The 72089-nt window shown below is 41.6% G+C and overlaps 3 protein-coding genes across 3 annotated transcripts; all 3 read left to right on the forward strand.

Annotated features, from left to right (window-relative positions):
* The first annotated feature begins 13002 nt into the window (after nt 1-13002).
* On the forward strand, nt 13003-17664 carry BRS3 (bombesin receptor subtype 3). The gene is made up of 3 exons (XM_065411236.1): nt 13003-13436; nt 16089-16440; nt 17269-17664. Exons 1-3 carry the CDS (start codon nt 13003-13005, stop codon nt 17662-17664), a joined length of 1182 nt encoding a protein of 393 aa, XP_065267308.1.
* Nucleotides 17665-29104: 11440 nt separating this feature from the next.
* HTATSF1 (HIV-1 Tat specific factor 1) lies at nt 29105-42526 on the forward strand. Its single transcript, XM_065411280.1, has 9 exons — nt 29105-29353; nt 31560-31758; nt 32104-32151; nt 33796-33950; nt 35013-35176; nt 36236-36335; nt 40359-40448; nt 41075-41212; nt 41863-42526. Exons 1-9 carry the CDS (start codon nt 29180-29182, stop codon nt 42142-42144), a joined length of 1350 nt encoding a protein of 449 aa, XP_065267352.1. The 5' UTR covers nt 29105-29179; the 3' UTR covers nt 42145-42526.
* Nucleotides 42527-47700: 5174 nt separating this feature from the next.
* Nucleotides 47701-58319, forward strand: VGLL1 (vestigial like family member 1). The gene is made up of 5 exons (XM_065410905.1): nt 47701-48333; nt 52755-52984; nt 53793-54209; nt 57662-57721; nt 58279-58319. The coding sequence occupies exons 2-5, from the start codon at nt 52774-52776 to the stop codon at nt 58317-58319; spliced, it is 729 nt and encodes a 242-aa protein (XP_065266977.1). The 5' UTR covers nt 47701-48333; nt 52755-52773.
* The last annotated feature ends 13770 nt before the right edge of the window (nt 58320-72089 follow it).

Below are 72089 nucleotides of genomic sequence, written 5' to 3' on the forward strand. Positions count from 1 at the left end.
TTTCTAAAAACTTTTGATAAGGAGTCCTACAAGAGACTCAAAGGAAATAAATGACCACAAGGAGAGGGACAAAAGAGCTAGATTAGAAACTGGGCAAGCAATAAGAAGCAATGATGCTGGAGTGTTGACTGCTACTCAGCAAGGCGAGAAATAACTGGGAGTCCTGTCTGAGTAAGGAGGGCAAGATCCATCTATCTTTCTCATGTTAGAGGTAGAACAGTGGGAAGGCCAACAAGCATACTGCAGGAGATGCGGATGTTTTAGTCCTCAGTAGTCTGATTTTCATTTTGAAGAGCAAAATCTGGAAGTAAACTTAAAAATACATCAACTTGCTTATGCAAAAAGCACAGCACCATTTGTTCTAGGAAGGTGGTTAGCTTCATTTTACATCATATGTCTAATGGCTTTTCCAGCTAAACAGTGTATCAAATGCAGCATTGTTTAGGTTGTCAGCAAGAGTGAAGATGTGTAATTTTCTCTGGGCTTGAATAATATCTTCTGCACAAGCCCCATTACATTTGCTCTCCTTTAGCATATCTCCACTGACAGTCTGTCATAGAATTGTGCAGTGATATTATTCACAGGAATAGGAGATGCACAAAGACAAATCTAATTAAAAATTGTTATGCTCTCATGATTCACACCCTAATAGTTTTTAGTGACTGGAATAGCTTCTGATGCTTCAGTTCCAGTTTAGCATCTAAAATGAAGGCTCGAGATTTGTTACAAAAACAAATTATTTTTCACACTGGGTTTTTAGTTGCATCTGCTGAATGTGTTCACTCTGGGGATATGCTCATCTGAAGCTCTTTTGATTTCTGAATTGTTCTTAGTTACCCTTAAATTGCTTGTTTACAGCTGGTACATACACCAGAAAAACATGTTCTGCTTTAAACTGGCTCACATAGGGATTTTTAAAAAATCCATCAAAATTTTATGTCAAATCACAGCTGGTTATTAACACTGGGCTAGACTATGCCTTTAGACCCAACACTGAACAAGGGGGTGATGCGTAAACTGCACTACCCCAGCAGTAGTACTGTGAGGCATAGTGTCTCAGAGATACATCTGGGAAACAAAGTTCCCTCTCTGCTCTCTTGCTTTGGGCAAGTTAGATGTAGTAATTTGCTGCTCATAGAGTTTAGGGCCAGAAGGGACTATCATGATCATATAGTCTGACCTCCAGCACACTGGAGGCCACAGAATCTCATCCACTCACTCCTACAATAGACCTCTAACCTCTGGCAGAGGTAATGAAGTCCTCAAATCATGGTTTAAAGACTTCAAGTTGTAGAGAATCCACCATTTACACTAGTTCAAACCTGCAAGTGACCCATGCCCCATGTTGCAGAGGAAGGCAAAAACCCCTCAGGGTCTCTGCCAATCTGACTCAGGGAAAAATTCCTTCCCAACTGCAGATATGGCGATCAGTTGGACCCTGAGCATTTCAGCAGGACCCAACAGGCAGACACCAGGAAGGAATTCTCTGTAGTAACTCACAGCCGTCCGTAGCTAGTGTCTCATCATTGGCCATTGGGGATATTTGCTACTAGTAGTCGCAGATTGCCTACAATGGCATGTAGCCAGTCTCATCATACCATCCTCTCCATAAACTTATTAAGCTCAGTCTTGAAGCCAGTTAAGTTTTTTGCCCCCACTGCTCCCCTCAGAAGGCTGTTCCAGGACTTCACTCCTCTGACGATTAGAAACCATCATCTAATTTCAAGCCTAAACTTGTTGATGGCCAGTTTATATCTATTTGTTCCTGTGTTAACACTAGTGCATAACTTAAATAACTCCTCTCCCTCCCTGGTATTTACCCCTCTGATGTATTTATAGAGAGCAATCATATCTTCCCTCAGCCTTCATTTGGTTAGGCTAAACAAGCCAAGCTCTTTGAATCGCCTCCCGTAAGACAGGTTTTCCATTCCTCTGATCATCCTAGTAGCCCTTCTCTGCACCTGCTCCAGTTTGAATTCATCTTTCTTAAACATGGGAGACCAGAATTGCATATAGTATGCCAGATGAGGTCTCTCTCACCAGTGCCTTGTATAATGGTACTAACACTTCTCTATCTCCACTGGAAATATCTCGCCTGATGCTTCCCAGGGTCGCAGTAACTTTTTTCACAGCCATATCACATTGGCAGCTCATAGTCATCCTGTGATCAATCAATACACCCAAGTCTTTCTCCTCCTCTGTTGCTTCCAACCAAGTCCCCAGCTTATAGCAAAAATTCTTGTTGTTGGTCCCTAAGTGCATGACCGTGCACTTTGCACTATTAAATTTCATCCCATTTCTATTACTCCAGTTTTCAAGGTTACCCAGACCCTCTTTTATGATATACCGGTCCTCCTAAGCATTGGCAATACCTCTCAACTTGTGTAATTCGCACAAATCTGGATCAGCACAAAATTACAACACCCTCCCCATGCCAGCTTAAGTACACAGAGCACTGCACTAGGAGAAATGGAGCCAACACTCCGTCAATTCTTCATCCGTTCCCACCCACCTTCCTCAAGGGAGACTGAATGGGCGTCCAGCATCTGCTTACTCCTCATCATTCAGGCCCAAGTTCCATGTAGCTCACACTGGGGTATATGGGTGGTTCTCACTCCTCTGCATGGGCATGTAGTCCAAGTCATATTCTAGCCCAACGTATGTAAGGCATATTAACAACCTGTGCAATAGATATGTATGTTACTGCATGATTGTTAAATCATTACAAATTGTGTAAATTATCCTTTGATATCCACTCAAAATTCAAATAATGTTTACAGTTAGATGTCTGGGATATTCCTAGATGTTCAGTCTCTCTTTAGATATTAGAAGACTGTTATTTGATAAATGAAAGGCAAATCAGTAAGGGAAACCGACTTGCAGGTTAAAAATCGAAATACTCTATAGAATAATTATCTGTTGCATAATATAGTTCAATCTGAATACACAATACTGAATGCTTTTAAGCATCAGAGAGTATTTAGCATATAATAGAAAGCTCCTGGATCCAAATTAAATGCATAGTTAACGTTTTAAAGTTGCCCACAAGAATTACTCCAGATGGGTTATTTCATTTTCTGAGCATTCATCTGCTAACAGAAATTAAGAGGTTTCTTATGCTCATTTTCCTCTCTGCAGAGAAGTGACACCAAAGAAATCCTTTTAATAAACCAATATGAAAATAGATTCTGAACATTCATATATTGAAACTAGTCAGGGATTCTTAAAAGCTGTCAAGAAGGTTGGGATGATGTGATGTAACCGTGATGGAGAACAGTAGGAGTTTCAAGCTAATGACTGGTAAATGCCTTTCACCACCTGTCAAATATCACAAAGAAAATTAAATTCCACCAGCTCCTCTACTGGACACTCTGGCTTTACATCTTCTAGCAAGTTTGGAAGCCATTCTCTCAGACGTTAACCAATAAGCTATCATTCTCAGTGCTGCATCGCTAAGCAATGATTCTGAGAGCTCATTGGAGTTGGCCTTCCAACCTACCTCTTGCAACACAGAAGTAGTGGGCTGGTGTTACTTCTGCCTCGAGAGACGCTGGTAAACCTTTTACTATTTGAAAGTAGAATTGAATAACTTGTGTTTACTTCCAAATCTAATGGCTCATTTCTGATCAGATGTTACCGTGAGGTCTTGTATCTCAGTCTCGAAAAATCTGCTCAGGCCCATGTGCCCCTTTTACAACACATATGATTTAGAATGGAGCTCTAAGCACTGGACAGTGTAACGTATTCAATACTAATTCAATGTATTTCTGTGATAAAAAGGTTGCCTTCAATAAAATTACTAGTGACCAGATGCTGCTCAGAATCATGCAGTGCCAAGAAAATGATTGCTAGGGCTTCCTCAACACTGGCCACCCATTTTGATGGCTCAAAATATGTGTTGTGCCCTATTGATGGAGACTATGAACACTCCAGTGAGATGGGCCAATAGTAAACTGGAAATGATTAAAATGAAAGGTGTGAAGACAGTTTTGCATCCTTTTATTTTTCAGTGATGAATAGCATCAGAATGACAGTCCTAGAAACAGAACTCTCTTGTTATCCCTTTAAAAGGCACAACATAGGCAGTACAAGTGCACATTCCTTGACAAAGTGACTCACCTGACCTGCAAAGCCAATCAGGAAGATTAAGAGCAGTTACGTCATTCTGCCAAGATCACATAGAAAGACAGAGATTGAGCTGAGAACAGAACCCAGAACTCTGGACTGCCAGTCCTGTGCTCTAAGCAATAACTATGCTCGGTCTCGGACAGAAGCATTTACTCTCCATGTACGTTCAATCTCTGGCCTCTCCGATTATGTTGCCTAAACAGGTGCCAGTTTGTGGTAATTGTAAGGAGTTTTTCTGTGACATATTTAGCCTCTTGACCACCAGAAAATGGACAGGAAATAATCACATAAATCACACAGGCCACTCAACAGCAATCAGATAATAATCTCATTATTACTAATGACCTGAGCTGTATTTAACTCAGTGACTTTGTATTACCATAATTTAACATACTATTAACAACTTCCATTTAAACAGGAGTTACTGAAGCTGCAGCTCAGGTGTTGGATGTACATTACACCCCAATGCTCTACACAGCTCTGTGCTTGGCAGACTACTGGTTAGATAGGTTCCATAGCACATCCCACTGGCCCAACATGAAGGTGAAATGTTCAAGACCAGCTAAGCAGGACCGAAGGTGGGGAAGGTGTCACCAATGATCCTCAATCAGATCTCACAGAATTCTCCTAGGAAAAGTACAACTAAAAATAGTGCACACTCATAAAGAGACCTGAGAAATGAAAACAAAGTTTTGGTTTGTTTTCAGTGTCACAGACAGAGACTGGAGAAACTAAAAGACAACGAAAAGTAGCAGTGAGAAGAGAATTGCCAACAATGCCCATGATCCTCTCTGTTATTTTGTATGCCTCTAGCAGAGCCAGTTCAGATAATACTTGCAAATCTGTAGCTCCAGGGCTCTCAGGTCATGAGGACATACTGGCTCTTTAAGGTTAATCCAAACTTGCAGGCCTATTACTCGGACCTTGTCTCCTTTAAGACCAAGGATTCTGAGAGCTGGAGTACTCAGAAGGGTTGTGTGTCTGGAAGTGGGGCCTCCTGGGAGAAGGGGATTGGGTTATAAATGAGACATCCTTTTGGTCAATAAGAGGAGGTTAGGGATTGAGATCCGGAGTGAGCCTTTCCATATGGACTCAGAGGAGAGGTTTGGAGCAGAATCTGCAAAGGGATCTGTGGCTAGAAGCTGTAAAAGAGAAGAGAGGGGCCTTGGACAATACATTTCTGGTGGCAGCTAAAGGCTGGAGAACTGTTAAGAGGTCCCAGGATGGGGCTTCTGCAGAGGGTAGGAGGAAGTCACCCTTCACCTCTGTTTCAAAATGGCTAACCCTGGGTGAAAGGTTGGAAAGGCTATCTGATTTAGCTGGACTCTTGTTTTGCCCTAGAAGGGGAGGACTCTTATTGCTTTAGCTGGAGTGCTAAACTCCAACTCAGTTCTATCATTAGAAGGAAGTGCCAATGGGAAACTGAAGTACAGATGCAGTGTGTTCTGGAATGGGGATTTGGATACCCTGTCACAAGGCCTTCCAACATCAGGAACAGCCTCTCCTGCTAGTGTGCAGCTTCCTGCTCTTGCACAAGTGCTGTGGCAAATGGAGCATCACTTGTTCAGACGGACAGAGCTCTGCAGCAGTAACTTGAGTCAGCTGTGGTTCAGGGATGTACACCATATATCATGACATTTGCACATTCTCCCTCCTCTTGTTTGACAAGAGACCTCAATCCATGAATCCTCTAACTCCCTCCAAAGGTATGTACGCCACCTCAGGGCATAGAACATATACCTTTGGCAGGCAGAAACTGTGCCCTCGACCCCACACTTAAGTCCTCTCTTTTAGATGGCTCTATCGTCAGCACATACCAATGGTCCAGGACGGTGCATACGCACGCATCTTCAAGAACACTGACCTGGATGGAAAGCTCCAAGCAGGGACTTTCTTTCCAGACCAGATGATTCCAGTGCGGGGGATGCTGAAATGCCCATAGTGATCCTCGGAGACCAAGCGTACCTCTTACTCCCAATGGCTCATGAAGCCTTACATGGGAAACCTGGACAGCAGCAAGGAGCACTTCAACAATAAGCTGAGCAGGTGCAGAATGACCATAGAATGTGCCTTTGGCAGATTAGAAGAGCACTGGTGCTGCCTTTAGGGTAGGTTAGACCTAAATGAGAAAAATATTCCTATGGTCATAGCAGCCTGCTGCACGCTCCATAAGATTTGCGAAGCTAAGGGTGAAAAGTTTCCCCCGGGTGGAGTGCAGAGGCAGATTGCCTGGCGGCTGATTTTGAGAAGCCAGATACCAGGGCTATTAGAAGGGCACAATGGGGGACTATTCGAATCAGGGAGGCTTTGAGGCAACATTGTGACAATGAGCACCAGTAATGTGTCTTTCTATACAGCACTCTGCCATGTTTTGTTAACTTGCCGCCTTGCATGAAAATTGTGATGATCCTGACTGGGATTTGTAGTCAGGAAATGATCAAATTGCCACTATGTATTACTTCCAGCAGTAACCACCATGTATAGGAGACAAATAAAGATTGGTTCTCTTTCAGAGTTTGTTTTTATTAAATACCATTTAACAACACACACAAAAGGCTTGGTGGGAAGGGAGGTAAGAATGCAGGGCAGTGTAGGCTCTCATAGTTGTGTGTAAGTCCAGCTATCATTTTGGAAGCTGTCCGAAGGGGTGGAGTGAATGGGGTACAGAGACATTCTGGGAAGTTGCAAGGAATGTGTGGGAGGAATTTGGGGAGGGCCTGGAAAGCAGTTCTGTATCAACTGCAGGGGGAACGAGCATGCATGTGTTCTGCCTGGAGCATGATTAGGGACTTCCAACATTTCTGTTTGCTCCTCCATCACTTTTATCATCTGCTCCTGGACCTGCTCCTCCCTCTCATTTCTGTTCTATTTTAAATTTTTCCTTCAGAGTCTCTCTCCACTCCCTGCATTCTCTTTTTTCAGCCTCTGAGGATTGCCGCACCTCTCAGAACATGTCCTCCTTGCTCAATTCCTTATCCGGCGGAGGCGTTCTGCTGGTGTGTAGGGGGTTCCCCTGAAGGCCACATCTGCAGAAGCACAACAAACAATAAACAGAAGCATGATTGTTAGTTCATGCACAGCATTGAATCATTATAGTAAATACCCCACTTTTTTCATATGAATCACTTTCTCACTGTCCCTTGGCAAGCACACATCTCAGCAAACACAGTCAAGATGGGGCAAAGGGTCTAGGTGGTTTCTTAAGGGGATCACTGCAAGTGACTAGCGACAATATTGTAAATTCTGCCACCATTTTCCACAGGCGGGGGTCGTTGAAGTCAATATCTCAATCCTGAGGGTAAGCAAGGATGCAAAGATGTATCTCCCTGCATGCATGCAGCTTCTGACCTGTTCCCTATGCTGCTCCCCTGTTCCCTGCACAAGTGATTGCCGATTGGCATGGGAAAGTTTCCTACAATGGGGGAAGAAACAAAGCAGCTCTGCCAAGGAACCTTTGGCAGAGGATGGTGAGTACCTCCAGGAAAGTTTCCTAGAGACCTCTCTGGAGGATTCCCTTGAAATCTCGGTGTGCATTAACACACACTTCCACTGCACTACTTAGCTGCACAAGGGAACGTGGAGCACATGCAAACACAGCTAGTCTCGTACATTTCTTCCTTCACCCACTTCTAGAATATAAAGAGTAAAGGACAGCTCATATAACCGAGCAGCATTAACTCAAAAAGATCACTTACCAGGGCTCTCCTCTCCTGCATCATGCACGCCAGAGATGGACTGCTGGGACTGGCTAGACCTCTCCGGAGTGGAAAAGAGGTCCTGACTCACTGCACCACCAGACGAACCTGCCGTGTGCTCCACATCATCCTCCAACTTGACCCACTGGTCCACAACTTCGTCCTTGGGGTTGAGTCCACTGTCCCCACCCCCGCCGAAATATCCATGAGGCTCTTGGTGGTGGAGATGGGGTTCCCACCAAGGATGGTGTCCAGCTCCTTATAGAAGTGGCAGGTCTTTGGCACAGCACCAGAGCGAAGGTTTGCCTCCCTTGCCTTCTGGTATGCCTGCCTCAGCTCCTTTATCTTCACATGTCACTGATGCATGACCTGTTTGTAGCCCCTTTCCAACAAGCCACAAGAAATCTGACGTAGATATCAAAGTTCCTCTGGCTGGAGTGGAGCTGGAACTGCGCAGCCTCCTCTCCCCACAGTGCCAGCAGATCCAACAACTCAGGTGTGCTCCAAGCCGAAGAGAGTTTGCTGTGTGGAGCTGCCGGTCAGCTGGGAAGATGAGATGTGAGTGTTCCGCACAGAGCAAACAGGAAATGGAATTTCAAAAATTCCTGGTCCTTTAAAGGGGGAGGGGCGAATGTCTCTGTACATGGGTGCAGGACAGTAGAGTTCAAACTGCTGACTAGAGCAGTCAGGATTGGCATTGTGGGACACCTCCTGGAGGCCATTTACAGCGACATAACCAAGCGCGGGGTCTACATTAACACTTTGTCAATATAAATTTGCTCTCCGCATCTTGTCGAGGTGGTTTTATTTTGTCGGCACAAGAAGCACTGCAATGTGTACACCTCCACTGTTTCGTCGACGAACACTGACTTTTGTCAACAAAACTGTGTAGTGTAGACAAGGCCTAAGAGACAGCTAAATATTTCTAGGCACAGACAATACAATTACTACCTAGCAAGCTGAGTTAAAATAATTCTAAAGAGCATAGGCTGGCTACGCCAAATGGCATTTCCCTGTCTAAAAATTCTCTATACCTGCCAGTTTAGTTGTGAATCTCTTTCATGTATTTCAGATAAATAACAATCAACCCTGTCTGTCCAATAAAATAATAAAAATATAATATAAATATGCTACACAGAATAATTACACGTTAGACAAGTTAGTCCTTTAACAGGAATTATGACCTTGGTTGTTCTCTTCATGCTTGGTCTGTTACAGTGCAAATGGCTCTGGTAGGTATTTTTCCTAAGTGGGTATTACTGCACAGTTCATAGAAATTACTTAAAAGACAGCAAGCACTCTGCATTAAAACAGAACATTTTCATTCAGAGAAACAGCTAAATGAAGCACTCTTAAGTCGTTTATTTCTATGATCTTGCAGCAGGCGAGTTTAAAAGGAACATTCATTTTCTATAAAACACTATATTTTAAGAATGAGAGTCAGAATTACCCCAAGTGACTTTCTCTTAACACTTAAGGATATAGTTTAAAAATACTCTGCTCTTGCTGCTTACTGTTTAGGCTAATGATGTCATTCTCCTCTTCCTTTTCCCGTTTGGATTTTCACAACGGAAATCCATTGGAATCTCCTTTAATTTTTTTAAAATCTGTTTTGCCTAAATTCAGATTGGAAAACAAACTATTCTCTTTGAAGCTGAATACCTACCATATGAGGTCTGATTGGTAGAGATCCATAATCATGAACAGTATGCACATTTTGTGGGTTTAGTGACTTTTCACATATTTTGCTGGATTCCCTAAAATCCAGGGGAGTTTTGTTTATTTCAAAGTGAAATTTCCATCTACTAGAACTTTGGCTGTGAAAATATTCTCTGCTCTGTAAATCAGTGCCTGGATGGCTTGTAAATCTGCAGCCAGGACCCTCTCCGATTCCAAAAATACCTCCATCAGAAATGCAAAGAGCTTCCAATCCTCCCTGGGAAGAATCAGTGACAGGCAGGCAAGCCTCTCCTTGACAGCTCTCTCTGAGGAGGTACGAAGCTGGTAAATATCTAAACTGTGTGTAGAAAGAGCAGACCTAAGCAGGAAAACTACTGCTCGAATTTGGCATGCTCATGTAAACTGGGGTGGAAAGCTGTACTGTGCAACTACCATACATTAGAGATAAATAAGAGCAGGCTAAATATGTCCCCATATTCCCAGGTAACATCGGCTTTTAAATTGTAAATATTATGGAATTGCCCTGATCCAAAACTCTGCATCAGAACCACTCCCCCGCACCAAATTGTGACAGCTGGGTTCAGATCCAGAGTCCAGATCCTTGGCTTTGGCTGAGGAGCACACAGTACAATTTGGGAGTGTGTGAAAAGGGGGCTGTATACCCTCCTTGTGCTCCCTCTTCCTGCATTGCTTTAATTTGTGCCAGCTGTCAGCAGCCCTAAGGGGCCAATATGGCAGCTGAGGACTGCCAGAGTGCAGGGAAGCCCATCATGTACCTTCTTTTCACTGAACATGCCCCTATGCTAGCTGCTGGAAGAGGTGGTGGTTTAGGAGTCTCCAGGCCACCAGAGGATCCCTTACACTGAAGTGATCTTCCCAGGGTCAGCTACATATGCTTAGGTCCAGCATCCTCCAATAATGTGATGCGGAGTGGTCAAACTGCAGAGGAAAATCTGGGCCTCAGATTTAATTTTGCCTGCTCCAATCTCTCTAGTGGGTCTGAATATCGTGAGACTTTGGGGAAGTTGACCTCTGGATTTATACCTGAACACTGCAGCATGGGCCAATCTTGAATATAATCCCAATGTGAGTTACAAATTTATCTCAGCTAAATCCCAGTTTTAGGTACACACATCTGGTGTTTCATTCTCTGTGCTATTCTAGTGGCTGTTCAACAGTTTGTTGATTGTATTTGTCCCCCAGTGAATAAAAATAATGAAAAGCAATTAGTTCCTACTGTTTGAGGATACATACTCCTCCTTCACGGGGAATCTAAACATTTTACATAACTATGTGACATTCAGCTGTCACAATGTGCTACAGTTGCAGCACTCCATATTAAGCATAATGTACACAACTATGCTGGTGTGGGTGGACAATATAATCAGGCCATCCTCAAAGGCACCTAAATTTGTGAGCAGCCTACACACTGTACCCATACAATGGGACTTATGAGGGATGAGCGTGATAAGAACTTATCTACTAAAAAGAACCCAATAAAGGGTCCTAATTTGAATTTTTGACTTACATACTTTTTATGTATCCATGACTTTTTTTTTTTTTTTTTTTTTACACAGACTCAACCTGTGTGTATCCTGCCTACCCCTCTGATCTTTGAATGTTAAATATGGCATAATGGTGAGTGCAGATATTTTGGCTGTCATGCAGAAAAATCAGGAGATTCCTGTATGGTTTTAGGATCTGATTTTTTTATCTCTTTACATGGAACAAGTTCAATTTATGCTAATTCGATTTTGTACTGAGATCCAGCAAATCCCCTCTATCAAAAATTCACATTTTATATAGATTGGTGGAGAGAAATAGACAGCGATTCAAAATATGGATGCTGTAAAGCTACGAATGAAGGAGAATGTCCTATTGTCTAACAGCTAAATAAGGGAATGTGGAGGAAAAAAATACTCCAGACACAGATCTTTGTCCTTAATCATCCGTCCCTTTCCCAAGCTGAGGAAAAAGAGAGTTTTGCCTGCTTATATTAACGGCATATTTGACCCAGTGGGTCCAATTCCCAATATCTTGGCGATGCAAGTCAATGGGGTCATCTCAGAGCAGAATTTGACTGTTAATTGCCTAATCTGGGATACTAAGAACCATAGCACTAATAACTTTGAAGTAGTGTAACAAAGAAAGCTAAGGCCTGGTCCACACTAACCCCCCACTTCGGACTAAGGTACGCAAATTCAGCTACGTTAATAACGTAGCTGAATTCGAAGTACCTTAGTCCGAACTTACCGCGGGTCCAGACGCTGCAGGCAGGCTCCCCCATCGATGCCGCGTACTCCTCTCGCTGAGCTGGAGTACCGGCGTCGACAGCAAGCACTTCCGGGATCGATCCCAGAAGATCGATCGCTTACATCCGGACCAGGAAGTAAGTATAGACGTAGCCCAAGTTACTGTTCTGTCAAATGATCTGTGTTATCAGCTCTACCATCTACATGCTCAATAGTTTGTAGTTTGTATTTGTTAACCAGTGAATTAAAAATAATTAAAGAAATTAGTTACTAATATTTGGAGATACAGACTTCTCCTGTATAGAGAATCTAAAGATTTTCCATAACTATCTGCCAAAAAATCTGTGTTATCAGTCATACCAGTCATATCTGACAGGTATATGGGTGATCACAAGAGAACAGGCTTCAATTCTGCAACTCCTTATATATCTCCTTAACTTTAACCACGAGTCATTCTAATGAAGTCAATGGGATTGCTCAGGCTGGTAAAATTAAGCATGTGTGTAAGCATTAGCAGTAATGTAGCCATAGTTTGCTATCTTAAATTGTCTTTTGGCAGCCCACTGGATTACTGTGCTATAACCGAATTTGTCCACATTTCTGTAGGGCACTGATCTAAACAATAGTAAAAATCAACACAGCTTCATGACTCTATATCTTTTCCTATAGATGTTCATTATCTGTGTTTCGGTATGTTTTTTATCCAATATTAACACATGCTGCGGAGCACTATCTTAATTAGCAGACTTTACACTTACCTATAATCTTTTGAAAACCTGAAAGGTTTCCTATATAAGTAGTACAGGGTACATTTCTTTTGTAAAAATATTTTAACAAAGCCTTAAGGAATATTTACTAGGTAGTATGCAAAAATCGCTGTTTTAATAATAATAATAATAATAAAAAAGCATCTATTCACAAGTACCTCGATGAGAAAAAAATGACTGCAGATAATACCTTTAAGAATCTCTCTTTTACTCCTCCCTCCCCACCTCTACTGGCTGAAAAGCCAATAAAAGAATTCTCCACCTCCCACACAGTTCAGTACTGGATCTGTGTGCATTATCCCAATCATACTTTGGGATTTAGGATTGGTGAAAGAAATTAGTTAATGTACTAAGGAATCTTAATTTCAAACACAATTCTATACCTTTTAAATGGTCTTTCTTGCTGACATGCTACAGATTGAGAATTAAATATTTCTCAACAATTTCAATTCAGCCTGGATAGAAGACACATTTAAAGAGATGTCTCTGGCACACTGGCATTCAGCTAATCAGACTTCACACGCATCGATCAATATTACAGAACAACTGAGATCTATCACTGACAACGATATTGTAGATCAAGGATGGACTGAAGACTCCTTTCCAGGATTAGAAATACTGTGCACAATTTATATTACATATGCTGTAATCATTTCAGTGGGTCTCCTCGGAAATGCTATACTCATCAAAGTCTTTTTCAAGATTAAATCAATGCAGACGGTTCCAAACATTTTCATAACCAGCTTGGCTTTTGGAGACCTGCTTCTTTTGTTAACCTGTGTGCCAGTAGATGCAACACGCTATATTGTGGATACCTGGCTCTTCGGAAGAATTGGCTGCAAGCTGTTATCTTTTATCCAGTTAACTTCAGTTGGAGTATCAGTGTTCACTTTAACTGTTCTCAGTGCTGACAGGTAGGTCTGCAGCAATTAGGGTTGTCAGGAAGTACTTGTGCATTAAGATAGAAATGAATAAAAGGGAAGAAGCCATCACTTTGCATTAATCTGTAATACTTAGTCCTTGGATAGAGAAATATGATGTTAAATGTTCCCATTAAAAGCTAAATGATTTTTTCCAATAATCATTAAAAATCAACTCCAATTTGTTTAAGTTAAGAGATCAATATAAGATCAAAATAAGTTCTTATCTCTGAAAGTGTAAAATAATTATTTTTAATGAAGTGAATTTAAAAATAATTTAAAAAAATAATCTGACCTTTTATTAGTTTGAAGTGATGTAAGAGACATTTTTTCCTCTACTGAATCAAGAAAGATAAAAGGTTTACAGCAGGGAAAAGATAGTTTGTATATTGGTGCTACCTAGTGGTGTACAGAAGTAGTCAATGAGGATGAACAACAACATCCTCATGTGAAAAGGACTAAGGACAATGGGAATCCTTCCATTCACTTCAATGGGCTTTGGATCAGGCCTTAAAACTCTGACTAAATTGACTGCCACTTAGGGGTAAAATATAAACAAAATTGTTAGTTCAAATTACTTTTAAGACTTTTTATAATTTGAAAGCTATTGCAATACAATAATAATTTTAAGCATGGCAACTGCTCACTATGATTGAGATGCAATATAGCACTATTTCAATATTTTAATTGTTATTGTACGTCTAGTTACTGTAGCTTTTCCAGTGACATTTTACTTCATAGGACCTCAAATTAAACTCAGACTAATCTGAATACTTTATTATTAGAGCACATAAGTGCCTCCATCTGACTGACTTCACAAGTGATTCAGAATTATTCATTTTCACTAAGAAGCATTTACAATGTGCTTTATTTATGACTGAATAACAACAAATAGAAGGCAGCAGTGTAATGAGCATGAATTATCTAAGACTACAGACAGTCAATATGAACTCTCAAGGTTAAAGGACGGAAAAGGTTTTCAAATACCATAAACTAGAAAAACTAGTTAATAGCAACTAGGTCAGGTATATAGAATGAAAAAAAAAATCAATCCAAGTTGGTATTAGGACAATGGGCAACTGCTTCTGAATTCAATTCTTACTGGATGCCATTGTATAATTGCCTGGAACAATATTTTAATCCAGTAATTATATGGTTAAAATTACTCTGAAAGTTCAGAACGTGTTAATTATAACACCATGAGCTACTGTGTCCTGATTGGCTATAAGGGCCTGGGGTAAGTAAAAGGTTATTACTAATGTTCTAGTCTGCAGCAGTGTGTCTAATTTTGCCCGGAGGAGAAACAGAGGGCCAGATCCTCACTTGGTGTAAATTGGTACAACTCCACTAAAGGCTCTGCCTTTCCTCCATACTGATCTGTGCCCCATTTCATTGTATTCTCTTTCATGGCCGTCTCCTGCCCTCTTCCCTGGATCTCCCCAATCTGCCTAATCCAGGGCTCATCCATTCTGAAAGCAGGGAGTGTGGCTCCATGCGCTCCCCAGTTCCCTATGCCCATTCCTCCCTCTTGGTCCCTTGCCTTCCTCTCTATGTCCCTCTCCACATTCTCCTGTCCCCACACGTTTACCCAGGTCCACACATTTCCCCCGTCTGGCTCAGCCTACTTGTTGCAGCAGTACAGCCAGGAATCAACAGCAGGTCAGTTTATAAGTGTCTATATATTATTTTAAATCTTGCTCTGTATACATGTGTAAACTGTCCTGTATGAGTGTGACCTGGGCTGTGATTGTTTTGCACAAGGAATCAGTGCCAAAGTTTCCTTTTGCCTGGTCCAAAAACAAGAACAAACCAGCAGCAACCAAGGAATGGCTTGCAGCCATCAGGAAAACAAACATCCCTGAACTTATAAAGCCTCTTGTGAGAAGAATAGTCCATCTGGAGTAGCAAAATGGTCAGTTTCCAGTCCCCCCCTCATTCCAAGTCAGGGAGCTTCCTGGCCCTTCTCCTAGGCTGAACTAGACTGGGAAGGAGCACTCCATCTTCCCTTCAGGTGCCCGCCTCTGCCTTTTGTTGCTATGTCTACCTCAACAAAACTTTAATTAAACCCTTTCATGCTTATCTTTAATGTGGGGCATGTGCAACTCCACACAAGCTCTTTATATTACATATCTTTCTCAATTCCCCATTTACCTCCCCTTGTGCACCCATAATACAGAATATACAACTCCGTCCCCCCTCCCCCCAAATATTAACTTACACACAAAACCTCTCCAAACATGAGATGGCACCTTTCCTCAGCATGGTTTACAAAGCAAACTGAATTTGGAGTTTGCAGACCAGTCTATTTTGGACATATGATCAAAACTCAAAAGTTTCAAGACAATTAAAGTCAACAGGATTTAAGTACATGCTTAAAGTTCATCTTTGAGCTTCTTTCTGCCTTCCTTATGGAGAGGCTAGCATCACTTCAAAACACAGAAGAACAAATGCATAATTATGTATATATCTAGCATTTTAAAAACTAAAACTGACCAAATTCACCCCTTTAAATTCCCAAGACAATTATGTTAACCTTAGTGGAGATATATCAGGCATGAATTTGTCCCCACAAATTTAAATTATTGGTGCCACAAGACTAATATTACTGCATGTTTTCTAACACTATGGTGTTGGTTGTGTTTCTAGGTACAGAGCTATTGTTAAGCCCTTGGAACTGCAAACATCAGATGCAGTTCTGAAGACCTGCTGTAAAGCTGGCTGTGTTTGGATTGTCTCCATGATATTAGCAATCCCAGAAGCTGTATTTTCGGATTTATATTCATTCAGCAATCCTGAAAAAAATGTGTCTTTTGAAGCATGTGCCCCTTATCCTGTATCTGAGAAGATTCTGCAAGAAGCTCACTCTCTGGTTTGCTTTTTGGTGTTCTATATTATACCGCTAGTTGTCATTTCTGTCTATTATTTTCTTATTGCCAAAACATTGTACAAAAGTACATTCAACATGCCAGCTGAAGAACATGGCCATGCCCGTAAACAGGTAAGTAAGGATCACAATCTCGGGTACCCAGTTTTTAGAAGTCTAAGCATACTGATTGAAATCTTAATTTAATCTGAGTGCAAACGTTTTACATATACAGTATACACAACAGACAAGTAACAAGTCTATGTAAAGTTTCAGAGTAGCAGCCGTGTTAGTCTGTATCCGCAAAAAGAACAGGAGTACTTGTGGCACCTTAGAGACTAACAAATTTATTAGAGCATAAGCTTTCGTGGGCTACAACCCACTTCTTCGGATGCATATAGAGTGAAACATATATTGAGGAGATATATATACACACAGTGCAGCCTGTATACGCAGACAGCAATAGCCCTGATTCAGAAAGGCATTTAAGCATGTGCTTAAATCCTATTGATTTAATTTTAAGTATGTGCTTAAATGCTTTGCTGAATAGCAATGGATTATGCTTTGCTGAATCAGGACAACACTGAATTTAGTAGTTATGGCACCTTTCATTAAATTCTAAACACTGTGGGACAGAGCTTGCATTAGAATGCATTAGCTAACGTGTTAACATCACGTCCTTAAATCCTTGTCTAGACGAGGCCTCAGTGGGTTCTATCAGACCAAAGGGTGGGAGAGGGAGTTTCGTAGTCGGATGCTCCCAAGTGAAAACACCCTGTCCAAAGCCACAAAAATGTAAGGGTGAAAATGAAAATGCTTTAGTTTCTGCTTTGTTGCCATGCTGCCTTTCAATAAGGATTGTATGTAGACTGATTTTTATTAAGGGTCTCAGAGCCCTCCAGGGAGTAGCATAATACATAAATATGTATTATTAATACTAGATATGCAATTATTTTTTCCTAGATTGAATCCCGCAAGAGAGTGGCAAAAACAGTGCTGGTGCTAGTTGGTTTGTTTGCCCTCTGCTGGCTGCCTAACCACATTCTCTATTTGTATCGATCTTTCACCTACCACTCTTCCGTAGATGCCTCTGCCTTTCATCTTATAGTCACTATTTTCTCCCGGGCTTTGGCCTTCAGCAATTCCTGTGTCAATCCCTTTGCTCTTTATTGGCTGAGTAAAAGTTTCCGGCAACATTTTAAAAAGCAAATATTGTGTTGCAAGGCGAGGCTTCCCACACGGCCTCCCGGCAACACACCTACCAGAGCTTTGTCAGCCACAGGCAGCACAAATGGCTCAGAAATCAGTGTTACTTTGCTAACAGATTATAGTATCACAAAAGAAGAGGAGAGTGTTTAGTTCTTCGATCATGGAGAAGTGCCAACATCATGTATTTCCCAAGATTCTAGTGCACCGGGACCCTGCTAGGAACTGCAAGTAAACAAAAGAATGCACCCTTTATACAGTCTGTGAAAGCATCTTCAGCAGGACTTCTTAACATCTTCAATTATACAATGGAGAAATCACACCAGTGTGTGTGGGGAAAAGAAGAAACACAACTGATGTAAGCTCAGTCAAGAGGATAGTGCCTATTCCCCGGGAATGCTATGCATCCTTTCCATATGCCTGAGGTTTCTGCGCCAAGCTGACAAAGTTAAGCTCAGTTAAACTCACTTGAGCTGCAGGAATATTTTTGTACTGGTTCTGTGTTCAGAAAATTAGAATTGTTGTTATACTCTTGGCCACAGAGTAGTGACAATGAGCGCTGCCTTTTGTTGAGCACTTATGTTGTCTTTGATGTTTTTAAAAATGGAAGCAGCTCTCCATAGAATGACAAACCACAGAGGTTTCTTATTTTGTCACTTTCCTTGCACCAAATAGTGAACAATGGTCAAAACTTTGGAGTGAAAGTTTAGGGGGAGGTTGTTTAATTTCAGTTTATGAAAAAAAATAAACTACGCTGAAAGCGGTAGCACGATGATGAGACAGCGCTAAGCCCTGGTCTACACAACAAACGTATGTCAGTATAACTGCATTGCTCAGGGGGGTGGAAAATCCACATCTGGCACTCACATCTGTTAAATGGGGATAATCATACTTACCCACCTTTGTAAAGTACTTTGAGCTCTATAGATAAAAAAGTCCTATAAAAGGACTAAATATTTAGTATTTGATTTTTCCTCCCTTGATCAATATATCTATCCTATCAACTCAATAGTCAGTAAGAGCTAGAATAGGTGCTGGGAGTTAGTTTGCTTTATAGCAGTAGTTTTCAAACTTTTTTTTCTGGAGACCCAGTTGAAGAAAATTGTTGATGCTTGTGACCCAACAGAGCTGGGGATGAGGGATTTGGGGTGTGAGAGGGTCTCAGGGCTGGGGCAGAGGATTGGGGTGTGGGAGGGGGTTAAGGCTCTGGGCTGAAGGTGCAGGCTCTGGGGTAGGTCCAGGGATGAGGGATTTGGGGTGCAGGAAGGGGTTCCAGGTTTCGGGGGGCTCAGGGCTGGGGCGGGGATTGGGGCACAGGGTTGGGGGGCAGGCTTACCTCGGGCAGCTCCCGGTCAGTGATGCAGGACGGGTGCTAAGGCAGGCTTCCTGTCTGTCCTGGCACCACGAACCGCGCTGCATCCCGGAAGCAGCCAGCAGCAGGTCCGGCTCCTAGGCGGAGGTGTGCAAGGAGCTCCGTGCAGCTCTCACCCGCAGACACCACTACCCCCAGCTCCCATTGCCCGTGAACCGGCCAATGGGAGTGCAGAGCCGGTGCTTGGGGCGGGGGCAGCACACGGAGCCCTGTGGCCCTCCCCTAACCCCCACCCTGCCTAGGAGCCAGACCTGCTGCTGGCTTCTTCCGGGGTGCAGCGTGGTGTCAGACCAGTTAGGGACTAGCCTGCCTTAGCCGGGCAGCACCGCCACTGGGACTTTCAACGGCCTGGTTGGCGGTGCTGACCAGAGCCACTGAGACCCAGTGCCTTACATTCCGCGACCCAGTACTGGGTCACGACCCGCAGTTTGAAAACCACTGCTTTATAGTAAGTGTTAGATTTTTGTTTTCCAGGTTATTAGAATAAGTTTCTTTCATAATGGAAGGTCCTCTGGCTCTCAAGTCAATTGACCTTCTTGAGGAGAGACATACATGCCAGACAATAATGGCTGTAGACGAGTAGTCTGTATAGCACTGAAAAGCTCAAGATGACTATTGGCATGGGTCATCTTCCCTGTCAGGGAATGCTGGGAAGCCAGTCTTCCTGCTCACAGAGTTACAAAAGTCCCAGAAGACCGACATTTTATGAAACTTCTGAGACCTGAACTAGAATTTTGCTTTACAGGAGATGAGTCAGGAAATCCCCATGGACCTTCCATTGTCCAAACTGAGGAAACAGAATTTCCATCTGAATAAGGAAGCTGGGGAGGAACTTATAGAAGAGAGACTATAGTGTAGGTGTTAGCATGACAAAATATGGTATGGGCAGGGTGGAGAAATCCTATATTTTATTTCCTAATCAGAAGGGAAATTAACTATTGAAAATGCAACATGTTTGAGCGGCAATTACTTGTAGTGCCCCTAGCAATAGTGACCGGTATGTAGCAAAATGGAACACTGGATGGATGGATGAAATGCTCCTGCATAATTTGGGGGTTTGATTGTATTGTGTAGACAATGCATATATATATATTCTCTCTCTGCTTACCTCCCTGATACAGAATAGCAAAACCAAACTGTGCAAATCCTAAAGTCATTCTAATGAACCCTTTTTGTCTGCCTTAAACTAGTTTAATGACTACCCATTTAAACCCATCAAACCTGGCCTTATTTCACTGTAATTCTGCATGCGTCATTCTGGAGGCTTCAAGCAGTAACTTTCATATGACTACTAAGGGCCTGATTCCCAACTCAGTTACACCATTACTGAAATCAATGGAAATATTCTAGCATAAAACTACAATTTTATGGAGAATAAGGCTCCGGAATCTTCTCTTACCCTCGGTGTCTTGATACAGCACATTCACTTGCGTAGAACCAGCTTCCTCTTAGCCTCCTGTGCATTCCTGGGGGAAAGGGCTCATGGTCAGGGCATTCCTGAACCCCAGTGACCCTCACTTGCCAGGAAATTCTTGGATGTCAGAGCAGCTCTGGACTCAGCTGGGCCCTGGCCAGCCCCAGGATAAGGGGAACATAAAAGTGCCTTCAAATCATGTTTTCCCTCCCTCGCTAGTCCTGCGCCAAGCACAGCTTGGCTGGAGCAAAGAATCAGGCCCCATGTACCTTGAACAACATTTAGATGCCCCCCTTCCCTTTGCCTCTAATAGGGCTATGGGATAGGCCTACAATTGATAAATAAACTCACACAACTATGAACAAACTTTTATCTTCATGGAGTTGAACATGGGGAACTTTAAACAAAAGAAAGCATTCTTTCCTCACCTAGAGTTTGCGTTTAAATTCCATACTTTCATACCCCCGTTTCTGAATGGCCTCTGGAAAGTGAATCTGCCATGTGTTTCCAAACTTTAGACACTTTCTCTGCTGAAGGCTAAACTTTAAAGTACATAATCTTTGGGTATTCCTCACAACAGCCCCTATAAATGGCAGCTTCTAAGATTCCCTATTTTCCTTGCTTTGCATTAGTTACTTTTTGCCTTCTGTATCTATTGTTCTAAATGAGCTAACTTGTTGCTATTGTATGCTGTTATAAATGTATGTTTTTGCTGGACATTGTACATTGACAGGGATCAACTATATTGCAGGCCATGACGGGACCTAACCATTCCATCTGTCAGTGACTGGGATGTAGGCAGTTGTGCCTAGTGCTTGAAGCAGGAGTCAGGCCTACTAGTTAGAGCAGGAGTCAATAGCCAGGCTCAGAAACAGAGGCTGAGGCCAGATGCCAGAGCCAAAGGTCAAAGCCAAAGTCAGAAATTGGTGCCAAAGGTCAGAACCAGGTTACCTGGAGGCAAGGCAGGAGCAGGACTGGGTCTGAGGCACGTGCTATCATAGCAATGAGAGCAGCCACCAAACTGCTGGGTTTCAGAACTGGTCTGTGGACTCTTCCCAACAATCAGGCCATGTAAGACATTCATGCGGTCTACTACAGGCCAGCTGCACTCATTAGGTTGCCCAGAGACTGGCTCTGCTGCAGGTCCAGATTCTTGACACCATCATATAACACACTATATGGTTTTATCGTTCTACCTTTTTTCAAAAATAGTTATATTTGCACTCTCATGATACATTGTATCAGAGTGATGTATTGGTTAACATTTACTTTATCTGAACAATCTGATGTTACTACTCCGTCTAGCCACCTAACAATCCATATATAATGAATAATATCTCTCTAGTCTAGACTACCAACATTAGATGTAGGGAAAAGGTGTTAAGGCTTCCTGGGCAATCTTTTCTTAATGTTTCTTTCTAGAAAGCAGATTATGAGTGAAATTCAGCCCTGGGTAATGCAGATCTAAATCTATTCAAGTTGAGGCTGTGATGCCCACTTACACCAGCACTGAATGTGATTTAGAAAAGAATTGTGACATGATGGAGTCTGGGTTTATAATGCAAATTCATATTGAGATGGAGAATATAATATGCAAAATATGTAAAAACAAAAAATAATTGAAAACTAGGGGCTCAATCTTGCGAAGCCTTATTTGCGTAAGTGCTACTCATGTAACATGAAGGCTTGCAGGATGGGACCCTATATTATTTTATAAATGAGATATATCCCCAGGTTGCTTTCTTTTGCACGTATGTAACATACAATTTCATCTAATGATGTTTTAATTTGCTTGTGCACATTTAATAGCCCTGTTAATGTTAACTATAAAGGCCCCAATTCAGCATAGGACTTAGTGGGATTTAAGAACGTGCTTAGATGCTTTGCTAAATCAGGGCCAAAGTCTTTCTTCAGGATGAAAAGTATTATTCTGCTGAACTTAAAACATTTCTATCCTCCAGTAAAATAATTCCAGTGTCTCTTCACTTATCAAGGGGTTCCTTAGTTAAACGACCCTTGGCTCCAAATCCTGACTTTCAGTTTTGTGGAACTTGCTTGTTGCATTTGCATTATTTAGTAATTTTGACATAATATTTTAAAAATATATTTATATATTTAAACCAAAAAGTTTTTTTAAATGACAATCATTACAAAATGACTGCTTTTTAGGTGTTGTAAACATTACCTGCTTGAATGGTAAAAGTGTAGACATTGTTAAAAGAACTGTTGCTAACATGAATATTATCAGTATTTTAATTTGTGCTTATCATAATGTAAGATACTGGCTTGGGACTGAAACTACCTTTCAATCAGAAAAGCAAACCAAATCATATCAAAGCATGCATATATTGTAAGAAGCTGCATCTCTGGCAAATAGAAATGCTAAAGTTATTTCATAAAAATCACCAATTTTTAATTCTTTTTCTTTTATGCTTCTGAGAAAAGAGTCTTATTTTACTGTAAGTAGTTTAACATGGGCTGCCTGCTGACAGTAATGTATTTCTGCTAAGCATATTACAATTAAAGAATAAACTAAAGTTGCACACAGCTAAAGCATTTGTACATTTCAATCAGTGGTACTTATTAAAAAGAATACAAGCTCTATGCAGTGGATGATTTTTGGCTCTGCAGCTGATGCTCTATTCAGCAGAAAGGTAAGCTATTTCATGGAAGTCATTTTCTTTGTGAACATGGACAGTATCGGCCTGAATTTTTAACATAATGGGCCTGATCCTGTCATTTTTATGCAGCTCAGACTGCCATTGACTGTAATTGGAATCTTATGTGCATAAGGACTACAAGATCAGCCCTAGGGTAAGGCACAACCCAGAGTTACCTCTCCGCAAACTCAAGACTGGCCATTTAGATTTGCCCAAAGGCATTTTCCCTTAAAATATATTCTTCTGAATTCTCTGTCTGATTACTAAAGGGTGAAATCCTGTGGCCCCATTGAAGTAAATGACAAGTCACTTCACTGGAGCCAGAATTTCACACTATATTTTTACTAACTGTCACATTCAGAGCACTAATAATCAACTCTGAAGAGCTGGGAACCCCCTTTATCAATGAATGGAGTCACAGCCAGCCACCAAATAATCATGGTGCAACATCCTAACATTGCTTTGTAGTATTTGCCTCATGATGCTGGTTTGAGATGACACAGCCTCATCACACACTGATGCAATGCCATGATGCAAACATTGTTGTAAGATATGTGACTCTCTGAAACTCCCTTCAATAAAACATAAAAAATTCCTCTCTCTCTTCACTCCACCTTTGGCTACTGTCAGCTCACCAGGAGATCGAAATGCAAGAGTTAGCACACAAGGACATCTGATCTCTTCGGGGGGGGGTTAGGTAAATAAACTAATCAATGTATTATACTATATATTTCACATTTAACATATGTATGTGTGTGTATACTTGAATGTGTGGTGTTTTGTAAAATTTTATCTGAATGAGTTTGGGATGGCTGGAGTACTTACGAATTGTATACGTCATCCAAAAATCAAATCTTATATCACAATATATTCTCAGGCATATTGTTTAATATCACAGATTTTAAAGAGAAATTATTTTAGAGAGTTTTTAAAACAATTTATTGATACTATTTTAATATGTTTCTGCTTGTGAAATGAAACACCATTAGTACAATAAATCCAACAGCAGTCTGTGAGAAGGAAAATTTATTTATAACAGATTTCTGAAACCTCTAAAATAGCTTTTCTATATATAATAATGTAGCAATTTGCAATCTGCTATATCATGAGCTAGTAAAAAGTACTGTGTTCCATTGTAAACTATCCCTGATAATTCAAGATATTGGATTTTAAACCCATCATTGCTCCAAAACTTAATACTGTGTGTCCTGTGGCTTGGGCCAGGACAAAGGAAATCCATGTTTGGGGGAAAGGGGGGGGGGGGGGGGGACGGACAAAAAAAAAAAAACACTACACATTTTTAAGTGGTATCTCTTTGAATTTGCTGTGCAGTTGGAAGTGTTAGAAGTAATCTCAGTAGAGACAGATTATTGGGCTGGTTACATTGTCAGCAATTTATCACATGGTTCTGCAGTTTATCATCACTGGACATCATCACTACACATAGTGAGCCAGTGGATGTTTTACAGCTGTAACAGATATGATACGGATAATGTCCTGCATTCAATAATCAATCCAACTCAGTGGAAATTACTAATAAATTACAAATGGTTTCATTTTATTCAACTCTTTTAGAATATATATGAGAACAGACAACTGCATGGAAATTAATCAGACAAAATACAAGAAGGAACATCACAATTTTCTGAAACAGCATGTGACAACTGAAAAACCAGTTGTGTTTTGGCTTTCATTTCCTTGAAAAGTATGCCACACATTATAAAATGTTGTAATCCTAACAGCAAAATACTGTAATACATATCAGTCAGATGGTCAATGCTAGGCTATATTTAATTTTTTTAAACAGAATAGTCATATATGATTAAAAATGGGGACAAACATGTAAAATATGTTTCTTACTTATACCTCCTGTATGTTGACTAAATTGTTTGCAGGCTGCTGTTTCAGCAGAAAATATGCTGTTTGTTTTGTCCAATTAAAAACAGTTAGGAAACCTGTGCTGGACAGTTAGAAGGAGTGCAAGATAAACTAATAAAGTAAATAAATAGAAGTTTGTACCAAGTCATAGATGAAGAGGAATTTAAAATTTCACATTTAATGCTCATAAAAAATGTACTGTTACGTCTAGAGACTGAAGTCCTTTAATTATTCATTGACCGATTACATCACAGAGAGCAGGGCAAGCATTCCTCACACTGCCCTGCCAGCAGGCCTAAGCCTAAACCTAGAGGAACCATGTTTATGTGTGAGAGGATAGTTTGTTTTCCACACTTATTTAATACTTGGTCTCTATACTGAAATTGACAACAGTGGTGCTAATTAGTGTCAGATGTGGGGTGGTACCCTGATGTGGACATTTATCTAGTACTGTTAGTTCAGTTTACAGTAAAAAGGCCATCCAACGGGCACATGATGGTATCTTTTGAACATGTAGTGACTGACTTTACGAAGTGCTGAGTACCAGCAATGTATATTGCTCAACACCTCTGAGAATCAGACTCAATGATCTGGGATGGTCTCCTACTCTGCCCTGAGGTGGAAAGCTCTATTAACCCATTACCACTTCCCAAGTCCTCCAGTCTTCCATAAATATGAGTTAAATACTTACTATATTTGCCAAAGATACGGATACGGGAAACTGTTACACACAGATCTGACAAAACAACCAAAGCAGTATAACATGTAAGCTGTATTCTCTTTACAGCATTCAGAGACATTACTTTGTATTGATGTTGTTTCCCCTCTGCCTCCAAACAAACATCAGAATCAGTTTTTGTAAATGCTTACAATAATCTGATCTCAGTTACTCTTCACTTTCACCAGTTTAACTGAAGTCATAATCTGGATCAGCAGATGTCAAATTCCCTTAACTGGATCATTGTAGTTCTTCCTTCAACCCTCTAATTTAGGCTATGCTGAGATTCCTGGATTAAAACAACACTCAAAATGGCAGTGGTTCCCAAACTTGTTCCGCCACTTGTGCAGGGAAAGCCCCTGGCAGACCGGTCCGGTTTGTTTACCTGCCGCGTCCGCAGGTTTGGCCGATCGCGGCTCCCACTGGCCGCGGTTCGCTGCTCCAGGCCAATGGGAGCTGCTGGAAGTGGCGCAGGCCGAGGGACGTACTGGCCGCCGCTTCCAGCGGCTCCCATGGCCTGGAGCAGCGAACCACAGCCACTTGGAGCCGTGATCGGCCGAACCTGCGGACGCGGCAGGTAAACAAACCGGCCCAGCCCGCCAGTGGCTTTCCCTGCACAGGCGGCGGAACAAGTTTGGGAACCACTGCTCCATGGAAACTGCTTTTCCTGGCATATGTGTTGATGTTTTTATTCAAAGATATGAAAATAAAATTTAGGTTAATTAAAAAATTGATGTTAATCTTGGGAGCTTTGAAACAAAAGTAACTCAAATGCCTCTCAAGCTGTCTGTTTTTACAATCACTTACAAACTATCTTTGGACCACTATCATCATAGCTCTGCCAAAAGAAAATTCGTGAAAGATGGAAGATGAGGTCACTAACTACACATTGGATGTTCTTTGTATACCAGCCAGAGATTACTGAAAGTTTATATTTATAGCTGTAGCATTCTTATATGACAGTCTGTTAACTGATCTCTATCTCTCCTCAGAGCTTTACTTTGATTTTACTACCATTCCAGTGTATATGACAGTAAAGATATATTTGCTCCTAGAATATTGATTTCCAAAAAGCTTTTAGACTGCATATCCTTCCCATTGTAGGGTAAAAAGTTTGTTTTGCAACTGCAGCAATCAACAGTTGCCAATCTGTATGGATTTGTTCAACTATGTTTTTATTTAGAAAAAGAGTTAAAATAAGTTGTATAAATACTTCAATTTTGTAGTCCTAAGCCAAAATCCATTTAACAAAAAAGTCTACATAATATGCTTTCTATAATGCACAGAAAAAGAAAGTTTTCTATTCATATTCTTTTGCAAATAAACATACTTGCAACTCAAAAAGTCTCCTGATCACCTTCTGAAAATCACTAGATGATTTGATCAGTTTAGGGCAACTGCACCTGTATTCCCTCCCCATGGTCCAGCAAGGATACCCACTTTTAGACTTCTGGCTCCCAGCTGTCACCTCTCTTGGGTGGAGAGGTATGTCTCTCTCCCTTCTGATGGGGGGCAAGGGGGGGGGGCTGCACACTCCCAATAATAGATGAGGAGGTGTCAATTCCAGGAGAGGCAAAGCTGCTTTTGTAATGAGCCAGCCACTCCCAGTTCCTATTCAAGCCCAAATTAATGGTGTTAAATTTGCAAATGAATTTTAGTTCTGCTGAATTGACACCTCCTCATCTATTATTGGGAGTGGACTGCATCCACCCTGATGGAATTGGCCCTGTCAACACTGGTTCTCCACTTGTGAGGTAACTCCCTTCTCTTCATGTGTCATTATATAATGCCTGCATTTGTAACTTTCACTCCATGCATCTGAAGAAGTGAGGTTTTTTACCCACGAAAGCTTATGCCCAAATAAATCTGTTAGTCTTTAAGCTGCCACCGGACTCCTTGTTGTTTTTGTGGATACAGACTAACATGGCTACCTCCTGATACTTGATACCAGATATACCGATGACCTAATCAGGATGCATCGACATTTGCTGCATAAATGTGACAGCATACACAAAACACATTTCCATATTAAGAGTATAAATGAAGACTGATCAAATAATATGACACTGTCTTTCTTACCTTGGTGAGCACTGAGATGGCCTCTGCTATCCTTTGAAATGAACATCAGGCAGGTGTGAATGAGAGACATGTGAAGGCCAGTCTTGATTTTGATGGGACTCTCTGGTATCCTTTGAGCTAAACCAGCTACACAAGTCTATTGCCCAACAGCGCATGCTTCTATTGCATGATTGGAGAGATTCCTGCTGAAGAATCGCTAACAGGGCAGTGTGCTGCTGCTATCATTCAGAAAAAACTTTGCAATTTGTGCTGCCAAAGTGCACAGTGGACAAGATAAACAGTTAGCATCAAGGCACAACAGCAATGACAGCAGCACAACGGCATCTCAAGAACACCAAGATATCACCACTAGGCATGCCAGAGGGGGACATATGTGACAGCACAGCCAGGCCAAGATGATGGTCCACAAAGGATTAGGACATAAACTGCAGCAATGGGGCCCGAGAGTGACAAAGGAAATGGACTGTGCTGAGAGGCCCTGTGGCAGGGCAGACTCTGGGGAGTTGACCCCCCGCAGAACAACGAGGACCAGAGGAGCAGGACAGACTGTGGTGAGGGACCTCCGGTGTGAGAGGAAGGGTTTGCCTGCCCTGAGCAGCAGGTACAAGGGCCCCTTTCCCAAAGTTGAATGGAGCAGGACGCCAGGTCAGTGGTTCCCACATCTTTTACTAAGGCAACCCACCAGCTGCACTTTGCCTTGTTTTGCGCCCCACCATTACCCATGCACTCTCTGCCCTGCTCCCGCCCAACAGGGGAGCCCTGGGGAGCAAAGGGGCTGGACAGCTCATCCCCCCCTTTGCTCCACAGCAGCAGCCTGTCCCACAGGGCTGGGCCCGGCTCCCTGCTCCAGGCCTCACTGCCCAGGACAGGTCACCGTGCTGCTGGGGTTTGGTTTGGCCTGGCCTGGCCGCCCTCCTGACCCAAGCAGCACCACCACATCCTGCCCTGGGTCACACCTGGGGCGGGTGGCTGGGAAAGCGGTGCTGCTGGGGGGTGAGGTGGGCTCCCCCCAGGAAGTACATGTTAGTCTAGACCAGGAACCGGATAATCCCGCCCTGAACTGGTCTGGGACCCATCTAGAACCTTCCCAGGCCCCGCCCTTGATGAAACCCTGCGCTAGGCCACGCCCCAGGCGGGAAAAGAAGCCACTGCCTGCCGGCTCCCAGGATATGCCCCATATCGCTCTCTCTGTACCTCCCATTGGCCCGCAGCTGACCACGTGCTGGCCCAGCCCTTGCCCGTTGAGCACGTCCATTCCCTCCACCCTTACCCACCTACACTCTCTCAGAATGGTTCCTCCCATCCCTTCTCTTCCGGGGTGGGGCAAGCTGGCGGCAGAGAGGTCACTTCCGCTCTTGCGCATTGAGACCCGGGCCGGGCGGCAAATAAACGGGACTCGGTGGGTAGCGGCTGCCTCCCTGAGGGGAGGCAGGGGCTAGTTGCTCGCGAGGCGGCGGAGCTGCGGAGGGGGAGGCGGCTCCTCAGGGGCGCCGAGCCGAGGCGTGTTTCCCGGGCCCGCGGAGGCGGCGCCGAGCCCCGCGTGCACGATGAGCGGCGGCGGCTCGGACGGGAACGAGGAGTTCTACCAGCAGCTGCGGCTCCAGCAGCTGTACGAGGCCCGCCGCAGCGGCGAGGGCGAGCCCGACCCCTTCACCTACGTGGACCCGGCGGATGGGACGGCCTACGAGTGGGACCGAGAAAAGAAGGCCTGGTTCCCTAAGGTAAGGCGGGCCGGGGGGCGGCGGCTCGCACGGGCCAGGGCCTCCCGGGGGGCGGGGCGCCCGGGCTGGGGGCGTGAGGGCAGCAGCCGCTTCAGGTGCCCCTGGTTCCCTCTGTATTCCTGAGCCTGTCCAGGAGCGGGGCCCAGGGCCGCACGCAGCGCCGAGCCCAGGGGCAGGCGCACCAGAGCCCCAGAGGGGCTGATGCCTTTGCAGCACAAGAAAGCGTTGGCCGCCTTTAGCTGCTATATCTTATTGCAAACTCATGTCTAATTTACAGTCTTCCCTCGCCCCAGGTATCTCAGCATTGCTGTGTCTCTTCCCGCGGTGCTGCCTTGTATAACATTCAGGGTGCTTTGGTATCTGGGTGATAACTAATGGGGGGGGGGCGGCAAAAGGCTCTGATAGTTCTTAGGGCTTTGCAGATGATTTTTGTCTCGGCATCAATCTGCAGCAATGTTTTCACAAGTTTCAGAAATTCCTGGAGTAATACATTTTTATTATATAGTGTGGGATAAGACTTCCCAAAGAGGGGTGGGAAGATAGCATTAAGAGCTAATTAAATACTGGAGTTGTTTGTTAATCCCTGGGCAACCCAGTTATGAGAGTGGCTCAGGTGACTGGCTGAATTCACACTCGATCAGAATTTCTGCTGCTGTACAGATGCAGACATTAAGGATAGGGAATTGTATGGTGGGTCAGTAATTTGCAAACCACTTCCCACCCTTTCATAGAGCACTGCATATGGGGTTTTCTCCTTAGTCATGATGTAACCATAGGTCCATGTCTGGAGTCTGGTATGCTTTCCCATTTTTTGTGTGCGTGGATCATACCTAATCATTTTAAGTTTTTTGATTTCTTAAGAGATGACAAGTATATTTTCCAGTATTCTTTTGCCTATGGTTTCCCCTAAATGAACCTGATGACTAGATGTGCATTGAAATAATGATCTCTTAAAGTTTATTCCACCAGAACAGGATTGAGGGCCATTGGTCAGCAATTGTGTGAGAATTTGCACTTGCCTGTACTGGGGAGAGAGGATTTAGGTTTTTAATGCTTTGATTGGAACCTTTCACAGTTATGAAAATTCACTCTTAAAGAGTACAGTAGCTGGTATTCTGTTCATGGCTGGTATTGTAATAAAGTTGTTCGCTTAATATTCCAGAAGATCAGTCCCAGCAACAGTTGTTTTCCCTTTATCTTCCTGGTTTGGAATAGTATGTCTCAGCTGGCGTTGGGTAAATGGAATATCAGCTATATAAATATTCCACTGAGGGTTTTTTATTAATAACCCCTTTAACAAAAATTGTTTTGCACTAGGAACCAGTCCAGTTTCAAGAAGTAAAACAAAGTTGGTAATGTATGCAGAAGTAGTTTTAAATTCATTTTGTTGGAACATTTTTCTTCCCACTCAAATCTAAAAATCATGCTGCTGCAGGACAACTAGTTAGAGGTATTGATTCATTAATTTATTATTAAGTTATTTGATAAACAAAACTCTCAACTATTCACTGAAAAATTCAAAACAATTAAAAAAAAAACCTTTAAGATAAAATTCAGCACCCACAAAAGTAATGAACTGTTGAGATTGGCTGGAGCCAAATATAGTGCAGATTACCGTAATGTGAGAGGGGTAGAAGTGGGTTTTTTACCCATGAAAGCGTATTCCCAAATAAATCTGTTAGTCTTTATGAACGAGTAGTCCGGTGGCACCTTAATGTAAGATTCTTCAAAGGTCAATGCATCCCTCCTAAATTAGGCCTAATAGTGTTTTGGTTCTTGGCTGCCTGTCAATGTCACTTCTCCTTGCTCATGGTTGAGAGCAATTGAGTTCTGTTCTGTTAGTATTACATTATGGGTTTCTTTCTGCCTCAGACAAATCTAACTCAGTAAGTGAAAGTATTAAAAGTTTCCCCTTGGAAAAGGGGACACTAATTAAATGTGTTTAAGTTTGTCTGCAATATAGAAAAAAGTTACTGAATAGTGTGTGCAGACTTCTCAGTATGGCTTTACTAATATCTGGCATTTGTAAATTTTCAACTGGAGTGTCCATTTGAGCCTTTATATTTTCCTCTGTAAGTGAAGACATCTGGATTACTGTTTTAGTAGTTATCTTCAGAAATTCACCACCAGTAAACTTGTAATTGTGCCCTGGGGTTCATCTTTGAACTCTATTATAGATTAATATTATTTAACATTCCTTTTCTAGGTGACTGAAGACTTCCTGGCAACATATCATGCTAACTATGGCTTCCCTACAGATAGTTTAGACAGTTCCTCTGCTTCAAAGACTGAAAGTAAGTCAGCTGTGGATTCTAGGACAGCAGGAGCACAGCAGTCAACAAACAAAAAAGCACCCCAACAAACAGATTCTAAACAAAAAGGAGAAAAAAGAAAACTTGACGCAGGTAAGGGTCTCCATTTTGCATAAGCTGGAAAATATACAATATTTAAGAAAAAATGAGCAAATGTAATTGTGCATTAGTATTAAGCACAGTAGAGATGGTCAGGCATCTGTTCTGAAAATTCTTGAAACACTTCTGAAATTGCATAGCACTTATTAGGTTCTAAAAACCTATATTTCTTATGTGAAATATAATCAAGTTACTAATAGTGTTCTGAGCTCTCTAGGTTAAGTGGAAGCTTCTTGGAAATTTAGTTAGTGAAACTGATAAATGAGAGCTTAGTGTTTAAAATCCTGTTCTATTTCTAGGGGTTTAGCACAACTTTTACAATTATGATTCTGTTTTTAGGATGGTTTCATGTTGAAGAAGACAAAAACACAAATGTGTATGTGACGGGTAAGTCATCACTTTTTTTTAATATGGTGCCAAAGGTGTGTTAGGCAATTTATATAAATAAGTCTGCTCCAGAACACTTAATAGTGTGGATCACATTTTAGGGCATTGTCTCATTGACTCCCTCGTCTCACCTTCATAATTGCACGGCCTACTTATGCTCACATTTATGATTGTATAACATCTCTGTGACAACTACAGCAGTTGCTGAGATGGAAAAGTAGTACTAGGAAAGCGTTGAATAAATTTATCTGTTTAAACACAATTTAGCTGGCTGAAACGGGGGGAGAGAGAGCTCAGTGTGGCCAGCCAGTACTCCAAGAACCACGAGCAAGTGCTCCATAGATTGCAGTGGTACATGGACACAACTCGTGAATCATTGATCTAGACCAGTAGTTCTTAACCGGGAGTCCCTAGGGGTCTGCCAATTAGGGCCAGCATTAGACTCACTGGGATCCTCAGCAGAAAGCCAAAGTCCCACTGCATGGGGCTGAAGCCTGGGGCCCTGATCCCGCCACCCGGGGCTGAAGCCAAAGCCTGAGCAATGCGGGCCCCTGTGGCATGGGGCCCCAGGCAGTTGCCCTGTTTTGCTGCTCCCTGACACTGGCCCTGGCTTTTATATGCAGAAAAAGTTATTGTGGCACAGCTGGGTTGTGGAGTTTTTATAGCATGTTGGGGGTGGGGGGCCCCAGAAAGAAAAAGATTGAGAACCCCTGGTCTAGACTAGGACAAGATACAGTAAATGGAGGCAAAAAACAGAATGAATAGGGGAAGGGAAGACAATTTTATAGCAATATAATGTAGTTTCACAAATGTTATATCTTTTGCACCTTCTCATGCTTGTTCTTAGCCCAAAGATGAATTTGTTTGAAAAGGTAATACAACTGGCTGTTTTTTGAGTTACATGAGCACAAGAAAAACATACACCTGAAGCAGCATATCTTAAAACATGGAACTCTCCTTTCTCTAGGCTTGGCTAACTCAGGAATTTTTCATAATTTAAAAATATTTCAAATGCTGTTTTTCTTCTGCTCAAATAACTCATTTGTTTAAAAATTTCAAACTTCGGTATATACAAAGTCTTAAATGAATGCATGTTGTACTAAATTAGCAAAAATGGTAAGAATGAGAAGTGTGCTGGCTATGCAGTGTCTAACTTTCTGTCCCAATTAAAGTGTAGATACCTAAATGTGTGCACCGGGAAAAACTGTGCATTAGTTAATATATTTATTTGCACATAGGTTAATGTGTTTGCTATGTCATTGTTTTGGGATATTAAGGAAACTTAAGTCCAAAAACACTTAATGCAACACAGACAGAGTTTTCTGATCTGTGGATGTAGTTAATGGTTACTACGGAAACCATAACATTTCCACAATTCACTTGCTTAAAAAGCAGAAAGATTACCAAACATTCAATTAACAGGAAATAAAACATATGCTCAAAACTAAATTAGTTAACAAAAATACATTTATTTTTGTGCATGTAAAATCTCACCCGTAACACTGCACTGACAGGTAGTTTTCATTTAATAACTGATTCATTCTTGTTTCCTTTTTCAACACCACTAAGCCCATTTTAAAAAGTGGATTTGGAATTCACTATATAAATACATTCTAGATTTATATGGTTGAATTTACTTTGCAGGTTTGCCTCCAGACATTACAAAGGATGAGTTTATACAGGTTATGTCAAAGTGTGGTATCATTATGCGAGATCCTCAGACAGAAGAACATAAAATTAAACTTTATAAAGACAAGCAAGGAAATCTTAAAGGAGATGGCCTCTGTTGTTATCTCAAGGTCAGTGGTGTACTCAATGTAATATTACTTTTTTTTTTTTTTGGTTGGCTCTGCTTCATGACAAAGTAGTTCTTTATTGTCAAATATGAAAGGCTGCAACTTTTCTCCAACATGGAGAGCTCTCTCTAGCTCAAAAGCTTGTCTCTTTCACCAACAGAAGTTGGTCAAATAAAAGATACTACCTCACTCACCTTCTCTCTCTAATATCCTGGGACCCGCATGGCTACAACATTGCATGCAACTTTTCCTGACACTTACCAACCACTGTTGGTTTTTATTAGATGTTGCTGATAGAGCGCTCTGAATGGGCATTTTGATGCCTTAAGATGACCACTGATCATAGTGCTGTTCACAATCTTTACCTTGTTCTCTCTCAGTCCATTGTATGCACCTGTTTTCACTCATTTTACTTAATTGCAAGCTCTTTGGGTTAGGGACCATCTTTTGTTATGTTTGTACAGTGTCTTCCACAGTGGGATACTATGCACTACAAACATTAAATAATTAATACCCGGGGGCAGAATTCAGAAAAGCTGCATCACAACATTATGGCCATAGTATTGTCATGATAGGTTTTTCTGAATTCTGTTAACGATTTGTATTTTCAGAATGCAGGCTGCAAAATACTGACTGAGGTATTTAACTATGAGGATCTTTCCAATTGACTTTCAAGGAGGTTTAAGCTCCTGAGTCTGTCACTTTTGAAAGTGGAACTTAGGTTCTTTTGAAAATTTTATCTTTTAAAATTCTTCCCTATAATTATAGTAGCTCACTGGAACTGTCACTGTGGTTCAGTTTTTAGAAACGATTGGAATGAAGAGAAGTGGTGACTTGGTGAACTGCAGTTGGGGGGGTGAGTCTGTTAAGTACACTGGTGAAATATGTGTTTTTGGGCCAGAGTCAAGCAATACTAAAAGTGGCCCCTTTTTAACTTTAATTTTTGTAAACAGGTTCAAGCTTTGTTTGGGCGTAGAGGAATTCATTTTTAATTTTTTAATCAAAACCTTCGCATTGATGATGCTTGTTTTAAGGCTTACTATAATTTGATTTATCTTCAAATAGCGAGAATCAGTTGAGCTTGCATTAAGACTTCTGGATGAGGATGAGATTAGAGGCTACAAATTGCATGTTGAAGTAGCAAAGTTTCAACTAAAGGGGGAGTATGATGCAAGCAAAAAGAAGAAGAAATGCAAAGACTACAAGAAGAGGCTCTCTCAACAACAAAAGTTTGTAACTTTTTTCAGTAAAATGTTTTGTCTAAATGTCTTAGCTAAAACAGTTTTTCAAAGATTATATGTAGAGTTCTTTCATTGGGGTGGGGTGGAGTGAGAAATATAAGTTAAATTCTGGCATCTTGAAAGTCCCTTGGATTGTCATGTTTGGTTGGAGTCCATAGAAAACCAAAAACTTCCATTACTTTCTTCTGGACGGAGTGTTACAGCTGAGAGGCAGAAAGTGTTGGTGTGTGTTTTGTTTTGTTAAACGTGATGGAAGTTTCTCTTCCGGAGTTATTGAATCTACAGAACCCTGTAGAGTCACTTTTATCTCTTGTGATTAACGTTGATCCTGTAAGGAGAAAGCACTATTTAGCTCCTGCATGTTACTGTTAGTTAAATTTAATAATTGCATTACACTTACAAAAATTCTAGAGCAGTTAGCATGAAGTTCCAATTAGTAAATGAACAAGTACACTGCTTTCTGTTTTTGCCTGTTTATACACGGACATCTGCCTTCAGCATTCAAATGTTTTTATATTAAAAAATTTCTTACGTGAAGGTGAATTACCTTTTTGGGAATCTTTAGATGTTTGTTGTACTTTAAAGCTGGTATTCTGTTAACTTTTTTCTTTTAAGTGAGTCCTAGTCTGAACTCTGACATCAGGTGACTTCAAATACTTTGTCCTAAATTGTTCAAGGTACTTAATAGCCCAATTATGTTTCTCTGCCTCCTTTTCTTATCCCATGCTCCAGTTCAGCTGCAGCGTACAGAATATTTCTGAATGTTCAGTAGGCTACACTGACCGCTGAAGTTAAATTGGGCATGTCTCTGTATTATGACATTCTTGTGCATGTTTATGGTATTTGAAGCTGCTTTGCTAGAGGAACAGTGATTAACTTACTGATCACCTTTCCATTCTATTTTCTAGAAGATTTAAATAATTCTTTAAAACCAAAGTAGCTATCACTACTGAAATCTGTATGTCAGATTAATGATTTTTTTCAACAAATACTTGTAGAAACTGAAGAAAGGTGCAACAATGTCTTACTATTGCTTCATTTCATTAGACAGTTGGATTGGAGGCCTGAGAAGAAAGATGCAACAGTTCGAAAGCGACATGAGCGTGTTGTTATCATCAGGAACATGTTCCACCCAAAGGATTTTGAGGTAGGAAGAACTAAATAATAGGTGAAGCTGGTAGTGCTGGCAATAGTCAACATTGCCCATTATTTACCATTATAAGACCCTGTTTTCAGTTGCTTATAACATTGCCAAATGTTAACTGTTCAGGCAAAAAGTTTCCATGCCAAGTGTCTGCCTCAGCCTGAATGTTTTTGAAAATTTCAGCTAACATGGTTCATCTACTTCCAAGAACAAAGCTAGAGAAAAATATTGCCTTGCCCATGTTTTAAAAACAAACAAACAAACATCTTAGCTACTTCCTTGAGAAACTCTAATGCCTCCATGGTTTGTAGCAGGGGCTTGAAATTTGGCTGTGTGTGTCTCACTGCTGTCATAGATGCCATTTGCCATCCCCATGGAAATTCACCCAAATAAGGCCAAGTTAAAATATGAAAATTTACACTTCGCACATGCTCAATAGAAACTTGTTATTTTGGTAGCAAATACTCTGAAGATACCATCTGCGCTGAGCATGCTCCATCCCAGGGCTGCTGGGGCTAAGCAGGACTTGCCCTGCAATTGTTGCTCCTGGTTGCTGGAGGTTACTAATGCACCAGCTGGTGTCTCTCCCCCCACCCCAGCTCATTGAAGACTAGTACACCGGCAGGGGACACAGGACACCCTGACATCAGCCCCTGCCGCCCTCCCTGGCTCTGCACAGCTGTCTCTCCCCCGCAAGCAGCAGCCTGGGCTGCCTGCCTGCTGCTGTGGGTCTTAGTGCCGGGGAGAGCAGGAGTCCACATTAATGTTTTGATTCTGTAATTCCCTCAGAGTACTCCCACAGCCTCCTCTCCCCACAGACCAAGGAGATCCACTCCCTCCCCTGTATCCAGACACTGTGTTTGCTGCTGGGAGCTGGCCTGCTCAGCTGGACAGTAGCTATGTGAGCTCTCCACGCTGAGCAGTTTCAGAACTTCCTGGAGTTTTGCAAGGGGAAGGGCACATGCATGTGCAGCTGGATGCAGGGCACCCGAGTTCAAAACAGTGAGCAGAGCAGTCTCAGTGGGCACTGTGGGTTACCTCCTGGAGGCCAGTTACGGCAACATAATGAACGCAGTGTCTACACTGATGTTTTGTCAATCTAACTTTGCTGCAAAAAAGCTCTGCATCTCTTCTTGAGGTGGTTTTATTTTGAGGAGCATTGTAGCGTGTACACCTCCACTGTTTTGTTGACAAAAGCTGCCTTTTTGCTGACAAAACTATCGTGTAGAAAAGGCCTTAGTTCAACCCACATTCATGAGAAATAACTTTTGTCCATTTTCTTCATTTTATTTCTTTTCCATAAGCTATGCTATCTCTGAATTTGTGGTATGAAGACACACATTTATAAACTCTGATAAATTCTCTCAACCTTCAGGCTTGGGCAGGATTAGTATAATGGTAGTAATTGCTCTGCTAAAACAAATGCTGTAGGAACATTGGCAGATTGGAGAAAGGTGAGAATGTTTTAATTCAGAAATTGTCTCCTGAAATGCCAAAAAAATTTATGGCTATCTCCAGTGAACTCTGAAACGCTAGAGGTATGTGCTCCAGTTTTCAAAACACATTTTGTCCATTACTACAGTACTTTATATCCCTTTAATGAGGAGCACTATGTATTTAAGACCCGTATTTTAAAAATCTCACTGAACTAGACTAATTTGAGTTTAGGATTCAAAATTAAATTTTTTGCATGCCAAATTCCAAAACCATCCCTGTGTACCATGGAGAACCCATCCCACAAATACCGTAGTGGTATTCCATTTCCTCCAGTAGTTTGAGGTAAAAAATTAATTAAAACTAAACTGTGGCATTGGACTGAAAGCAGTCTTAACTCTCGCTGTTGTAATCTTGACAACAGCATGCAGTTTTTTTGGTTGCCATTGGCAATTGAGTGGGAGGCAGAAGGAAAGTGGGTTTTCCCTTTTCCCCAGTAAAATAAAGAAAATTACACCTGCAAAAAATAAGTTGCCCAAAAGAACACACGCCAATAATGTTGATTTGGCAGCTAGCGTGAATCCCTTAAAGTACTGAGGATTTTAAGTTCTAACACGTAATTTCACTTGATTCAGTGGATGAAGGGAAATAGGGAGATTTAGTGTTTGCAGTTTAGTAATCTTAGGTAGATTCTTATACTCTTAAATCAAAATGGCTTGGTTGAAAAACCATCATGTGAGTTCAAAACTGGCTGAGGCCCTGTCTTCACTGCTAGGTGGTGCTTTTTTAGCCTCTCCGTAACTAACATTTGTGGTAAACTAGGTGAGGTCAGTACTATACCACTGCTTCATGTTGACCTCACCTAGTTTACCTTGCAGTAAAACTAAAGTGCATTGTCATCACTGTGTTTACAACCTGAGAACTAATATTTGCAAGTTACCTTGTGATAAAAATCTCACCTTTTTAGCTGTGAAGACAAGGCCTGAAAGACCATACACAAAGGACATTGATAAACAGCAGTGCATCTTGATGGAAAGATCTAATGGAATGCCAAAGGGATTGGTAGCAAATGTAATCTAATTAAACATCTTGATTTGGAAGAGGGAGTAAACAATATTAATGAAACTCAAAAATGATACTAAAGTAGGAGACGTGGCAAATACTAGTAGAAATCACTGAGTGTAGGAAAGAACAGAAAATTAGAAAGTGAGATTTAGTTTGGAAAAAAGCAGTCCAAAATTTGAGAAATAATGTGAAAAGGAACGCTGCAAGTGCACAAATTAGGTCTGAGTTTGCCATGTGATCTGTTAAGTAGTATAGTTCATAGTGGCTGGAGTAGTTTTGTATGCACTTGTAGCTGTATTGGTCCCAGGCTACAGGTCTGTGTAAGCTCGAAAGCTTGTCTCTTTCGCGAACAGAAGTTTATCCAATAGAAGATATTACCTCACCCCCCTTGTCTTTCTAATAGTTTTGGGCATATTCAGAGACATTGCACCATGCATTAGGAAGGTAATACGTATTCTTCATATTGCTGGGGTTTGGCCACAGTAGGATGTGTACACTGCATTTGGGGATAGTTTGACATGGTCTCTTAAGAATAGGAGGCTGCCTGTTAAGAGTGGTTTCTTGAATAATTTCACTGTTTTCTAGAAAATAGATTTCTAGAAATGTATTTTTAAGTAGCTTTAGGTGTTCCAATCAATGGGGCTTTTATTGTATCCTATTTCAATCAAGAACTTTCCCTGATACCAATACTAAATTTGCCTTTATTCCAAGCTATTATCCCATTTCACAATACTAAATCTCACTCATTCCTCAGAGGGTTTCTTTCTAATTGCTTATAGATTTATGCTTCCACCACACATTTAGTCTGAGCTGAGCAGTAACCGAGAGGCAGGACCTGACAACGCTCCTTTTTAAAGTACATAGAGTAGTACACTGGGAATGGAAAAGGACAGTCAGAAGTCCTTGGGATTGAGATGTCATCCCAATTTTAGTAAAACCAGAGATTTGTAGACTGGCTCTTAAAACGAAAATAATCTCAAACGTGAGTATGTCTGGTCACATTAAAGCCCTTCAGCTCCTCCCTGGTCACTTTTGTTATTCTCTGAACTTCCCCTATTTCATAAGCTTTCTGGGGAGGTGGTGTCTGGAAAAGAATGCAGTATTTGATTCCTAGAGGTAGACTTTGGCTAGTACTGTGAGTGGTTACTTAAACTGTTTCCTATTTGTTTGGAACAAAGCTTCATGCTTATTTCCAGGGCTTTGGAGCAGAGCCCGGAGCTGGAGCGAGGACCAGTAGGTTTTTGCCCGGAGCCGGAGCGGAGCAATTCAAAAATTTGATTGCTCCAAATCCCTGCTTATTTCTTAATATTTTGGATTGTCATTATTTTGCAACATACTATATAAGGGAAAGTACCCAGTGTTTTTCCTATATAATACATTGTCACTATAAATCCTTTAAACTGTAGGACCTTAGTGTGTGAATTCCAGTCTGCAGCTTACACACATTTAAGGGAATTTTCAACTTTATTTTTTGTTTAAAAAGCTTATTTTTAAAACAAATCCATATATTTATGTATTTCTTTACAGGAAGATCCTTTAGTACTGAATGAGATTAGGGAAGACCTACGGACAGAATGTGAAAAGTTTGGAGAAGTAAAGAAGGTTCTCTTATTTGATGTAGGTTTTTTCTATTATGTTGCATGGTCATAATTACTGTAACCTTCTCAAATCAAATATGCAAGATGTTCATGCTCCTTAAATCATGAATAAGATTTCTGGTTCTCTAAAATTTGTTTTTCATGCAATCTTAAATTTCATTTTTCAAATGTTCAGTTCTTGAATTTAATTCAGAATTTCTTCCCATTTTAACAAAGGTGAAGTTAAACTGCACATCTGCATATTCCAGCTCCCCCTATGTCTAGATGCAATATTCAGCTTCTCCAACAGATTTGGGGACATATGCATTAGAAGTTGAAAAGCATGCACCCATGAAATTGAAAATAGCGAAATTCAACTATTTTTTTTTAAACACTGGACTGTGTACAAAAAGATTTGAAGTAGCTTTGTTTAAAACCTAAAGCTGAAAACCCTAATTGTGAAGTACTAAAGATGGTGCTGCTTCAAAATCTGAAAAGAATGGAAGGATACGTATTTCAAAAATATATGCACATGAACAGGCTTGTACATATGTCTGCATATAAAACTGTGCCTGATCTTTTACAAGGGCAGAGTAAAGATCTTTGGAACAAAATTTAATTCCTGTTTAGCGATGTATATCATAGGGTTTTGTCTTTTTCTTACAGCGACACCCAGATGGTGTGGCCTCTGTTTCATTTAAAGAACCAGAGGAAGCTGATCTGTGCATACAAGCTCTCCATGGAAGGTGGTTTGGTGGTCGTCAGCTAAGTGCTGAAACATGGGATGGTACAACAGATTATCAGGTAATCCTTAACTGTTGTTTTTTTTTTTTTACCAAATTTTAATTTCTAAAAATTCTTTAACTGTGAATCTATTTAATTTTAAAAATAGAGGAAATAAAATTTAAATGAAATCAGGAATTTAAATGTTCTTTTCAAAGAACAAATATTAAGCCTGGCTTACCCGCAGATGCCAGTTATTTGGGGTCCTAGCAGGCCTATTTTTTGTTCTATTAAAAATTGTATTTAATCCAATTTTCAAAGGCCCTGAAATTGTTCAGTTATTCATTGCTGTACAAACATTAACAACTAGCACAATGGGCCCTGACTCAAGTGAAACCTCATGGTATTAATGTAGTCAGTGTTGATTATACACCTCTACCCCGATATAACGCGACCTGATATAACACGAATTTGGATATAACGCGGTAAAGCAGTGCTCCGGGGGGGCGGGGCTGCGCACTCCGGCGGATCAAAGCAAGTTCGATATAACGCGGTTTCACCTATAACGCGGTAAGATTTTTTTGGCTCCCGAGGACAGCGTTCTATCGGGGTAGAGGTGTAATAAAGTAGCTGTTGCATAGTTTTACCAAGTGTCAACTACTAATTTTTTTTACACTAAGTGAAAGGTTGGATTTCTGTAGTAATTTTAATTAAGGTTTATTTATACACAGGTGGAAGAGACCTCAAGAGAAAGAGAGGAAAGGCTCAAGCTGTGGGGGTCGTTTTTAGGAGAGTCTGATGCAGAGAAGCAGAAAATTGCAGCTGCTTCAAATTCTGCAGCTAGTAGTGTGAAACTGCCTGAAGATCAGCCTTCAAAAGATAATGGCACATCTAAAGGTGATGTGAATGAGGAAGCTCATAAGAGAGAGGATAATGGTGAAGGCATTAATGAAGATGGCACTCCATCAACAGACAGCAGCCTTGCAGGCAGTGATGATGAAACAGATACATAACATCTCTAATATTTTATGAAAGCATGCTTTTTAGGCTGATGTTTGGATTTCTCTTATCCTGTGCTTCAGGGTGACTACAGACAGTGTTCATGTGTTTATATGCATATTTGATGTCATCAGCTTGTGCTTTGAAATTTTCATTAAAAGCCGTAGTTAATGAAGATTTTTAAAAGTTCATATTAATTGGCTATTGTTCAAGCAAAATATCTCAAGTTGCCAAGAGCACAGCAGAACTGACCAGGCTTCTTCTGTCATATATTTGCTTGTCAGTGTTTAAATTATATAAATGTGAAGTGTGTGTGAACTCCAGAGTTTGAACAATTACACAGAATCTAAAAACATTTTAGTAATATAGAAAGATATTAAAATCGATTTTAATGTTTGCTTTAGTTTCCCTACACTTTTGGAACTTGGTATCTTCCTATTAAAGTAACTGGCTTGAGCACTTTCGACAGTTTTACAGAACAGTTGTTGCAGTAAGGCCCAATACATTCACCCTGTACATGCGTTGCCATATTAGGCATTTTCAAATAGCAGATCATGGAGCATGAAATTGTCGGTCAGTCTACAAAACTGAAAATTCTTGCCATAGCCTATGCGGAGCCACAGATACGTGAGAAGATATTTTAAAATCAGAATGTTCAGTATAGAGGGGTCTCCTCTCCTTCTTGAATCTTCCATTGATGTAAACAAGTTGTGAATATTTTGAGGAGATTAGCACCCGTAAACACTTCAACACCGGAACACTATGTAAATAAAACTGACCTCTAATCATCAATTTAAATTCAGATGGTAGAATGAAGTATTTCCATATGCTGAAAGCATGTAAAAATTATACATTGAACATATGGCTTTTGGGGGTTCTTTTGCCTTAAATCTAAGAAATGCTTTTTCTCTCTTTGGTAGGGTGGGGAATCAATATGTACCATATTCTTTTTGAGATAGATGCTTTTGGTTTAGTTCACAGCCTGAGGGGCCCCTTCCACCAAAGACTTCATAAAATTTAAAAGATTTTAACCTTTAATCCCAAGGTTGTCACACACTATGAATATCGGGGAACATGTTTTTCAAAAATTAGCTGCCCTTTTATATTTATTTTTTCTTGTTTTACTAGCCATTAAATTGACTTAAACATTTTTGTTCAATTAGGCAAAGATTTTCAAAACAATGCCTAAAGTTAGCCTTCTTAATTATATGTGTAAAGTAGTCAGAAGTTCAAAAGTGACTTCAGTGGATCAGCTTGGATGCTGAGCATTTTTGAATAACATTACTGTAGGCACCCTGTTTAAAAATGTTGGTTAATATTTGGAACTCGCTCTGGATTTGTTCATTTGAGGATACCTTTTAAACTTCCAACTGGAATTGTTGATTCTTTTGGAAAAAAGTAGATAGTGGGTTGTGAAAGATTATGGGTGTTAGTGCTCATGTTTCCAACTTGAAGCTCTCAATTTTGATAGAAGACCTTGGTTGTCTTTAATTTGTACTGTACTTATCTTTGATTTTTTGAATTTGTCTGAACAGCTACACTAGCTAGGTTTTTTTGGTAATCACTGTGTTTATGTAGGTTATGGCAATAAGTTTGTATAAAATAATACTTGCCATTGTGGTTGCATCTTATTTCCTTATGAGCAACCTAGATAAGAGAATAGTAGTTAAGATTATCAGACTTGTAACCCCTGATTGTATTAAATTGATGGATACTTTAATTATAAACTAGTGTGACAATTTAATTTTAAATAAAACACCCTTTTGGGATTTTTTAAAGTTGATTATGCCCTTGAGAGGAAACCATTAAATTCTCACTCTCTCAGTAGATTCTTTTCCCATCTTTGAGCACATCATGAATTATAAACCTTAGCAAAATAAGTGCTTCTGATTTGTTTAGGGATTCTATGTTGGTTAGCATATAATTATGGATAGTGTCAAATTCAAATTATCTCTAGCCCATATAGTTCTAAACAAAATGTTTCCGCTGGTACAGTATGTACTTAACCATTGTCATGATTGCAAAAATGTGAATACTTAAAGCTTCTGTGTGCAACATGCAGCTTAATACCCTGGGCACTGTTCTCAGTGCTTCTGTGTTCTAACTCCCAAACTCTAGGCTTTGGACCTGTCATGCTAGCATGCTTCTGTTAGATTTCTAGAGGTCCTAATTAATTATATAAAACATTCTGGGCAGTTCAATTTACTGATTAAAAAAGGGGAATTGAAATTGCTGTAGAGAATGCTTAAGAAATGAATATTTTACAGTACTACAATGCCTTATCAGTTAGTGTCAAATCAAATATAATTTAGTATTGACTATTTAAAAGTATGCTTAAAAACCCATGTAAAACTAAGGAATTGGTGTATGTACAGTAACTTCCCTCTCAGTTGATTTAAAATTTGATTGGCTTGCCCACCTACTGAAATTAAAATTTCCTTATTTCAGACTGGAAACAAAGCAACAACAAAACTAAAAAACAAAACTACTTTACTGGCATTTTGAAATAATTTCTAAGAATATAAAAATTATTTTCATGACACTGCCTGAAATTCTGAACCATTTGTTTCCGCTTCTAGCCAAACAACGGTCTACAATGAGACATTAACACTGAAGTTGGTACACCTCTCTTCACCTACTTTTTTTATGCTTTGACAGTAAAGTAGGGAAAATATTTTTTTTAAAGCAGCAGCTTATCCATGAACTATACAAGAATTGTGATGATATATAGAAAACAGTGAGACAAATGACTGTTTCTAGTTTCCAGTGGGGTGTTTATGTAAATAGTGGTTTTAAGTTAGAATACTTTCCCCTTTTTATTATATACAGTAATTATGAAAGTTTTCATAATTCATTAGCTTATGGGGGAAATTACAGTTTGCCATCTGGTTATAGTGAATCACATGATCACAAAACATGAATTTGAAGCACATGATTATGAATTCTAATATTACAGTACAATCAGTTAGTGGACAGTGTGGAATTCTTAACTCTGATCTGCAAACGAGCAGAACTTGTGAATGTATTATTGTTTAATAATTTTTTTAGACCTCTAGTAAGTGTTTTTATGCCAAGTGACTATGTAGTAATAAACTGAAATACAATATCTACCCCCAAAATAGTTTTACATGGGTACAGTCCAAAAGTAGCAGAAAACTTGAGTTTTGTCACATGGCCTGAGACGCACAAAATTCTCACATAACCAGTCCCATTGAAGTAGACTGCTCTTGTGAGTACAGTTTTATAGGATTGAGTCCATGATCCTCTCAATTCAGTAAAGATGGCAAGATCAGGATTCAATATGGGTTTCTAGTTTTCCTTATGTTTCATTCCAAAGTGCTGTCAATATACTGCTTGCTTTCAGACCCTACCTTAAACCTTAGCTTTTGAAAGCCATTTTCCTAATCTGATCTGTGCTGTTTCTGCCTGGATACCTTTATGAAGTTGTTACAGTTAGCAGAGAAAACAGGTCTTGTCAGAAGTGAACATTTCAAGAAGTTATCTCTTTCTCTCCCCCCCCTCCTTCCCCCCTTTTAAAAATATATTATAGTGTCTTATGAAAAGGCCAACTGTTTCTGGTCTCGCAGTAAATTGAAATGATTTGTCAGTAATCAATGTAGCTCAAATTCAAAGAGCTGCTTTCTGAAGATCCTGCTTGTAGATTTAGATAGTGGCAAAGCACTGAGTGTATTTAAAAGAATTTAAATACAAAGGGGGGAATATTAAATAGTTTGCACTTACATAAAGTGTGGATAATATTGCCAAGTTCTAATCTATTCATTATTTTGTATTGAAGGGCCAAATCATACTGATCTGTCATTTTATAATTGAATAATAATCTAGTGATTCACAGATGCTTATGTGCATAAGAGGTGGTAAAACTAAACCAATTAAGTACTATGCAAAGATTAGACTGGAAAAGGGGGAAAAAGCCACAAAGGAGCAGATTTAAGTGTTTTTCACATTTGCATGTATATGTCTGAAGAGAGGAGGTGTAGGGATAGTTTAGTTTCATTTTGCATCAAAATGTTTGTTGCTCCTGCTGACTTTAACTTTTAAAATACAGCTGGATATACTTAACTCTTAACTGAATTTCAATCCTTAATATGTTTTATTTTGTACAGGGATTGCAATTTGCTTAAAATCATTAATGTATTAAATGCAGTGCATTTTGACCTAAAAACTTGTCCCAGATTTCATTCACAAGGCTAAACTATTTAATTTTTTTGAATATTTAGTCCCAGTTCACTAAAGTGTACAGGTATTAGATGCTTCATAAAACTACACTGACCTTTGAATACTACAGTGAATCAGTATCCACATCTTAAACTCTATATTACAACCTGGCTAAATTCTTTCTAAGACATCACACCGCTTTAGATTTTTCATTGGACTCAGTTTTATTTTTTTCTGAATTTGAGAAAATATGCTGTAGTATGACAAATAAATTAAATTTTGTATATTAAGGAAGTTGTGTTAAATTGATGTGAGAGTGTGCTGGATTATGCAGGGCTTGAAGTTTTTGGTATTAAGGTATTCTGAAAGTGCTATCAAATATGGTTATAGAAATACAAAATGGCTTTCATGGCTAGTGTTACATTTTTTTGCACTGACCCATTACGTAATACTACTGTAGTAATAGTGTAAGATTAAATCTTTCAATAAATTGAGTTTTTCTAATTGGCTTTCCCTTAGAGCTAAATTGAATTTACCATTTAAAATTCTCTCATTCTGAAAAGTAAATTTTTTTTAAATATTCCTTCATACTTATAATTTCTAGCCCTGTGACAGAATCGAAGAAGCTCTTGATTTGTCTTGAATTTTTTTTGTTTCTTAAAGGGGTCGTGTTTTATACTACCTTTTTAATAAACAAACTTATAAACAAGCCAGTCTTTGCTTCTCTGATCAGTGTTTGAAAGAATGTATTTAGGCTAATTCCTCGTTTGATTTGTTTTGTAAGTTGTTTTTTGTTAAGACCGCATGAATGAATATTTATAAATTGTGGTTAAACAGTAATTTTAATGCATGTGTACATATACACTGATATTTTAGAGCCAGACTTTGTATCTCTGGTAAGGTTACTTTACAATCTATACATTCTATTTTTTCTCTCTTGTGCTATAAAAGTTTCTGAAAATGGATAGGCAGACTAAAACCAAACTGAATTCCACCCAGAATTGCAGCTTCTGCTGGGTAACTCGCATCAAGATGACAGGGTAGAAAGTGTTTAGGACAGAGAAAGTTAAGTTAAGCAAGCAAGCAAGCAACCTAACCATTGTATTCTGTTGAGCAGATGTTTTTTGTTGTACCCACATACACGGCTATAGCCATCACTTTAGTGGGACCAGAAAGCAGAGGGATGGATGTAAGGTGGGGAAGGAGAAAGGGAAAATGGAAAATAGGGCATCTGGGGGTGGCATCTAAGCAACCTTTCCTCTTCAATGTTGAATACAATCTATATAAGTGACTTCAGGTATGTCTGACCTTTTGTAGGAAGGAAACATTTTTGACCCTGGTCACGTACCCAGTGGTTCTTTGCCACGTTTTTTTTTTTTTTTTTACTAGGAACTGTTCTTCAATGTAGATATTGTCTCCTTGATTGTGTACACATGGTCAACAAAATCCTATTTTTAAAAGCCTATTTTCCTCATTCCTGAAACCTCCTAACCTGGTTGACTTGTTGGAGTGCATTTCATGCATTCTTAGTAACAAGCTGAAGGAAACGCCTAGTTCAGTCACAGCTAGAGGGGTAGAAAGCAGCTAGGGAGTTCATGCACACTCCCTGCATTCTCCTGCAAAGCACACACGTCCATGCTGGGAAAGGATCACAGACGCCACTGCATACCACAGCATGACTGTTCAGAGTGTGGATAGTCTCCCAGTGTGGCTCAATTGAAGGCAGTAAAATAAGGTAAGAGAATCCTGTTGTGGTATCAATACTTTTACATTGGAAAAGGGTGAGACTTTTTCACTGAGCTGTTTGTATGCTGCTTGGAAAAACAGTGAGAAAATTTTTTTTTTCCAGGCAGTTCTGGATCTCTGGGCAGCAGGGAACAGAGGACAATTGCTCCATGAGACACTCTGTTTGAGAACTAGCCCAGAGCCTTGTCATCTGCAGCAACTCTGACCATTTGGATTCCCAGGGACTTGCTAGCTACACACCTTGGCTCTCAAAGAGCAAATGAACTTTATACGACCAGAAGGTGGGAATGGGCAATGGGATGGATCACTTGATGATTACCTGTTCATTCCCTCTGGGGCACCTGCACTGGCCACTGTCGTCCTTGTATTTCAATAATAGGTTGTTTAGAAAAAAATCTTAAATCCTACCCTGTTTGTACTCTTCCACCCTGAATCAATACATTCCTCTTAAAACACATTTTGACAGTAGTTTGTGGTAGGCAAGCAAACGAGTGGCTTCCAGCTCTGTGACCATTTGCCCTGGAAGCTATGTATACTACCGCTTTGTAGTCTTCTTGCTGGAGATGGAGGAATGGGAAGTTAAGGTTGGGGTGGTTAACATACGTACAGGGCTCCCAAATCTTGGCCCTGCCTTTATACTGTCAACCTCCCTATCACCCAAACCTTGTCCAAATGGCTCATTCTAGGGAATGAGTAGATAGAGATAGAAATGACCTCAGCCGTGATTCTATTGCCACAAGTTGGCTTCAAACAATATTTCATGGTTTTAGGTGCACCGATACCATGGGTATGAGCATGGTATGGAAAACTAGATAGATACGGATTATTTTCTCGTAGTACTTTGTTGTATCTTGTCTAGTGCTGTAACTACGCAGCCCTTTTCACTAAGTGAGAGGAGTTGAAGAGGTCTGAGCACTCATACTGGAAAAAAACGCCTGCCTCAGGATGCAATTTAAAGTCATGAATAGATTGAGGATGGTTAACTAGGGCGACCTAGGGACATTATCAGTGATTTGTAATGAGAGAAGTAGTCCTTTGGCCTGGAAATTGAGTGCTTGACTTTACAATCTTAATGAATTTTTAACGTGTAATCACAAATAACAGGGAGGAAATCATCTTGGAACAGGTGTTTTTAAAGGAGCATTCATTAGGGAGAGTCCAATCACAGCGTGCTTGCCATCCCTCTAAAAGTGAGGCATGGGATAGATTTGATCCCTGCAAGTGCTCTGGCAACAAGTGACCCTGAGCATGTTCCCTTCCACTAGCCTGAAAAAATCACCTTTGGACTCAGATGGAGAGAGACCCACTTAATGATTCATACTAGAATTTACATGATGCAGCTGGCTGTAGGCCTGAGATTTCCCAAATCAAGGCAAAGTAAAAGCCACTATTTCTTCACTAAGGTAAATCAGCTGTGCTGTTTGGTGCAGAATATGAACAATGACAGTGGAAAATCAAGTAGGAATTAGTGTGCTTTTCTGGTGTTATTGGAGTCCAAGCTCTTCGAGGCATGAACCTTCCATTTATTAATTTTTGTGATAGCACTAGAGGCCCCAATCATGAAGCAGGACCCCTTTGTACTAGGAAATGTGTATAAATATAAGATGGTCTCAAATTTTTTTTTATTGCACCTAATTTTTAGTCTGCATATGTCTACCTTTAACTTCCAGCCATTTGATTTCATTACGATTTTCTGCTAGAGGTAAAGATCAGAAGTGCTAGGATCAGAAATTTAATTCACACATAGGTATGTAAAGACTGTGATCAAGTCACCTCTTCAACTTTCTCCTGGATAAGATAAATACTGAGCTGCTTTAGTCTCTCACAGTAAGGCAGGTTTTCCAGACCTCATTATTGAAGCTTTTCTAAACCCTTTCCAATTTGTCAATATACTTAAGTGTGGGCACCAGAATTGGACACACTATTCTGCTAAAGATTGCACCTATGCTGTAGAGAGAGGTAATAACATCTCCCTACTGCCACTGTATATTCCTCTGCTTATGCATCCATAGATCTTAGCTTTCTTAACTGCAGCATCATACTGGGAGCTCAAGTTGAGTTGGTTATCCACCAGACTCCAAGTCTCTTCAGCATCACTTTCCAAAATACAGTCTCTTTGCTAATGATTCACATTTAAACTGATGGCAAATGTCATCAGTGCTTACACCTATCCAGCAAAAGATTTGTTTAAAATGAGTTAGGGCAATGCTGGTCTCAGTGTGCCTAGTATGAATAAATGCACTCCTAGCAGTGCCTTGGAAAGTCCACTATATGGCAATCAAAGGATTTCTCATATGGCAATTTATACATAGTTAAAATAGCCTGTCTTGGACAGGGAAAGGCTTATATAGATAGGGGCAGTCATTTGTGTGTGGCAAGATGTGATTTAATCCTGAGTCAGGATTTGAAAGTCTTCGGGAATTCCCTGACTTGAATATCTGAGCTGGGCCAAGGCTTGTTTCCACCCCCCGGCAAATGAAATATAAATTAAAATATATAGAGCATCATCTGTTTGTGTTTGGTTTGTCACCTGATAGTCTAACCTGAATGTGTAAGGAACTGCGTTTCTAAGCTCCATTGGAGTAAGTGTCATAAGAGAACATGGTGCAGGGTTTTCCTTTCCCTCTCTGATATAACATGTTGACGGTAGCAAGACTCTGGAGCCAGAGCCATTCTTTGAGATCTGTTCCTTAAAGGATCTCAAAGCATTTCCCAGACATTAGTGAATCAACCTTAATACCTCAGAACAGAGTTGGTTCAAAAAAATTCACCACCACTTTCATTGCAAAATGCTGTTAGATTCAATGTGTTAACTCTGACAACCTTTGAGGGAAAAATTCAAAGTGGAGTATTTAATTTAGACATTTCATTTTGATTTTAAAAAATTAACTTTTTAAACTTCATTTTATAAAGTTTCAACCTTATTGGCTAAAGTGTTTTGACAAGGTCATTTTGATGTTTCTAAATCACATGATTTTAGAATTTCTTTTGTGGAATATTTCAAGATTTGACTTTGTCCTGATTTGGGATGAAAATAAATTTCAGAATGTCTGAATTTCCTGGGGGACAGAAATTCCATTTGCTGACTAGCTCTGAGCTAGGAGAAGGTGGTCTCCCATTTTATTAATGGAATAAATGAAGCTCAGAGAGTTGAAGTGACTTGCTCCAAGGTCACACAGTAAGTCAATATTGCCAACCCTTGTGATTTCAGCTGGGACTGGAAGTTGTCTTGCCACGACTGTGAGAAGCTTCAGCCCTGCCTGGAGGGAAAACCTCTTCTGATTAGTTGCTTTCCGTACCTGCCCACCTTCTGGGGAAGAGTAGCCAACCAGGACTGGTGTAGGAGTTAAGACACAAAAATTTAAGTCTCTCAATTTGGGGGCCAATTATGTTTTTTTGTTTGTTTGTTTGTTTGTCTGACATTTTTGAATTTGTGGCATGGGCATGGCTGAAGTTCCAGATAGCATAGAACTTTTGAGCTCAATTATTGCATCTATGCCACTCCCATTGACCTCTCTGGGAATTGTATGTGCATTGCATGCACCAGACAATAATGGGACCCCCGTAGTTCTGATTCCCAGGTTCCCATACTAAACACTAGACCATGCCATCTCCTACAGAGGTTACAAAGAATAGCTCCTGTACTACTGTCGGTCCAGAGGTACTAGAGAACAATAGCTGATGCCAAGCAGGCACTTGCCAGCACTGGTTTTAAATGATAGAAAATGAGTAGAGTGCGCCAAGCAAACAAATTTAACTTGCAGCTGTTCGGAGAATATAGACACGTGGTCATAAATCTAGGGCTTCTGCAAATGCTTCTGACGCTAGTATGGCATAGCTATTACCTTGCATCCATCTATGTGCTTGTGTGCAAGCAATATTTTTACTATATAAGTTTGAAAGTGCTATTTTAAACAAACATTGGAGTGTGTTGAGGATCCCTGAAGTGCATCTTTGATCCTCAGGATAAATATTAATTTAACAACATTAAGTGTAACAGTCGAGTAACTTCTGTAATGATTCTGTGGCACAGCATAGAGTACACTACCTGAGAGACGGGCACAGTGGTTGCTGGCTAAGACCATCTTAATACTATTTTTGCCAGTTTGGCCAGATGGACACCATTCCTTCCTAGAGCTAATGCCCATGGACCATCAGGCTCCCATTTTGTGACTTGGATAATACCAGGCAGGACACATGGAGTCTAGGCACAGTGCCTTCCAAAAGAGGACTGCTTAGTGAGTGAACAGCTCATGTCACTGGTTCCCTCCGACCCCACCCTTTCTTTCTGCCTTATTTGGGAGCTCCAGCCATTGATCCTACACATGCACAGAAACTATGTAGCAGAGATAAATTTATCCATCCTCATACCACCCTTTGCACCTATGGATTATAAATCTTACTGCAAAGACCAACCTGGCCAGTTGGCATCATTAAGCTCTTTTATTGGCAGCCCTGTACAGATATCCATGTGCACCCATCGAATCTGAGCTAGCAACCATATACACACAGGGTTTGTAGGTCCTTGTGCAAATTGGTGGGAAAAGGGAGAGTGCAGCAAGCAGGAGCCCAGATACAGGATCTGCCCCCGCTTCTGCTGAAAGCGGTCCTTCAAGTCCTACTAGCTTCAGTGGGGAGATGATCAAACCCAACATTGGCAATACAACTTTGGTTCAAAAGTCCTTCTTGTTTTTGTTCATAGGCACTGCTAGTTACTGAAGATGGAAGCAGAAAGGAAAAACTCTCCAACACTGAGTAAAAGCAAACAGCCTGTGAAAACAGAATGGGGGTCTCAGAGTGTTGTATTTACTTACTTTCAAGGGGACCTTAACAGTGTGATAGATGAACACTTTTCTAGAGCGTTAAGCAATGCCAAGAACCCACAAGATCTGAGCACAAAGCACAAGAGTGAGGATGTTACCCTGAAGAATGGTGAGCAGTTTTCCATCAGTGTGTGTTTCAATGCAATGCTGCTGTTTAACTCGCTAGAGAGTTTTGCTGGGACATTTAGACACTGAGGACCAAATTATCACATTTACTTCTATGTAACCCCACTTTCACAAAGGAGTCCAAATTCTGATCAAGAGTGAAATCATTCTTTCAAAGCCCTGAGCTTGTACCTAGGATTTCATGGGTAAGCCATTGGGCCCGCCTGTGTGGATCCCTAGTGAATCTCTGCATGGGTCCAAGTGCAGGATCAGGGCCCTACTTTATGAAGAAAGTCTCCACCTGTCTCCGATGTATTACATCATTTTAGATCATTTTTTAAAATTAAACTGAAGAGAGTCTATCTTGCCATGACACGAGAAGCTCCAGTCCTCCACCCAAATTTCTGCCCTGTCTGCAGGGAAACCTCCTCTGATTGCCTTCTCTTCCCCAGGAGGTGGTCAGGTACAGAAGGCAGTTAATCAGAGCTGCTGCAGGATTTAAGACAAAAAATTTCAGACATTGAGGAACCCTATGCCACCCACCCTTCAGAAAAAATGCCTGAGATGTTTCACGTTCACAGTTAGAGGTGGTAGTGACTTTCTAGGCTAGTCTATTTTAGTGTAGATTTGTTTTTTTAAAACTAGTATTGTAGTAAATAAGTCAACTATTGTAAGTTTCCTTTTATGTAATCTGGATGAAATTTTGCAGCCTTTACTTAGGTAAAATTCCCATAAAAGTCAGTTGGAATTTGTCTTGGAACAGTAAATAAGAACTTCAATAACGCTTCAAACACTCTTTTCTTTAAAACTAGATAGCCACATGTCTCCCCATCAGTGGAATTTCTCTTCTCATTGGACCAAGTCATATCAATCATCTCCTGCTACAAACACATCAAATTCTGATCTGAATTTGTCGGCTGCTGCTACAGACCACCATCAGGCATCAGTTTTGCGGAATCCTCCTATTCAGCCTGCAGATTTGTGGCACTTCCCTTCGATAGCTAATCCAAGTCTTACTGATTCAGGATATCCTCGCTCCTTGCCTGACCCTCAGATGGTGCAGGGACCAATGTCTGATGGGAAATATGGTTCTCTTCTTGATTTTCTGCAACAGGAAAGGTGCCCAGCATCTAGCCAGGAATCTATTGTGAAGCAAACCGCTAGCTCAGCCTGTATTACTGGATCAGCTAGGTTACAAAATATGAGTCAAAGTTTAACTCCTGGGGGAGGTAAGAAAATATTTACTATTCCTTTTACTGTGATTTGCCCTTGTAAATGAAAAATAAAAATCTATGCCTGAAGGTGGTAAAAGCAGACTCATTCCGTCTAGCTCCTCTTCAATCCAGTTTATGCTGTAGCCTGATCAAATAATGAAACTATAAACCTATCCCACACTTACTGATTTTCACAGGTTCTTTCAAAAAAGTGGGCTATACAGAAGTTTCTCTCTCATTACAGGACTGACTTGATTTGCAAGCGAGATATACATATTCAGTTGACCCTTTACATAGAAACCACATAATTCTACTCATCAATATAACCAAACAGCAGAGAGCCTTATACATAGCAACTACTTTTAAGCCATAAGATATGATAGCATACTTACAACACTTACAGATAGAGATGCATACACAGTGAGCAGAGCACTCCTGAAGGCCTCGCGTTAGTTGACACCAGTCCAGGAAGCCAAAAACCAGGGAACAAGACTGGACTAGACTTTTATACCCAATCTTTATGTGATGGATCGGACCATAACAAGATTAATACCAGTCTCTTATTCATATGTGGCATTCTGGATCTCTGTAAATTATGCTTTTAATCATTAATAAACATCTTTTCTTAATTCCTATGCATTAATGCAGTCTAACTGCCTTGTTACTAATTGCCAGAACTCCCTTATTGCAGAATTACTTTTATAATTCTGTGATGTATTGTACCATTGTGGTCACTTATCTCTCTCTCTCTGAATAAGAGTGCAGAATTAATGACCTAGGCTTAACTTCTTGGGCCTGCTAACTTCTAACTAAAACTCAGCCTTTAGCATAACTACTTCTACAAAGTCTCATACTAATAAAATCAGCCTTTAACCATAGCAAAGCCTAATAACCCAATTACTTGTGTTCTCCGACTTGCCCCCTTATGTTTAGCACAATAAGCAATACACAATCAATATCACACCCCAATAATGTCCCTTTTATAGCAAGCTAAAATGATACACGAGACAAGGTCATAAGTTAACAATTCAGAGCCCTTGGCTGGAAGTATTTTCAACAGAGCATCAATGATATGCACTGTAGTACTTGGGAATTGTGTGTTGGCTGCATAGTGTAGCACCATAATTGTTTCCTCTATAGTTTCTTGCACAGCTCTTTCCCCTCTGTTATGTTGAGGCGATACCGAATATGTAAGTGAGCTACAATATATTCAGAACACACATAAATAATTGAGCGCCCCTAGCTCTTATATATCACTTTTCACCAGTAGATCTCAAAGTGGGTAACAAACAGCTGGGTGTATGCTGGAAGCTCCGAGTATGGCTATAAATGGAGTGGAATGTTTAGATACTATTTGAGCAATCTGACTATGGTGTAGGCATTAATTATACCCCGTATATAGTAACAAACCACAGCGCCCATAAAAAAAGAATGTCCATGTGCCTAAGAGTTTTTTCCCTCTCCCCATTACAACAATAATTGGGGTAAAAGGCTGGTCCTTGAGCCATGCTCGTCTCCCAGCCAGACCCAGGAAACGGCACTAATATTCACTTCAAACACTACTGAATAAATATTTAACATGATGTTCAGTAGACTCTATAGACAGGGTGTAATTCACGCTATGGCTATCCCTGTTCCTTTCCAAAAGGGGTTAAAGTAGTCCAGGGGTTAAGACGCTAGGATTTGGAAGACCTGGGTTCAAGTCCCTGCTCTGCCACAGCCTTTCTGTGTGACCTTGGACAAATCAGTTAGGGAACAGAGGGACAGGGAAGCGATCTGTAAAATGGGGTTGATAGCACTGCTATGCTCCCAGAGCGGACATGAGGATAAATACATTAAAGACTGCAAGGCGCTCCAATACTATGGTGATGGGGGCCAGAAACGTATGACAGAACAGCTTCAGACAAACTCGGTCACCAGGGAAATCTGGTAGTTAGTTATTTGTAACATGGTTGCACCCATAGGTGATCCCATTCGGATAGGCACCAGTCACCGAACAAAAAGATGATCCCTGCCCTAAAGAGCTTAGTGACCAAAATTTACACCATTCAGGGACCCGTGAGAGAGGAGTTTAGTCCATTTCCCTGGCGCCCACATCACAAAGTCAGCCACTGCAGTTGGGACTAATTGGCACCATTATTAGTCTCAGACCCACCTAGGACTGAACAGATGTGGACATTAAAGCTCTCCCCTCAATGTCCCTCCAGGCTAGGTTGGACACACTGGTGGGGATGCTGGCACTGCTGCTGCCTATGCTATCGCTGTTCTCTGGGTTAATACAGGACTTCTCTAAGCAGGGCTGTCAATCTGGCTCCTTCTCCCCATTAATTTCACAAGAAAATGGTTTTTAAAACTCCTTAAAGAGACACTGGGGAATGTGTAGCACATCTGCTATGGGCCAGACAGCGGAATGTCCATAGCAGGAAGGGCCAATGATATATTAACAAAGCAATTTAGAGTAGGGGGTGTTTTTAAAAATATCCAGCCATGAATATAAACTGGTGAACACTCAGCTTCCTGTCTGCCTGGACAGGCTGCCATCCCATCTCTGCAAGGGCTTCCATCATTACTAACATTAGTGGAGCTGGAAAGGAGAGATGAGATTCTCAAGTCAGACTGCAGAGTGTGTCTTTGTTCTCAGACCCCATATGGAAAACGCAGTGTGTATTTCTGCAACAGATTTTTTGCTTTAGGTCCCTTAATAGATGGATTTAGCTTTGTGTTTACATTGCACATGTATTTCCTAGATTTCTCCTTGCAGGGTGTAATATTTGCCATTGTTAATATTTGCAAATACTAAGTGATGTTCTTACTATATTAAAGATGCGCTCCGGATTTATAGGATTCTAATCAAGGCCTGGCAATGTGGGTCTGGGTATTAAAGCATATGGAACTCACTCTTACACTAGCAGGAAGCATTTCATGAAGGCTGGGTGAGTGAGCATAGGGCCAGGACAGAGAAGCAATACTGCTAACACCAGAGATGGTTGAAACTTTAAAAAATTCAAATTGTCAGGGAAAAACTGTTGGGGAGAAAAAACGGTTGCCATTCTCCAACTACTGTCTTCCCTTTGAGGATCTCAGGAGGCTTTAATATGTTTGAAAAACTCTAACAGCCCTGTGACATATATCACTGTGCAGATGGGCAATCTACACCACAGAAAAATTAAGTTACTTGCTCAAGTTCACACAGTCATTACAGCTACTCCCCTTGCAGTCTATAATCAGGCCCCAGGAATTCTGACGTCTAGTTCTTGGCTCTAACCAAGAGAGGATACTTCTCAATGCACTAGGGACTTTTGTATGGAACTGCTGATATTTACATTTCTAAAAGCACAGAACGCTGTGCAATGGTCCTGCAACACCTGTGCCAAAAGCTGGGTTGCAAAAGCACAATGTTTCACATAAGAACTACTTTTAGTGTTGTACCACTCCAGCTTATCATGTTTTTTCCCCTTAAAATTAAGAAAGGAAAGCCAGCTCCTATCAAAACCCAGGAAACCCCAGCATCACTCTTGCCAGTTCAGGTAGGTAATGGAACCAGCAGTTACATTAAAACAGTGTAAATGAAATTGGAATGAGCTCTTGTAATCTTCAACAAGGTGTAGTTCCAGGTGTGTTACATACTTCTAAGAATAGTCATGTTTCTTTACGGAGACGGTGGTTTGCTATGCTAGTCGGGACACTTCCTAGCTGTGTTTCTCAACTGTCTACCTCTAGGGTAGATTTACTTTCATCCTACACAACTCTAGTTTGATCTCCTTGTTTTAGTAGAGAGGTTAGAAACACCACACCCTGCAGCAGCAGTTACAATGTTAGTGCTAGCAGAGCAATAATCCCCAGATCCTTCAGGCTTCCACTATTATTGCCTGTATCTCACCTTAGGTCGTTGTCCCACATTTGGGAGGTTGCTCTGGTCACATGGCTTCTTTATACTTTCAGTGATGTGATTTATCTCAGAACTAAAAATAGCCCCAATGAAATGACCACCAGGTGCCAAAAAAAGAAAATTTCTTTAAAACATTTTAAGAATTTATGTATGCTCATGCTGTACTGACTACTTTCATATTGCTGTATTTTTCAGGTATCCAGTCTCAGGATAGAAGACGAGACTTATACTTTTAGCCAATGGACATTTCTGCTTTATTCCTAGAGAGTTCTTTCAGTGAACTTTTATAATTGTGAATCAGGAGGAAATAGACCACAGCCATTCTGTGTTTTTTCATCAGCCAGTTGCATGACTACACATGCTAATATACTATTTTGTAAATGAGAGTGATTTACTTCTAAGTAAATAACTTCCAACCTGTGTGATTCTACCATAGTAGTTTGCCTTGTATAAATGAAATACATTTGACTAGAGAAGAGTTGCCCTTGGGCCCTCTAAAGACTCCAAGCACTTTAAAATCCCCCTACAACTATTTGTTTACCATCCTTTGGAAAGAATTACCATCCATTACCATTATGGAGGGATGCATTCAATGCCACAAGCTTTCATGTCCTCACACTGGCAAGTTCCCTGACTTGGCAGCTGGATTTGAACTTGTTTAAAATAGCTCAAGTGAGTCTGTTTACAAGGGGACTGAAAATGAGAAACAAGCCAACATAGCCAAGTTCATTTCTCCACCCCCCCCCCCCCCCCGTCTTTAGAGATTTGGAAACGTTAGGGATCCAATACTTGGATTCATACTTTCAATTCATCCATTGGAGACTCAAGGCTATACAGAGGCAATGCAGGGTCAGTGGGCTATGCAGGGTCACATAACCCCCCCAGATTTACTGCTTAGTTTGTGCTGAGCATGCTCAGTAACACTGCTGAAGCCAGCTGCCCTCACTGCCCCCCCCCCCCCCCCCCATCAGCAAGGATGGGTCATTTCTGAGGCTATACTTGTCCCTTAGTGACCAATTCCGTCCTTGGTATATCTATGCAGCTCCTTTGGGCTTCAGTGAAGTAGCATTAGTGGATCTGGTAGGAATTTTGGATCTTTATTGGGCAAGATGAAAGTGTTCCACAGCGATAGACGTTAGAGCTGGGGATGGCCTATTAAGTCATTGGCCCAGTCTTCCTGTTGATAGTGACTTGTATCCTCCAGCGCTTTACGTGGTTTAATTTTAAAGCAACTTAAGTAATATGACTTCCGAGTAATTATTGCTGGGCAGGTGGCAGTACATGGTAATCCTCTGACCTTGGAGGGATCTTCTTTTCACAAGCATGTCCTATTCATGAATTTCCCCCCCCACCCACCCACCCCCCTGTGCTGCCTGCCCAGAAGACATACTGCCTGTTGATATTACACACTCATCTCTTAACTTTCACACTGATCATCTCTAGCATACATGTCTGCTGCGCTTACTACATGGAAAAATCTCACTGGAACAGTGTTCAAGTTCACATGTGTAACTACTGCAGTATCTCATGGCAGAAATACTGTAGAGGAGCTCTTTCTACCCTTCATGGCGTTTGAAAGAAGCCAACTCACTAATGTAGGGCAACTGGTAGTGCTTTCTACTGGCCTCCGAAAGTATTCAGGAAGTAAAGATCCACAGTATCTTTTAATGTGTACATTTTCCTAATTATAGTCACGCCAGTAATTTCTCCCATTCATAAGGTATCTTGAGCTGAATAAGCTCAGAGGACAAGGGACTGAAAATATTCAAAAGTTATGTGGACAAAAAGACGTGACCCAATACACAGGGCCCCTCGCACACTCCCCTTGGTGAGTGGTTCTTCTCATCAATAATCCCCATTTGCTTCAATGGAACTCGTGAGCAACTGCTCAGTAGCAGGAATAGGGAGGTCTTTAACTCTGACCCACTATAGTTGCTTAAGCTGCTGAATGGTAAATCATTGGGACTTTTATAAGCTAAGAAGCCCCTCACTTTTGGGCATTTCCCCCCCTTCCCCCATATCTACTCTCTGCAGTGAAAGATAACCCATTTAATGCACCCGAGGGATACTTCTTTCATGTGCCATCTCTACATAACCAATAAGCAAATTTTACACTTGAAAATCTAGAGTTTGCAACTGATAGGCCAGATCCTCAGCTCGTATAAATATGCCTAGCTCCATTTACACTAGATGACAATCTGGGCCGTGGTCTTTAAGGCCTGGTCTACCCACAGTCATACCTATTTAACTAAGGGTTTTATTATATATTGATTTAGTTAAGAGTGTAACACACAAAAAGTTGTTCATCACTGTTTAATCCTGGTTTATAGCTCATTAGCTTGCACTAAATTTGCACTGAGCTAAAGACCAGTGACCGGTTTTAAACCCATAAGAATTTATACACAAAAGGTGCACCAGTTTAACTGATTTGTTATATCAGTGCCACTGCTGTGCAAAGACAAAACACTGAAAACTAACACTTCATATTTAGTCAGAACTGTTTTTCTTCTTCTGATCCAGCATTAGGTGTAGCTTTCCAATAAGTTTCTTCTTTGATATTACTACTCTGGCCATTCCAGCTCGCATTGCAATGAGTCTTTATCATAGCCTTAAAACATATGAATGAAATCTACTCTGACTTCCTGTCTAACACAGGCCATAGAATTCTATCCAGTAATTCCTGCATCAAAGCTGATAGCAACTCAGATGAAGTTACAACTTTGAAATTGCAATAGTTAAAATGATTTTCCTTTAAAAAACGGAAGATATAAAGATGATATTATAAAACCGTGAATGTCAAGATTGAAAATAATTGTAAAAATATAAAAGGTTGTTATATTGCCACTGTCCAGCTTTTTATTTGTCACCAAAACATTTTTAAGGTGTGTATCCTTTACTGGGATGACATGAGGCACACACACACACACACACACACACACACACACACACCCCCCACTCAGTAAGAGGATATTTTAAGCACATACAAAGCAGTGCACAGAGTACCATAGCTATGTGAAAACACAGAGGGATTTAAGCAGAAAGCAAATTTCCAGGATACTGGGATTTTATCTTTACTTGTATGTACAAGAACTCTGAGCACTTGTATTTATATCAGTAATGGGTAAAGATTGTAGTCTCCAACCTTTTAAAGCACAAGATCACTTTTTGAAGTTCAAGTACAACCCAGGATCTACTTCAAAGAAAATGTAGAAACAACATTAACCACACAAACACCCTTGCCCTGCCCCTTCTCCGAGGCCCCGCCCCACTCATTCCATTCCCCCTCCCTCCATCGCTTGCTTTGCCTGGGCTGGGACAGGATTGGGGTGCGCAAGGAGGTGTAGAATCTGCAAGGGGCTCCAGGCTGAGCCCGGGGCAGGAGGGTGGGGGGCAGGACGGGGGGCAGGGGGTTAGGGTGCAGGATGGAGTGTAGGGTGCTGGCTCCGGGAGGAGGCTCAGGCAGCAGGTTGGGGTGCAGGGTATAGGCTCTGGGAGGGGGTTGGGGTGCAGAAGGGGGTTCAGGGCTGGGGTGCAGGAGAGGTTCAGGGTGTGGGCTGCAGCTGGGCGCTGCTTACCTCAGGCAGCTCCCAGGCGGCAGCAGCGCAGGGGGCTAAGACAGGCTCCCTGCGTGCCCTGGCTCCACGCCGCTCCCAGAAGCGGCCGGTATGCTCGGCAGCAGCTCCTGGGGTGGGGAGAGGGGCAGATGGCGCCACATGCTGCTCTCACCTACAGGCACCACCCCTGAAACTCCCATTGGCTGGGAACGGGGAACCTCAGCCAATGGGAGCTTCGGGGGTGGTACCTGCAGGTGAGGGCAGCGTGCGGCGGAGCCGCCTGCCCCACCCCCAGGAGCCACTGCTGGACATGCTGGCTGCTTCCGAGAGCGGCACAGGGCCAGGACAGGCAGGGAGCCTGCCTTAGCCCCGCTGCTCTGCGGGACTGTTAGCGGCCAATCTCCCCGTTTGGCTGCAGGAGGGTTGGCAACCTTATCGTGATCGACTTGTCAATCGTGGAGCCTCTGACAGTCTCTCTCAGTCTCAGTGATTGCGATCTACCAGTTGGTGACCACTGCTCTAGGAGGAGGAATTTCTTCCCTTGGCCATCAGGGAGTTGTCAATACTTCTCCAGATTTGCTCCACGTTAGCTGGAGGTAGCATGCCTAGTTTTACTCTTCCTCTAAACAATGTTAGAGAGACAAGATGGGTGAGACAATATTGTTTATTGGACCAGCTTCTGCTGGTGAAAGAGAAGCTTTTGAGTTACACAGAACTCTTCCACAGATCTGGGAAAGGTACTCAGGTAAATATAAGGTTAAACAGCATAAATATAAGCATTAGCGTAAGTACTTAGCACAGACTATGGGAACCATTCAAAGTGCAGTGGCCCATTGAACACTCCTGTAGTCATATGACAAACCAACAGAAGTTGGTCCAATAAAGGATATTACCTCACCCACTTTGCCTCTCTAATATCCTGGGACCCACACAGCTACAATGCCTCTGCATTTCAACAATGTTGGTGGTTGAGGGTAGAGTGCATTTTTTGCTGCTCCTTTTGACTTTTCATCCACAATTGTATTTCTGATTATACTGATGTACTGTTCCCTCTGGAGAGGATGTCTTCATTCCCATGCACTACATATCCTCTTCCTAACAAAGACCTGGCAAAATATTATACTGCATTCTGTAATTACCATCTGGTGCTTCCCACATTTCTGTCAGTTTCAGCTCCAAATGAGTAATCACCATGGTGATGAGAAGAGTACTGAGACATGTCCACTCCTATCTAATAATGGACATCAACCAATGACTTCTGATTTTCTTAAATACTAGTGCAACCTCTCTATTTCCTCTGCAGAAACTGTTCGGTGGGAGTGAGAAGGGGAAGTGGGGTCAGAAATGGAAATACTCTCAGGCATTAAAGTCACAGGTAACATCTTGATCAGCACAATCTCAGTAGCAACCTCCCATTTACTAAGGAAGTGACTTTTCCAAGTCAGAATATGCACAAAAACACTGATCCAGTCAGCAAAGCATTATGGAAGACATGCCATATTGTTAGAAAGACAAGGTGGGAGAGGTGATTGTCACATACCACTCCACATGAGGTCTCATTAAAGTGTGGTCTACATTACAGAGTTTGTAAGCATCTATACTACAGTGTTGCTCCTGCTAATGTAAGTTGCCCATTACCAGTGGCGGCTCTATGTATTTTGCCACCCCAAGCACGGCAGTCAGGCGGCTTTCAGCGGCACGCCTGCAGGAGGTCCGCTGGTAACGCGGATTCGGCGGCATGCCTGTAGGAGGTCCGCTGGTCCCGCGGCTTCGGCATACCCACCCCAGAATTGCTGCCGAAGCCGCGGGACCAGCCGACCTCCCGCAGGCACACCGCCAAAGGCTCCCTGACTGCCGCCCCCACAGTGACTGGCAGGGCCCCCCCCACAGCTTGCCGCCCCTGGCACGCGCTTGGTGCGCTGGTGCCTGGAGTCGCCCCTGCCCATTACACCGACTTAACTCCACCTCCACAAGAGGCATAGTGCTTAGGTTGATGTAGTTAGGTCAACACAGTGTCAGTATGGACACCGTTACTTATATCAGACTGTCAGCCCCGGGCGGTGGTGGGGCTCTGGCTGTCAGTCCGCCCCCCACACTGACAGTTAAATCAGTGAAAGTTCTCCTGGGAGAGTGAGAGGATGTGCACTGCCAACAGAAGGAGCATAGTGTGGTCATGTAAAACCGATGCTGTGACTATACGTTGACATAACTTAAGTCAACTTAATTTTGTAGTCGAGACTTGCCCTTTATAATTACAATCCATACTCAATGGGGATCATATCCTGAAAGATTTATTTCATGAACCTCCACTTTTGGCCTTCAGACAACCCCCAACCTCTCCAAGCACCATCAGAAGCAAGCTCCCTACCAATTCAAAGAGGCACTAGACCAGTGGTCTCCAAACTTTTTAGCCCAAGATCACTTTTTGAATCTAAGGGCAACCCAAGATCTACCCCGCCCTTCCCCAAAGCCCCACCCCTTCGCCAAAGCCCCGCCCACTCAATCCCCCCTCTCCCCCACCCTCACTCATTTTCACTAGGCTGGGGGTTGGGGTTCAGAAGTGGGTGTGGGCTCTGGGCTGGGGCCGAGGGGTTCGCAGTGTGGGAGGGGGCTCTGGGCTGAGCCTGGGGCAGGGGGTTGGGGTGCAGGAGGGGGTGAGGGATGCAACATGTAGGAGGGAGTTTGGGTGCAGGTGGGTGCTCCAGGCTGGGGTAGTGTTGGGGTGCAGGAGGGGGTACAGGGTATTGGCTCTGGGAGGGGGGTCAGGACTGGGGCACGGGTGCAGGCTCTGGGAGAGGGTCAGGGCTGGAGCAGAGTGTTGGGGTGCAGGAGGGGGAACAGGGTGCTGGCTCTGGGAGGGGATGCAGGAGGGGGAACAGGGTGCAGGCTCTGGGAGGGGGCTCAGGGATGGGACTTGGGGTGCAGCCTCCCTCTGGGCAGCACTTACCTCCCGTGGCTCCCAGTCGGCGGCAGGCACAGCGAGGCTAAGGCAGGCGCCCTGCCTACCCTGGCCCTATGCCGCTCCCGGAAGGGAGCAACGCACCCCTGCGGCCCCTGGGCGGGGAGCACATGGCTCCGTGCGCTGCCCCTCTCTGCAAGCACCGACCCCACAGCTCTCCTGGCCAATGGGAGCTGGAGCGGCGTGGGGCCGGGGTAGGTAGGGAGTCTGCCTTAGCAGCAGCTACACTGCGCTGCCAGAGATCGCGATCGACTGGGAAATCCTCTAGAATCGACCAGTTGGTGACCACTGCACTAGACCTTGCCATTACAGACGCAAAACCTGCCGACATATCTCCACTGCTATGATGATCAATACACCTTCCTACCCTGCAACACACCTTTCAAGTTCCATGGGTCCTGCACATGCCTATCATATGTGGTGTACCTCATCCAGTGCATCAAATGCCCCAAAAACTCTGTAGGTGAAATGAGAATCATTATGCTCTCGCATGAAGCACTCACAGAAAAGTGATGACAAAATTACCATATCACCCCTGGCAAACACTTTTCACAAAACAAATCACTGCATCTCTGACCTCTGTCCTTGTCCTCAAAGAACCTGTATGATATCTTCCAAAGATGATCCTAGGCACTTAATTCATAACTTTGCTAGATACTAAAAATCATGGACTTAGTAATGACACTGGATCAATGGCTCATTAGAACAATTTGTAACCTGCCTTTGTCTTATGACTGCAGTGGTGTTAGCTGCCCACTTCACCTTGAATGGTCTCTTGCACTGCAACATGTGTTAACTCCTCGTGATTAACACTCTGTTTCTCCTTGCATTTAGCGATGACACAGAGTACCTTTCCCAGAGCTGAAGAAGAACTTTGTGGGGCTCGAAAGCTTCTCTCATGCCAACAGAAGTTGGTCCAATGAGCTATATTACCTCACCCACCTGGTCTTTCAAATATCCTGGGACCAACACAGATACAACTACACTGCAATCCACATCATTAGGTTTTCAGGCTCCCGTAAACTATCCCAGAAAGGAAATCCCTGCACTCAGTCTTTGGGGAAAGAAGAGAATGTAGTGATCTAAAATACCAGTTTACTGAGTATTTGTGTTTATCAATTTACAAACTCTACATGATGAGGATCAGTGAAGATCAGATGAAGGCTCTCCATATTTATAAACGGACTTGTTATAAATTCTTGAAAGACTCATGACACAGTATTCCAGACAAGTTCTTACACACTGTGGCAAAGCGATCTGCTCTGCCAGCCCTATTAGAAGGCATCAAGTTGAAGAATTGTTAAATTATTCACAACTGTTTCATATGTAATCCCGGTGATCGCTGTATATGAAGCTACAATACACTCTTGCCAAATGATCAAATTAAAAGACTATATTACCAAAAAGTCTGAAATTTTCTTTTGCTTGTTTATATTTGTAGACAGGCAGGCAGACTTCTGACTCCTTCATGGGTGAGATGACTATGTTCCAACTCCTGCTGTTATGATGTGATAATTTTCATGGGTGACTGGAACCTGGTTCGATATTCCACCCCGTCTTCTAATCACTTGTTAACAGTGTTAAAAATAGTCTCCTGCTGTAGTTGCAGATAGAGAGTCTCATTACTAGCAAAACAAGCTGAAAGCTTAAGGGGGAGGGGAATATGCTATTGGGTAAATGTGTCCCATTACAGCAAAAGCAACCAACTTTGACAGTGGGCTGTATTGGCAAATTTATTGCCTCTTATTACCACATACTGCCTATTTTTTAAATTAGTGCAGTTAGTCCTGTGCTGAAATTTACATTTCAATCCTTTCTTTCACATCGACTAGCACTTGTTTTAATTTTGGCTCAAAGCCTCTTATGCTGTAGAACGCACTTGACAAAGCAAGCGAGCACTCACAGAATTATAGCCTCTTATACTGCTAATTCACTCATGCAGTAAGACTCTGGGCCTAATTCTGCTCTTCCACCAGTGTAAATCAGGAGTAGTTCCACTGAAAGCAATGGAGGAACAGCAGTGTAAAATGGGGACTAACGAGATCAGAAGCAGCAGGCGCATCAAACAGCTTTCAGGTCAACGATGTCTAGAGGCACCACTAGCTGGCACAGAAACCTAGCACAGAGAGAGAGAGAGAGCGCGCACTTTTGATCACAGTTTTGCTAAAACCAGTATTCATCTGCTTTGTTGACATGGTCCTAATGTGCTGAAGCCAACAAAAATACTGCAATTTAAAGAGGAACAAACTGGGTGCTTGAGAGTTCAGATACAGTGTACTTTGCCACAAATTCTAGGTCCATCCATCCATCTTAAGTACTTATATTTCTTGCCCTATTATAGCATCTGAGTGCCTCAATCTTTAGTGTAACCCCGCTGTGAGGTACAGGAGCGCGATCATCCCCCTTTTGCAGATGGTGAATGGAACACCCATCTCCAAAGCCAAAGACTTGTGTCCTAACCACTGGACCAAAGAGTGTCTAGAACCAGGCCCCTTTGATAAAGTATCTCAAGCTGGGCACCCAAAGTCATTTGGTGCTTTGGAAACACTAAGGGCTTGATAGTCCAGATTAGCTATCGCACACTAACTCCCAGTAAACCACAGTGTGAAAAGAAATGTCCACATGGGGAGTTACTGCAGGATAGCTGCTACGCATTTAAAAAAAACTCATACCCCCCTTGTTTCTCAATAGCTTCCCTGTGCAGGCAAGGCCTTAGCCCAAGTGCCCAGCAGGTGGTACCAACTATGTCAAGTTGCGCTCATTTACCAAACAGCTTTACCTGCATTAGTTCCCAGCATCTCTTATTTCACTGTGCTGCTCTAACATATGTGGCATGGGATACGGCTTGGAGTAAGTTTTGTTCCCTCCTACGCAGGTCCAGGGACAGATAGGCGTTACTGCTTTTCTCTCCTGCTGAGATTGATCCAGCTACAGGTGAGGGTGAGATCCAGCTGGACCCTAGTCCTTCCCATCCATTACCAATGGAATTGTTAGCCAGGCTCCAACAGCACAAACTTTATCTTGAGATATACAGTTTAGATTGCAACCTATTTATAGGTGTGGCTGGTGACTAGGTATGAGATTTTTTTTTTTTTTTTAGCTCATCACCTCAGCTCCAGGACACTAGGCTGAGCTTCTGAAGCTGGCTGTTTAGAAATTCATCATTTACACAAGCTGCTCAAGGCTTGGTCTACACTTAAAGCTTATATTGGCTTTGCTATGTCAGTCAGGAGTCAGCCCCAGAGTCAATGCAGCCATGCTGACAGAGAAGTGCTTTTGTCGGCATAAACAACATAATTCAGGTGGTGGTGTTTCTTCACTGGTAGAAAAGCTCCTTCTGTCAGTGTAAACTGCGTCTATGTCAGAGGATTATGGTGACATACCTATACCAACAGAGGCTGTGTAGCATAGATACAGCCCAAATCTGCTTTAGTGTCAGAGAGTCAATAAAGATGGACACTCCTGACTAAACGTTTAGTCACTTTTCAGAGTATAACTGTCAAAGTTATCCATAATAAATGAGAGACAAGGTGGGTGAGGTCATTTCTTTTACTGTTCCAACTTCTGTTGGTGAAAGAGATAAGCTTTCAAGCACCAATAGAATTTGGTCCAATAAAAGATTTTCTCTCACCCACCTTGTCTCTAATATTCTGGTATCAACATGGCTACACCACCAGTGTAAACCCATAATCAATGTCATAAATGACCGCACAGGGCTTTGAAAATAAGTGGTATGTTATTGCTGAGTATTACTATTTCTAAGATTAATTCCCCCCCAGGATGCCTGATTTTTTTTTTTAAATTAAAGAAAGTTAACTAAAAGGAAGCTGTGATTTGCCATAGATTTATTTTAAATAACTTTATGTAACCTGTTAAAAAGGCACATTCCCATTAACCTTTCCCTTATTTTAGTGCAGGGTATCAGATTTAAATGCCGATTACTACTCCCAGTAGTTGTCATGGTTGAACATGCAACCCATCAAGAACAGACGACTTTTAGCTAAAAAAGGAAATATTTTTTAAAAAAGAGGGATTGTTTATAAGCCAGGCAGTAGGCTTGACCGAACTACAAAAGTCAGCTAGGAAACGAAGTTATTATTATAATGCTCCCCTGTTTAACAAAATTAAATGTTTTTAAAAGGAATAGCCCCATTTTCATAAACATGCCATTTTTATGCTTCAATAGTAATTTGAATATCCTTTGTATCTGTCTGGAAATGACAACTGATGCATACAGCTAATTTAAATAGAAATTTACGATGCCCCAGGCTCTTTACAATGCCAGCTATTGGATACGTGCAATCTGCAGATTCTACTATCCTTCTTCAGAATGAGATAGTACTTTATTTTGCAGAAAGTCCCATTGAGGAATAAGATCAGGCCTTGGAAATAGCCAGTACCACATACCACCACTTCTATAAAGAGGTTTTTAATGGAGAATAAGATAACAAGTGTCTAGCTCTCATGGTTGTGAAGAAAAACCTCAAACGTGTGACCCGAGTATAAACAGATGCAGGGACATCTCAGAGTATGTCTTCACTACCGGCCGGCAACGATTGATCCACCGGGGATTGATTTATTGTGTCTAGACTAGACGTGATAAATCGATCCCCGCTGGATCGATCGCTGCCCACTGATCCAACTGGTAGTGAAGTCATATCCTCAGAGGTAAATGGCCCCATTCATTTCACTGAGGGTGTACCATATGTCTACACTGCATAAGCCTGGGCTCTGACTCAGGTTTGAGCCCAAACCTCCCTTCTGCCCACACACAAGTCAGGCTGACTCACATCAGCAAATGCTCAGGACGTGGGTCCTGGGACCCTGCTAGGGCATGGGTCAGAGCCCAAGTCTCCCTGTGACTCAGGTCCCAGCCCTGTCATTTTGCAGCAGGCACACAGGTCTGTGTAGTACAGCATGGATTCGTTAGCATGGCTGTGAGACCCAGGTTTACATTGTGGTGTGGATGCTCAAGTGAGGGCTTGGAAACACTGCGTCCACAAGCCTACGTCCCATAGACCTTGGCTTAGCGAGCAGCATAGACACCCTCATTGGGCATGGGGTAATTTGAATGTCAGCATTGTTAACTATTTCATTCCTCAGGATGGGTCTATCCCAAAACTTAGGTCAACCTAGCTACATAGCTCAGGGCTGTGAAAAATTTCAAATCCTGCGCGATATAGGTCGAGCCAAACCCCACTGTAGATACAGCTGCTTGATAGAAGAAATCATCAACTGATTAGCTACCAACTCTCAAGGGGGTGGATTTACTACAACTATGGAAAGCCCATTCAGTCACTGTATTAAGTGCCATGTACACCAGATACACCGTAGATTTCAGGTCAGGTTCTTGTACCAGATATGGACTACCAACAGAGCCTCTTTGTCAGACAGATACACTGGAGCCGTGTCTGCCAGGAGATCCTTTAATGTACTGCTCGATATGGCTGTTGTACGCAGTATTGCTGCAGTCATGTCGGTCCCAGGACATTAGAAAGACAAGGTGGGAGAGGGAATAGTGTTTATAGGACCAACTTCTGTTGGTGAGAGTTTAAGACGATTTTGACCTTAAGAAGAGCTCTGGGTGACTCTCAAAAGCTTCTCACCAAGAGAAGTTGGCCCAATTACTTCCCCCACTTTATGTCTCTAGGAATGGCGGTTGTGAGCTTAAGTTGAATAGGTCAGTGGTTCTCAAACTTTTCTCTTCCGTGGACCACTTGAAAATTGTTGAGGCTCTTGGGGGACCACTTAATGATCTTTCCAAATGTTGTTTGTACCATTAGCTAACTATTGTAAAGCGCTTTGGATAAAAGTGCTATATATATAAAAAACCAACAAAAAAAAAAACCACCTTAACTTGTTTTGTTCTATAAATAAAAACACACAACTCATTTTAATATCAGTAGTCTTACCTTTCTAATGCGATGGATGTGCCCTCTCTCCCCTGCCGCAGCAGCCCCCGAGCTAGGGCTAGGAAGGGGGGGGGGGAATGTCTCTCCCCCTTCACAGAGCTGAGGCTGGGAAGGAGGACCATCTCTCCCTGGCAGCCACAGCCCTGGAGCTGGGGAAAGTCGCCTCTTTCTCTGGCCGCCGCAGCCCTGCACATCCCAAATTCCCCCCACCCCCTCTTCACCCCACTGCCCCCTCCCATCTATCCGCTACTCCTCCCCAAGGCCACCACCTCACCTTACATGTGCATCTTCTCATGGGTCCAGGCACCTAATTAGTGGAGCCATGCAGGCATGGCTCCACTAATTAGGTGGGTGGCCCTTCATTCTGTTGGCACGCACCTTAGAGAGAACTATCCGTGGACAGACCTGCGGGTGGCAATTTTGCAACAAAAAAAGCTTCAAAAAGACTCCAACAAGAAACTGCTGAGCTTGAACTGATATGCAAATTAGATACAATCAACTTAGGCTTAAATAGAGACTGGGAATGGCTGAGCCATTACAAACATTGAATCTATCTCCCCATGTAAGTATTCTCACACTTCTTATCAAATAGTCTGTACTATTATCACTTCAAAAGGTTTTTTCCTCTTACTTAATTGGCCTCTCAGAGTTGGTAAGACAACTCCCACCTTTTCACGCTCTCTGTATGTGTGTATATATATCTCCTCAATATATGTTCCATTCTATGCATCCGAAGAAGTGGGCTGTAGCCCACGAAAGCTTATGCTCAAATAAATTTGTTAGTCTCTAAGGTGCCACAAGTACTCCTGTTCTTTTTGCGGATACAGACTAACACGGCTGCTACTCTGAAACCTACACTCCAGCTGTGCTACTGTAGCACTTGTGCCTTAAATAAGAAAGGAGAGGGAGAATCACCAGTCTCATTTTGTTACCAGAAGTGGGTGGCACTGGGGAGATATCACCTCATATTCCCTCTTTACCCCATGGGCATGATCATTCCACACTAAGTCTTAATGCATGTTATATATTGTAAACTACATACACTGAGCTCAAAATAGCATCAGTACGCCACGTTGCCAAATGGAAAAATAAATTGAATTGTTGGAGGGAAGCTGGATGTACTAAATGTCTAAAGTGCATCTCTTGTAATCAAGCAGAGTCAAAAATAATCCTGCCTGGATCAATTATTACAAGCCTTCGTTTAGCGCTTGGAGAACTGTCAGTTAATGCATTGGTATAGACTAGTTATACAATGTTCAGTGCTCATTACCAAAATATGGATAATTTTACTTTTCATATTCATGTTTTAAGTGTATTGAGAGCTAATTAATTATTTTTTAATCAAATTATACATTACATTCAATGCCCAGGGTTCTGCCCTGAGATCATACAGCAGTCACGGAGTTCATTGCCACAACAATCTCTGGTGGAAAAAAAAAGTTTCCTCCTTTTCCATCAGACTTTATTCAACCCAATTCTTTCCAGCTCTTGGGCCATTTCTTATCTTCATGACACCTGATCGTGGTCCTCCTATCAGAGCTGTCACTCAATGCTGCAGATCACCTTAAAGTTTCTCACACA

The sequence above is a fragment of the Emys orbicularis genome, chromosome 9 (genome assembly GCF_028017835.1).
Source record: "Emys orbicularis isolate rEmyOrb1 chromosome 9, rEmyOrb1.hap1, whole genome shotgun sequence".
Classification (NCBI taxonomy): Eukaryota; Metazoa; Chordata; order Testudines; family Emydidae; genus Emys; species Emys orbicularis.

Excerpts from the sequence above, each read along its gene's own strand:
- BRS3 (XM_065411236.1), top strand. The coding sequence starts at position 13,003 with ATGTCTCTGGCACACTGGCATTCAGCTAATCAGACTTCACACGCATCG. Across the intron at positions 13,437-16,088 it reads ACTGTTCTCAGTGCTGACAG|GTACAGAGCTATTGTTAAGC; the intron begins GTAGGTCTGCAG and ends TTGTGTTTCTAG. Across the intron at positions 16,441-17,268 it reads ATGGCCATGCCCGTAAACAG|ATTGAATCCCGCAAGAGAGT; the intron begins GTAAGTAAGGAT and ends ATTTTTTCCTAG.
- VGLL1 (XM_065410905.1), top strand. The coding sequence starts at position 52,774 with ATGGAAGCAGAAAGGAAAAACTCTCCAACACTGAGTAAAAGCAAACAG. Across the intron at positions 54,210-57,661 it reads AAGTTTAACTCCTGGGGGAG|AAAGGAAAGCCAGCTCCTAT; the intron begins GTAAGAAAATAT and ends CTTAAAATTAAG. Across the intron at positions 57,722-58,278 it reads CATCACTCTTGCCAGTTCAG|GTATCCAGTCTCAGGATAGA; the intron begins GTAGGTAATGGA and ends TGTATTTTTCAG.
- HTATSF1 (XM_065411280.1), top strand. The coding sequence starts at position 29,180 with ATGAGCGGCGGCGGCTCGGACGGGAACGAGGAGTTCTACCAGCAGCTG. Across the intron at positions 32,152-33,795 it reads CACAAATGTGTATGTGACGG|GTTTGCCTCCAGACATTACA; the intron begins GTAAGTCATCAC and ends TTTACTTTGCAG. Across the intron at positions 36,336-40,358 it reads TCCACCCAAAGGATTTTGAG|GAAGATCCTTTAGTACTGAA; the intron begins GTAGGAAGAACT and ends ATTTCTTTACAG.